This window comes from Calonectris borealis, chromosome 7 (genome assembly GCF_964195595.1).
Source record: "Calonectris borealis chromosome 7, bCalBor7.hap1.2, whole genome shotgun sequence".
Taxonomy (NCBI): Eukaryota; Metazoa; Chordata; class Aves; order Procellariiformes; family Procellariidae; genus Calonectris; species Calonectris borealis.
Window position 1 is genome coordinate 36,578,564 of NC_134318.1, and position 60,948 is coordinate 36,639,511.

The 60,948-nt window shown below is 42.0% G+C and overlaps 1 protein-coding gene across 1 annotated transcript; it reads left to right on the forward strand.

Moving 5' to 3' along the window:
• Nucleotides 1-29,265: 29,265 nt before the first annotated feature.
• On the forward strand, nucleotides 29,266-60,570 carry SLC18A2 (solute carrier family 18 member A2). The gene is made up of 16 exons (XM_075155144.1): nucleotides 29,266-29,341; nucleotides 29,487-29,636; nucleotides 31,330-31,681; nucleotides 39,264-39,322; nucleotides 41,266-41,349; nucleotides 44,168-44,260; nucleotides 44,689-44,778; nucleotides 44,887-44,930; nucleotides 45,006-45,066; nucleotides 50,325-50,420; nucleotides 53,458-53,536; nucleotides 53,783-53,834; nucleotides 54,289-54,352; nucleotides 55,443-55,562; nucleotides 56,143-56,276; nucleotides 58,870-60,570. Exons 2-16 carry the CDS (start codon nucleotides 29,516-29,518, stop codon nucleotides 58,978-58,980), a joined length of 1,560 nt encoding a protein of 519 aa, XP_075011245.1. The 5' UTR covers nucleotides 29,266-29,341; nucleotides 29,487-29,515; the 3' UTR covers nucleotides 58,981-60,570.
• The last annotated feature ends 378 nt before the right edge of the window (nucleotides 60,571-60,948 follow it).

Consider the following 60,948-nt stretch of genomic DNA (forward strand, 5'->3'; position numbering starts at 1 on the left):
GAGGGTTTGTGCAACCAGCCCATGGTTGGAGAACCCTTTGGAGATCAGCACGGTGGTCATGGTTGTTGAGCTCCAGCACAGGTCTCACCATCAGCAGCCACAGGGAGGGCAGAAGATTCTGTGCAAGGAAGCCTCCTGAGAGATAAAACAGTGGCAGAAAGACGATACAGGGACCGGACTGAAAAACCATTAATGAAACCATCAGAAATGTTCCTCTTATTCTCTGCTTTGTCATTTAAAGAACAGCAACCCATTCAGAAGCATCTTTTACATAAGCAATACGTCTGAGGACTCAGGAAATCCTTAATGGGATGTAGGACTTGTCATCTGTGTGCCAGTAGTTCAGATGTAGTCCAGATTTTAGCGGGCTCAACGTTAGTAACATCTGATAGCACTTTGATGGTCTTTATGCTTTTTCAACTCGTTCCAGGTGGAGATGCACCCACATCACAAAAACACTCTCATATAATGAATGCTAATAGCACGCGTGGTGGCAGGCTCAGCAGAGGCAAAGGCTGAGACTCCAGCTGAGAGGAGTCCCTGCAGTCCCCTTTGCTTCCAGGTTCCCAGCATACCTTGTGATCCTAATTTCCAGACCACAGGCTGCATCAAATGTAGCATGTGTAGCTGTTGCATGCAATATGAGTGTTTTGTGAACCCAGAATGATGGGGCTTATTATTTTCCCTGGCTTTCACAAACTGAAGACTTTTATTTTTATTTATTATTCTATTATTATTATTATTATTGTTATTGTATTGTTATTGTTGTTGTTGTTGTTGTTATTATTATTATTATTATTATTATTATTATTATTATTATTATTATTAAGCACCTTCACAGGCTGTACTCAGCTGTTCTACCAGCATATATTATATTCTAAGAGCAACCTGAAGTATTTAGTTAGGCTACCTTTCCTTCTCTTCCTTATCCATGCTCAAAGTATATGGTAGAAAAAATATTTCTCAAGCCATCCAGAACGATATCCTGCATTACACACAAAGCAAGGGAGATCAAGTTGCTCAGGATAAATTTCAATTATCTTTGTTAAAGTACATAGGCACAGATGGTGACAGAAATACAAGGAATTTGCTCCATCACTCATAGCAAGTAATAGCTGCGTGAAGACAACAGATCTCTGATATATGAGGCCAATATTTTTAGGATGGCAGCCCGAGGTCTAAGTGCAAAGCTTCATGGACAATGAAGTCCATGAATGCATTGCTTGTGCGTGCCAAGAGCTGGTTGTCTGCACGTGGTACTCATTAGAGAGTTTTAGGAAGTGCTTGGACAAATGTTAGCTGGTTTGTGTGCTCACGGTTCTGCATGTGATTCTGAGCTTTTTTCTTTTGCTTTGAGTTAAAAATTCAGTCTCTCAGTAGATAAAATCTAGTTCTTTTGAGGTTAGTTCAGATTTTTTCAAGCTGATGAAGCTCTCAGTGTCTGGGCACAACCAGAATCCTCCTGACACTGAACTTGTGCAGAAAACTTTATGTCTGTGCATTTTCAGGATGTACCAAAGTCCGGAGGCAATGGAAGGAAATGGGCAAGAAAGGAAGGGAAAGCAAAGCAAGAAGAAAAGAGTGGAGAGATTTGACTGAGTGAAAAATGAACTGCTGTGTTAAGCATCTACTGATGAGAAATCAGGGCAACGATGTTGTCTAACAACATTGAGTCATTACATTATCTGCTTCCACAAAGTCCTGTGTGAACAGCAAAACTGAGAGAGAAGACACCACAAAATCAGCATATAAAATTGCCAATGTACTTGATGCTCTGCTGGAAAAGGGTTATTTGATCTGCCATGTGATGCAGACTGTCATCATGCTCTCTGATCAGTGCCCTGCAGGGGAAAGCCACCCGTTTGCTGTCTTTTGTCACATGTGACAAAAAGATTTGAGAAACAGTGCAAGAGTTGGAGACTGAGGCTCTGGCTGTGGGTTCTACAGTTTCCTCACGTTACACTTTTCTTGCAGCAAGTAATAGAAGTCGTGCTGCGAAAGGAATTTGGGAGTTTGGGGAATTCAGTGTATGTATGAAGCCCTCTGCCCACCAGCTTGATATTACACTTGGTTTTAGGCTGTTTTTTTATCGCACAATCATGCAAAGTCTCAGGAGAACATTGACAGCCTGGATTTCACTGATGCTTAATGGACAGTTTTCCAAGTACACTTGCCAGCCAAAAGCACAGGGCTGCTGTGTTTCCTGGACGATAGAACTGGCTGATACCTGGATGAAAACTTCTGATGACACTTAAAGGAAGTTTGAAGAAAATAGTTTTGAATTTTTGTTGGGAGAATATCATAGCAGCCTTTTCACAAAATATTTTCAAAGCAAATCTGAATTTGTTGGAGGACTTTTTGTTGAACTGCAAAATGTTGAGAGTCAAAAGAGGACTTTTTAAAAGGTTTTAGCAATTTTATCTTTGATATCTCCCTGAGATGAGCCATTTGTGTAAGAAGAGAACGACCTGAAAGAATAAAGCTCTTTGTGATCACCCCGTGCTGTCACTACAGCTCCAGCTTCTCACACAAAGACCATGGTGACATGTCAGGTCACTCTGCTGATGAAAGAGGACTGGCTTTCTCCAGGGTTGATTCCAAGTTTTTCCATACATCCCAGGAGAAGAGCAAACTCTGGTATGATTTACTTCAGACAAAGCGATACGTGGCATTCTCATTAAAAGATATCTCTCAAACAGTTTAAATAGTCTTATGTTAAGAACAGCTTTGTAGTTACTGGGAATGGAAAAAAGAAGCAAATGAAGGCTCATGAACTTTCCCTGGAGTTGAAGAGCAGGACATGATTTGCTGTACTAAGAAGTTTGATTTACTGTCTGGGTCTGTAAATAAAAAGTGCGTGCTTGGGCTAACATTTGACAGCCAGCAGCACTTCTTGTCTATCGGCTCTGCAAGAAAAGTTACACTGCCAAATGGTTTTTACAGCAATTTGCTGTGCCGATGAAACAAATACATTTTGTGCTCAAAGAGATTAAGGACTGGCATGTATACATGTTTTTACTTTATAGAAAAGCCACTTCTAAATGTTACCTAAGAAGCAAAGGGCTGAATTCTGATCTTGAAATCCATGGCAAAGCTCATAGTGCCTTTAGCGAAATCAGGTTTGGAAACAAATGACAAGTAGAATATGTTTTGCCATTAATCCCTTTGAACCTGATTTTAGAAAAGCCATTTCATGCCTAACTGCCATCTCATGGAAAGGTTTTTTCCTACACAAAACCTGGCTAATTTCCTGATGGTTGTTGCTTGTCTTTTCTTTTTCTCATGAAAGGGCTGGGTATTTTTCTTCGCTATCAGCAGTGACTGCAATCAGGACATGATCGCAGACTCCGGAGTCAGGGAAACTTCTCAATGAAATAAACCCAAGTCCTTCTTGGTCAAAAATAGACAAACATTAAGATGTGTCTTATACCTACATCAAGCACTCTTGTGGTTATTAATTATTTTTCCTGTGGCCATGTTTTGTCATAGGTTTTGGGCAGAGCTCCCCGTCTCTGTTCCCATCAATGGCCCAGCATGCCCTTGGATCCTCAGCCAGAGCCCGAGATGTGTGATGTGCTGCCTGGGTCACCGAGGCTCACCCCGTGATGGGCCAGAGGTTCACTTCTTCCTTGGAGAAGCATGGAGATTCTCTTTGTTGGCCTTGTTTTCCATTAAAAGAGAATAGGGAAACAGAAGCCCATTAACAATGCTATAAACACAGCAACTGAGGAAGTAATTTAACTCAGTCTCCAGGCAATTTAAAAATAGATTTTAGGGATGATGTTCAAATAAACACTTTAACCAACCCTTGAGCTTAATCGAAGCCCAGTGTTTTTAAAATCAGGCATTTTATTTTTTTCATTTATAAGCTTTTACTGATGGGAACAGGAAACCATGTTAGAAACTGTTCTCAGTATTTTTACTGTTTGGAAAATGGTGCAGAAAAAAACATTAGGGAGTCCGTTCCTGTAAAATTCTCCAGCCTACCATGTCAGACAGAAGGATTTGAAGTGATTGACTTTGATAAAAGCTTCTTTGATCTAAAAATCTCACCTGCTTTTTAGTCTGAATAGCGTCACTGAGGAGCTATACAGCCTTTCAGAGTAGCTAAGTTACAAATAATGGGGACAAAAGATTTTGGCCCGATTCTGGTTTAACTTTCAGCAGTTTCAGAGGGAAGCAGCTCTGTCAAAGTCAGCAAAATCATTAAATTATAAACCCAGCATGGGATTAGGGTCAGACTCCTTAAATTCTGGTAATAGTTATTATTGCTGGTATTTATTATTTTTATTATGGCAGTTCCTGGGAGCATCTTAGATAAGGACCTTAAGTAACCATCCTTGATCTAAGAGTTTCTAGCTGCATGCCTGCCACAGCATGCATCTCCCTCTGTAAGTAAAGCAGACCTTATCACTTCCTGCCTGTGCTGGCTAAGCAAGAAAGAAAAAATCTTTATGGCGCGTGTACAAATATGTGTCACCGGGTGATTGAGTAGATCTGTGAAGCAGCTGCGGTGTATTTCAAAACGGAAGAAACCTAGTGAAATAGGAGCCGCGAACGCAGAAGTCTCATGCAACACAATGAAATTTCATGACAAGGAAAGCGTGTGCATTGCCCGCTTGTCCTGTTCCAGCCGTGTCACTTCACCCTACCACCTGTGGTCCAGCTCATGGGCGCTTGACCCAACCAATCAATCAGTCAATGCCTGACCAACGCATTAGTTTTGGGTGTCAGTATTTAAAAATACCTATTGTGGTCTCTGCATAAACCTCTTGGATGATTCCTCTGAATATTGGGAAAAGCATGAGTTTGTCAGTCTTCAAATGTTAATTTAGCATTCAGGAATGATCTGGATAGCTCTCGTTCAAGGTGCTCGCAGCTGCAAGAGTGGGGTAATCAAACAGAGCACAAGTTTGACAAGCATGGAGCAAGTAAAACACTTTTCCCCTCTCCAGAGTGGGAAAAGAGAAATGTGATAAGCGTGCAAAATTGCAAATCATCGAACGCATTTTATGAAATTGGACTGGAAGGCATGTATGTAAGAGAAGTGCTTATATAGAAGTGTTTATGGTCATATTATTACCTTGTCAAGATTATGTGATTTATAGTAAGAGAATCTGTATTCATGAGTCCATGAGCATCACTTGTTCACAGATGAGCATTGCCTTTGAACCAAGCTGGAACAGGTGCAGAAAAGAGATCGGTCAGAAGAGCAACCACACTTGAATGCTTGTTATTTGGTGAGAAGAGACTGAGAGAGACTGATGGATCCTCAGGGGAGAAGATATGTTTCAATTCAGAGCCTGCCTGTCTCGTTTTCTGATACATATGTCAAAATTGGGCAGGAATATGCTAAACTGGGAGAGACCTTCATAGCAAATCTGAGAGCCTTTTAAAACCAAATAGGCTCCTCACTACCTCCTACTTGTGCAAGGTAAAGAGAAGCCAAAATGCCAACAGAAAAGCAAAGCAGAGAAGCTGGTCACAGCCTCCGTTTGGGTCCTGAGAGCACTAACAGGCCATAATGTCCCTTCCCAGCCCCCTCGGGGCTCCCCCCACCTTGCCCAGGACCAGCTCAGGACCATCAGTCCCTGCCCCAGCGATGGCATAGGGTGCTGTTCTCCAGCTCCCCACAGCCCTGCTCTGCCCAGCCATGGACCCGCAGAGCTGGGCTGACCCACAGGCTGATGTCCCAGCCGGGCCTCCAGTGCTCATGATCTCAGCAATTTCTGTGTCTATGTATTAAGCATGAGTTCTACACTCTTGTAGAGTTTTGGTCACTGTAATATCGGGGGTGTCTTCTAATTATCTATCAGCACACTGCCCTTGTGGTTGCAGGAACTCCTGTCTCTGTTCCACAGAGAGGAAACAGAGGAGTGGAGAGATGAAATGATCTTGCTTAGGGTTTGATTCTGAATGTGGTGGGTGTTCGGGTGGGCTTTTTCATCGTGATGTCCTTCTGAGAGGAGGAGCCTACATGTGTAAAAACCTCACATGAGTATCTGCTTCTGGTCTTTGATTACAGGAGGATGCTACCTGCCCTGCAGATGTATTGCTTCCATACTTTGCCACCACAATTATCTTCATGTACTCTGTGACTCCCCCTGCTTCTGGACACGCAGAGTTTAACTGCTCTTCCCATGGCAATAAAAGCTGAGGTGTCATAATGTACTGTTGACGTATCAAAACATTTTAGCAATGTCAGATTCATTATTCTTTCAGCTGAGAGTTCGTTAGCGCGCATACTATCTGTTGCCTCTGCTAGGTGTGGGGCAATCTTCAGAAGGACAGTCAAAACAAATAGGTTATGGCAAGTAGTAAGTGCTTAAATTCCTAGAAAGGCTTTCCAAGTCATTGTGTACTTACGCTCGGACATGACTCAAAGGCTATTCTGAGTGAAGGTTATAATTTACAAAGAATTCAGACCAGGTGGTTTACCAGGTCACGTGCTTAGCCTGTAAAATAAATGGAGTCATAAATATCAATAACCATCCTAAGTCCTTATCTGACAACACTGTGCTAGGAACAATTTTTCTGACTTCAGCTTTTCTTTTTGTTCTGGAGCCAGAGGCCTTTGGTGGAGGCACTCAGCCAGGTAGGGCCGGCAGGCTTTTTGGGGTCCCAGGGACCCCGACACACTGGCAGCATGCTTGTGTTCACTGGCAGCACTTCCAGTTTGATGGCTGGTTCTTTGAAACTCATCTACATGTGGTCACCATCCAGATGCAAATCTCAGCTATTCCATCTGCCCCCCCAAAAAGTTTTACATTTCCAATTGTCCTGAGGGACATACATTGTTTCCTAATGGGTGAAGCTCTACTTTCTATATATATCATACTGTCTTCATGAATGAATCATTTGTATTTCAGGAAGTTTATAGGCATCCATTAAATATAACCTGGAACTTTGCAGCCAAGTGCCTCTCTCAATGTTTCCTGGATGCTTTACAGCCTCTGACATGATTCAGATGGATCTCTGTGGTGAGAGGACAAGGCGCTGCTTGCATAGCTCAGGTAAACTCCCAAACTCGGAGTGAGTGACATCAATTGCAAAACTCTTATTTTCTTCAAAGGAAAAACAAAGACCTTAAATGTGACCCTATCCCTGAATAATGCAGCTCCTGCCATTTTAATTGTACTGCTAAAGTCCTGGGAGATGCCTCTGTGCATTTCAAAGACGATACCCTCATTCAAGCCGAGGGAAGTATTGACTCAGTAAGGCCTGTGGAGTCAAGGCCTTTAATTGCCCTCTTCTCTGTAATTGTGTGTGCAGAAGATTCCTGGTGATTCCCAGCTGTGGGCACTCCCCACATCTGCCTCAATGTCCATTGCAACATTAATATGGAAGGTCATTCACTGGAAAATAATACGCAACAATAATACCCTATATTTCATACAGAGTATAGAAATAAAGCCCTATATTTCATGAGTATATTTCTAAATCTCCCTCAAAGCTAAGCAGTTATAATTATTTTATAAAGTGGGGTGAGGAGGGATGTGGAGGAGTGAAGAGGCATGCCTGAGGTCACCCACTGGCAGGGCTCCCATAAGCTGCCAGCTCCAGGCTCCCAGTCCCTGACCAGAGATACTTCATCTTATGAAATTTATGTTTTAGTCCCGCTTAGTGCTGGACTCAGGGGCTCTTAGTTACCATTTCTGCTCCCTACCCTAGGCAAGGTTGGAGGAAAAAAAGGAGGGGAATGAGAGGTCATCTCTCATTGAGTTGACTCAAAGGGGGTAATCTGGAAACACACAGGGTGCTGTGAATTAGGCTGCTCTCCTGAGACGGGGGCACTGCTCCAAGCCTTCGTCCCTGCCGTCAAAAGAGGGGAACCAAGCACACTCGTGCCTGAGTCTGGGTGTCACAGAGCCACCCACCATGAGCAGAACAGCTCTGCTCCAGTGCAGGCAGCTTGCTCTCTGCCTTGTCTGGGCAACAGATATGAATCCAAGGGAAGATGAGAGGAGAAACAGGGCAGAATTGTCCATACTAAAGTTTGCTTTTGCACTTGGGGTCAGAGACCAAGTTGTCTCCTGCTGCCGAAGACTGATTTTAACATTTTGGCTTTGGCTATCTACACCTCTCAGGGCTTGTGTCCCTATCAAATCTACATGTTCATTGCTTCTCTTTGGTAGCGCTGGCATGAGCAAGGTGTGAAGCAAGCACTGACGTCAGTAAATACAGAAATTTTCACACTGTGACAGCACATTTGGGATGAGCAAATGCCCCAGATTTGTGCTAGGCACTTGTTTTTTATGTGGTGTTACAAGGCAAGTTGCACTGACTTGAAGTAGCAGAGCTGGGAATTTCTAAAATGCCCTGAGGGGTCCATAGGAAAGAGCTTAGCCAGCCAGAACATCTCTCCTAATGGTCAGATTTTCAGACAACTTCATGGTGGGGGTTAAACACCAAAGGGATGCATGGGGTGCTTCTTCCTACCACACAAAAACTCATTTCATTGGCATAGGGCTGTGGTCCTACTGGTGCCAGGACCTGCTGAATATTACTGTATTGCTCTGCTTTGCCACATGCCTCTGCCAGGTCATACTGTCCCTGTCTGAATACAGTTGAATATTTAGACCAGCCTACAAAGCTTGCAGAAATAAGAGTGAAAGGCTCGGAGGTATTTATTTCTGGGAATAATTTTCTGGGGGAAAAAACTAGGTTATTCGACCCCAATACAAACCATCCTGGTTTTGGATTATGTTTTTCAGTATTATGATTGCCACTGAAAAATAGTAGAAATGTATTTATGGAAAATGATCTTTTTTCTTTAACATTTCTTCCTAGAAACATCCCTTTCTTTCCATTCTTCACTCAGCACGAGTGATGGGATACTCTCTCTGTAGCATCCCTTTCGCAGCTCTACTTCTCTCTGGAGGTAAGTAAAGCTGTTCTTAAGCAACTGCAAAATGCGGGATGTGTGATAATGATTACGGTCTGATCTCCATAATCTCGGCCCTCGGAAGTGAGGTTGGACTGAGGCCTTTTTTGGTATTATTGTGGAATAACCTTTCTTCTCATTTTCTTTTTTATGGATTCTGCTTTTTGTGCTTTTAATGATGATAACATGCAATAAAAACTGGGGGGAAAAAAAGAATTTATTATTAAAAAATTCTCATTTTATTAGTATAGGCAAGTTTGCTTGTTGTATTTCCTATGTTCACTTAGAGTTACCTGTAATTGCAAATGCCTTGTCTCTATTTTTATTATTCAGGCTTGTTGGTCGTTTGGGCTGGGAATAGAAGATCCCTTTAGCTCGGGTACCTTAAGCCACTAGATGGTGCCCCTCGACCTCCTTCCTTCGGGAGGCCACCTACCACCAGATGGCACGGCGGAGAGCTCGAGAGCTGCAGCGAGATGGCTTGAGTCAGTCTTTCCATTTCATCTAATCCTGACAGCCATTTGACACTGCCCCGGGAGCCGGTCCTGCACTGCTACTGTTCATCTGCTTCGGTAACCGGAGGATGACTTCGAAAATTTTATGCAATCTTAGGAATAAGTTTCTCTGCATAGGAATAGTGGCATTTGTGAATGGGGACTTCAGAAGGAGAAGCAGATTATTATAAAGTTTAGGAAGGAAAGAATAACAAAATACTTAAACTTTACGTAGAAAAGTCCCTCTGTTATTAGTTTTAAAGCAAGAAGGGACCACAAAGATCATTTAGTGTGATGCCCTACATTTACCTACATAGAGAGAGCATAGATTTTAGGATGTTCCTCAATCAATTCTTATTTTAACCTTTCTTTTAGGAATATATAGGATGTGTTGAAACATCTCAAATTTCTTAAATGTGGCCATATGAATGGGTAAATTGAGGCACAGAAGTCTAAAGCTGTACAGCAGCTCAGGGCCAGAGCCAGCAACAGCAGCTGGGTCTGCAGTGGTGCTGTTCCGCCTGCCCCTCTCCAATTCCTCTTCTATACCTCAAGAGGTGAAAAAGACTTTCCTCCAGCGGAACCTGGAGATTACTGCCCAAAGCAGGGACAGAGGAGGTGACGAAGTGCCAGTTCCTAAGTCAGACCCACCCAAACCCATATGGGAGGCAGCCAATGAAAACTGAGGTCTTTGCAACCCTTGTTCATGTAGGGAAGGGCAAGAGGGGTACGACCACCGCCCACACAGCTGTGCGTGTCGCTAGGGAGAACCACTGGCAAGAGAATATGATCTAGAACGGGGCACTTTCTGATCTGTTTTTTATTTTGCATCACTTTGGCTGAATGACCCAAAGCAAATTACAACCTTCCTTGGCTCCATTCGCCCTCATCCATTGAAGTATGGTAATAAAATCTTTGAGGACTGTGGCAAAGCCTAATATGCTGCTTGTTCAGCATAGGATAAAAGATTTAATTAATACCGGAGGAGGGACTAGATTCTAATTCTTTGTTCTCAGAATTGATCTCTACAGGCCTTTCTAGCACTAGAAAAAGAACACACAAAACATCTCAGACGGAAAGACTTATTTTGAAATGTTTCTGCCTTAAAGTCCCAAAAAATCACTGGACAAAAAAAAAAGGGATATAAGAAAGGCAAAACAAACCACCACCCATTATACTGAAATTATATAATGGTCAAAACAAACCCTTACACAGTCAGAACAACATTGACTTCAGGGTCTGTTGGAAGATAGGGGAGCTCTTGGAAGGCATGTCACCAGGCACACCCTGTGTACAACTGGTGGTGGAAGATGGGTAATCACTTCGGGATTGCAATGGAAAGGTGTTTGTTATAATTTCAGGATTAGGAAAGAGCAAGAAAGAAGAAATAAATCCTTTGGTACTTGGTTTTCTTTAAGCAATATCTTTCTTAAAATAAAGAAGCTGCAGGAGCTCACCCTTTCTGCTTTCTGGAGATAGTTGAGGAACAAGAATAATGTGAGGTGGGTAGGAATATGGTTACTCCAGTTTTGTTTGGACCAGGAGTGCACTTGGAACTGAATCTCTTGCTTGTCCCCACTTGCTGTATTTGGATTTGCATCCCTGAGCGGGCACATGGGCACATGAGGGTGCTCACCAGGAACGTGCCTGAAGGACTTCCATCGCTGATGGCTGCTGGGTCAAGAGGAGCAAACCAGACCTAATCCAAAGTAAAACCCCTGAAACACAGACAGTGTGGACAGGAGTCCCCACTGCCAGCTGTGCCACCCTGCAGGCCTGCTCCTGCTGCGCTGCTTTACTTGCTGACGTAGGCATGCAGTAACTGATGCTGAATCCTGTTGGAGGCAAGGTCCAGGAAACTGTCCTCTGAAGGTGATTGCAAATGGTGATATTCATCCTACCTAACTGGAGTACTGGAGACAGACAGAGGCATGTTGTCTGAGCTGTGTCAAGACCTCCTCTCTGGCCAGAAGGGAGAAACAGGCATTTCCAACCCACCTCTCAGCACTGATGAGTGAGGGAGCCCAGATGTCTTCGTTCTAATGGATGAAACCACATGAGACATTTCTGTGCACACATTCTAGCAACCAGCTATGCAAAGACCATGATTTGATGTTATGAAGTGGTGACCATTGGTACCATGGCACTTAAGGTCTTGCCCCTGCCTTGCCTTTTCCTCCCTTTCCCTTCCATCCCATGGCCCTTCCAGCCCATCCATGCCCAACGCTACCCCACACCACTTGTTGCGGCACTTCTGCTTGTGCGGCCGAGCTGGGACCCAGATTAGGGAGCGGATCCAGTTGAACGATTCCCCGAATGCACAAGTTTTCTTTTCAGGCAGATCAGTTCCCCGACCCGTTTCACACCATGCCCATGAAAGCAGCTGCAGGGAGGATGTTCTTACAACGACCCCTTAAGGTGGTGTCACCACTGGGCACTTCTAAATGTCACATAGCAGCCTGGGGGTGAAATCTATGTCTCCACTCAGATTTCACACTGAAATAGCATCCCTGAGATAGCCCCCTCAATGCACACAATGCCTTTTCTCTGCTTTGGAGTCCTGGCTTTTGTTGGAAGCCTCCAAACATCATTTTTGCTTTATAGGTTATCTCTGAAGCAAACTCAGCCATTTCCATCCCACTGCAAGCAGTGATTTTCCTATTCTGTAGCCGGTCAATATTTGAATTGGCAAGAAGGTGGGTGTTTCAAAGGACAGATAATCTTGTGTTTGTTCTTTTCCAACCTTGTTCATACTCTGCCCAGACTTCTGCTTAAATGTCGCCGGTTTCTCTTATTATTACTATTTTTAGTGGAATTTAAGTTGCAATGGTAGAGGCCATGGGGCCTGAATCATTCCAGCTTATAGTCTTGGTAGCATGGCTGATTATAACTTCATGAGGCAGATCTGATGTAAATACACGAAATGTCAGCTCCTGCACCGCAGCCCCATCCCGGAGTAACACCGACCTTACCACCCCTTTAAATGCTGCTCCGGCCGCTGAACTTTCCCTGCCCTGAATGCAGGAGGAAATATAGTGCACGGGGGAATATAATGGCTGCCAGCCATGGCAATAAATACATTGTGGATGACTCCGTTGAAATCGGGAAGGAAAAGGAGATGTTAACCAGCGGCGACATGTTCCTAAGAGTCATTCCCGGGCCATGGAGTAGAGCTTGCGACCTTGGGTACCTTTCTGCGAGGAGGGGGGGGAAACGGGCGCAGATCCCTGCCGATGGCCCCGTGCTGCACGTTTGCAGGGGTTTCTCTGTATTTGTTTTTGAAGGGGGGGACAGGGCAGGTGCAAACCCAGCGGCCACCATGCCCTCCCCCTGCGCCCGTCCTCCCCGCCTGCCTTCTCCCCTCTCCCCCCCGCCTCCCCCTGAGCAAATCTCACATCGGTTCAGACAGAAATCTGGGCAGAAATTAACGTTGCTTAGAGCAGCGTGAACTTGCCAACGAAGGCTTCAGAGAGAGAAAGAGAGCGATGGAGACCAGGGCAGCGTGCGCGCTGTGCCGACCGGGCTGCCGTGCAGATCCAGGCCTGCACAGGGATGCACGGAAGGGCAAAACCTGAGCCAAATTCACCTCCCCGACACAGATTTATCACTCTGGGCTTTGTCAATGTTCTCATTTACGTTTGCACAAGCTGTATCTGTGACTCCGTGACTTGGAGCTGCAACAGGCCATGTTTTCCCAGGCTGTGGTTATTGTCAGATAAGAGTAAGAGAAAACAGAAGTGCAGTTCGTACACAGAGGGAGATGGTGACTGTACGTGTACAGAAAATAAGTCCAAGTATTAATTTTGCTATCTGCCCAATGAATGTTGCTTCTTTTATTAGAAAGGAATAACTGGAAATCACTAACAAAATGCTCAAGAGTCTGGAGCAAGCAGATTATTTTGGTCAGTATTTGTTAACATTTGTCAATTAATTTGTTTTGTACAAACACAAATTTTAAAAAGAGCAAGATCTGTTCCCTAAAGGTACCATTTGAACAACTATCATCAAAGCATTGTGCTTTAAATAGTATCATATATCCATAGACAATTCCTGGCAAGGCTTATGTGACCCAGAAAGGAAATGTTCAGCATTGAAAAGATGTCTTGGTTTCTGTTTATTGATCTCCTCTAGACCCTCTTCTCTTTCTGGTTCTACAAGTTCTGTTATAGAACTGACAAATAGGAACAGAAGCATGTTCTCTGTGCAATGAAATAGAACCAAATCACATAGAAAAGAGTTCTTAATATTATCAGCCATTTACACTGAATGCCTTGTTGCCTCATAAAGAAATTCAAATTAATTACAATATTTGATAAATACCAAGAAGGTGTGCTCTGCTCGTGCAATAGCCACAAGGAGAAGTTCCAGCTACAGACTATTGCTTCTGCTTTGTAAACATTTTAAATACAACACTGCTAAATGGTTAACAGAAGTGCTGTTTGGACTTAGGTAGTCATGTTCAGACTGCAATGGAACAAACTGCTCAGCTCGGTGCTGTCTAATAGAGGGGTGTTGCTAACAGTAATGATAAATCCCTATTAATGTATTAGTATCTGTATGGAGGTAGCTTGTAGTCCCAGTCCAGGACTAGAAGCCCTTTATGCTATGCACTGCATAACTAAATAATATAAAGGTAATGCCTGCCCCGAGTAGCATATAATCTACATCAAACAGAAGAGAGGCAGGGAGAGCTGCATTAAGGAGCGCAAGGGGAAAAATGGCATCATCTAACCATCAAGCAGGCAGCAATTTCTACGTGCCAGCTGTCCATCTGCTTGCCAAGATTTTTGCACTCATCATGGGCTGAAGGAGGACAACACCGTTTCTTTAATTCTTCTTTGGAGAATGCCTTTGGTGTCAAGAATAACGAGAGAAAGCACAAGCTGTTTCTTAAAAACATAACAAAGTCTGAGCATCAGCAGCAGAGTGGAAGCATCCTGGTAGCGTAGAAGCTCCCAAGGACACACTGTCAGGCAGGCTCCGTGTTTATTTGGAGCAGCGTGGTTTGGTATTCATAGACACAGCCACTGCACTTTCCAGCAAGTGCAGTAAATGCAATTAGTTGCTATGGCTATTGAACCTGCCTTTAGAGTCTAACTTTGAAGTCGTTTTGGGTTATCTGAAAAACAAAGATGTAGCATGATGCTTTGCTTAACTATGATTGCAAATTATTGCTTTTATCCTTGATTTTCCCTTTATTACTTTGCTTTCTCTCTTTTATTTATTCTTGTGAAGAGAGGGTCTATGCAAATATTGTGATTTGAAAATATAGGCGATGGAGGCAGCCTGTTGAAAGCTCCTTTCATGTAGATGCAGGCTCTGGCACAGATAAATTAGAGGTCAGTTTTTGCAAAAAGTGGAAGTTGGAGTACCTGGTTATTTTTGACAAAGAGAAAGCACATGGGAAACAAAACATACAGTTTTTAACGATAGGTGAAATTTAAGAGATGTTCAAGCTACGTTTGGATTCAGAGTGAGACTGGGAACAGTCCAGAATTCAGAAGGCGTCCAGCTCACAACAAAACCAAGGGCTATTTACAAACACCGAGAAGTGAATTTTGAATTTCCAGAACTCCTGAAGTTTACAGGAGCTTGATTCTCAGATCCTTGGCTTGGGTCTCTTCTCTCTGAAAGTACGTGGGATCTGCTACAATATACTTACATGACAATCTAAGAAGGTACAGAAAGAAAATAAAGTTTCTAGAATAACAGAGGTATACTTGTTAGGGTAATGGAAGAAAGATGCAGTGTTCCGTGAGATAATTTTGCATCCGAAAACTGCATTGAACTACCAGGCCTGCATTTGAATGACTGCAATCCAAATAAAATGTTATTTCACTATAGCCGGATGGCTGACAGTGTGTTGTTTAATATTTAGCACAAAATACAGCAGAAGGATGTGAAGGCTCTTGCAGTTACGAAGAGGGAAGGAAATTCCAGTGTTCACTTGATCGCCTGATCTATGGTCCTCTAGAAAAAGAGGAAAGCCTCTTCAGAAAGGATGCTATTTCAGGTTTCGTCTGCTGTAGATCTGTAGTATACGATCAGTGTCCAGTAGGTAGAAAAGTGGATAGGGGAAGTTTGGAGATATAAACAAAGATGTGGGCAAAATGTAAGCTGCATTTTAAGAAATCAATATTTAATTTTGGAAATTTATCTGTTACAGATATACAATGTTGAACAACTATGTTCTGTTAATATTTTGGTTCTTCATATTTTTTATCAGAAGCTTTTTCTTACGGTCATTGTTCACAATGTACTATTTCAAACATCCTTCATTTCCCAAAAAAGGATTTTTAATAAGACTACCAGGAAAAGTTATTGGGAAACACATCATTACACAGAAGCCAATTAGCACCTTCATCAGTTCTTCACCTTCTTTACTGTAGGCGATCTCGATAGTTAATTATAGTTATAATTATAGTTACAGATATAATTTGCAGCTTTCAGTGGGTATATGTAACCTGGATTCCTCATGCAAAAGGCACAGAAAGAGAAGGAAAAAATGAATGAAGATATCTCCTGTTAAAATCCAGAACCGTTTTTCCCCACATCAGGGACTTAAATAACGAACTGGAGCAGACTGGCAGAGAAGATAATCATCTTTAGTACAAGTCAGTGTGCTGCTCTGTCCATTTCCATTTAAATCCAGAGTCTGCCCTCAAAATGGACAAAATGGGATTTATACTTTAAATCTGCATATAATTCTTGTGTGAAGCACCTGCAGTGCCTGGATTTCATCCCACTAACTGTAGTCATTTCTGAAAATGCAAAGCCCGCTGTCTTTACGTAACAATTTCCTTTGATAAAAAACAAACAAATGTAACCTGTAAACCTGCAAGTGCTTATCCATAAAGCTATTTTGTGTATATATATACACACACACACATATATATATGCATATACATATAACTTCACTCATATGATGGGACCCCCTAGAAGCTAAAAATCAAGCCGTGCAAATATTCGCCGGCATAGCACCATAAAGCTCAGTAAAGTACCTGAAAGTTAAAGGGAAGAGGTTGTGAAAATGGCTCTCCCTTAATTGAACTGCATGAAGCAAACAAACCTTTGGAAAATGAAAATGAGGAATCAGATAATGAATAACTATAAAGGCTCATTAGAACTTAGACGTGCTCCCCTCAAATATAATTATGCTTAATATGATTTCATCAAATGTCACTAAAGAGCCGGAAACTCATAATGATGAAACACCTTTCGCTCCTTCTGCCCTTCAGTGAGAAGGTCTCATCAGGCTTTATAAATATTGACAATGACTGACTCTTCCTGCAGGGAAAATCTGGTGACTGGAAAATGTGGATGCTTAATCTAATACACAGCCCGGCCAGCGTCACACACCGGGTGCGAGACCGAGCCTCTTGCCGCGCCGCCCAGCCATGGTGCCTGTGTCCCACACATCTGCGGAAAGCTGCTGCTGCCTGGATCTTGCTCCAGCACCCCCACGTCAGCCATAGGTGGTTTGCAGGTTGACCTGCCGTACCTGGCACATGAGATCCTGGAGCAGATGGACAGCGATGCTGCCCCGTGCCTCTGGTAACGTGCTGCTGGCAGGCACTTGATCAGGTGGGACCTCCGATGATGCTCAGAGGTGGGAAGGTACGTCACCTCCACTCACGTCTCATGTATCAGGATGCTAAACATTTGTCAGATCTGAATAGCTAACTATGGAACTTCCCTCCCCTAAAACTTTTAAACTTTTCAGTGATTAACTAACCTGCATTGGATCAAAACTTCAATTGTGGTGAGCTGCCATGGAAAGCAGAGGAACTAGAGTGATTTATGACGGTGGCAGAGCTGGCCCCAAATATTTCATATGTGATTGGCTTTGTTCACACAGAAAAACTGAAGGGAAAATTATATAAAACTATATAGGTTATATGAAGTTATATAAAGCCAGGATTGTATGACAAAGAAGATATTCCATGTCACAGAATCCTGATTTTACATAACGTTTCTTTCCTTTTCAGAAAGGTAGAAATGCTACATAGTAAAAGTTTAGTACCCTTGATGTCATGCACAGAGGAACCCCTTCACTCCCTTTGTAGAAACACTGTCCTACCCACAGGCTCGTCCCTGGATAAAGATGGATGTACTGCAGGTTTTTAAATGCAGCGTTCAGCAAATCACATTTTCCCATTTCATGGCTTCTGTGGTCTTATCCATCATGTTGCATTCTGCTATATTAAAGAAAAAAATCTCCGGTTGCCAAACTAAGCCTTTTAAAGGCTTTCAGGGAAAGCTCTGGGCTCGGCTTAGTTCATACAGTTCATGGCTTCTCAGTTCAAACAAATGCATCTTTTGACTCAGCAGTAGCTTCCTTATTTATAGTTAACTTTTCAACATAAAAGGGCTGAGTCTCTTCCTTCCTTGACTCTGTGAAGAAGTTTGGTACCACTCATCGGCTCCCAACGACCGAGCAGAGCCTCATCTGAGAGGTGCTGCAAACTCCCTTCTCCGTGAGGGCCCTTGCTCAACTCCTTTCCCACCTGCGTTAAGGCTGATAGCATTTTGCTCGCTGATACCACCTGCTTCACACCTACGCACCCTCCTTTCCTACATGCCAGGCACAACTAGTCGAGATTTCTTGCCATTATATCCGTTAATTACTGGTTTGTTAACCATCTGACACCATGCCAACTTCACTCCTCTGGTACATTAGTATCAATATTTGAATACAATGGCAAAAAGAAAGGCATATAAGAAAGTACAAGTGTAAGAAAGCATTTTATTGAACTTCTTTCCCCTGGAATATCCGTGGAAATCCTCTAGCCCATGTACCATTGAGAGCTCATCTTAGGACTCCTGTGGCCCTGAGAAGCTGTCACTGACAACAGATCTAACACCCTGGGAAAGATTTGATCCTTAAAAGAGGAATCTCACATGAAAATGTGCAGCAAGCTTGCCAACGGCCAGAGCTTTCTTCACTGCTTGGAGCCTTCTGGCTCATATTTGCTTCCTCTTTTATTGAATGCATTTAACATAGCTTCTGCTCAGTCAGAATCGGCGTTCATTAATACTTTTGCTCTTTGTGTCCCCATGGAGAATATCAATAAAGACATCAGGGAAAGCTCAGTCAAATATGCTGCAACATAAATGTGCAGTTGCAATGCATACGTTATATGAGGTTTCACATCTCTTTGTTAAGCAGGGTTGAAAATAAAACTACAGAGCACACTTTAAATATATAATGTACCCACATATTCATATACATCTGTTTACATATATATGTGACATTACATGTCCATGCTCATGGATCCCTGCATGTACTATGCAAAATTTCCTATCACAACGCTTACAAAAGCTCAAAGCACCAACAGAAAATAGGAAGTAGCACAGCCCATTTTGATGGCTTCCAACATGAAATGATAACCTTTGTTTTTCAGTTATGTCAGCACAGGCCAGACATCATGCATACGGGCAAACCCTGCCATAGCTAATGGAAATATATCCATTAGCAGCACCAATTTATTCTCTTTTCATTTTTTGGTTCTATAAAGCAAAATACAAAAAGAAGGAAAGCAGGCTTTATGCTAAGGGAAATGCAATTCTGAATTTGAATGCATGGAATCGGTTTTGGGCACTGATCAGGAAAGAATCATTTGCTCAATGTTTTGGAGGTCATTAGTCTGTAAGATTGCGCAGTGCAATCCCGTACAGTCTAAATTTGCCAGTGATGGTTCTCGTAGAGCGTGGAGCTGATGAGCCCCTCTGATATTCCTGCTCGATCCCTTGTGGATTTCTTTCTGAAAAAACCTCAGAAAGTCAATATAAAAATTCTTCTTAATGCTTTGTGTCTCTAGTTCACTCTTTATTTTTCAGTGTAGGACTGGGAAGAGTATCACAGTCTTGAAGATTTTTCACAGCTCGTTACACTTGTAAACACATACGCTATTCTGATCTTTAGTATTGGTGCCATTAATAAGCAAAAAAGTAAAGGGTTTGTCCTGCTTTGATTTTCTATTGCTGAAGTCAATGCTGAAGAAAAGAGGATGTGTAAGAACCCCAGCATTTGTACCTTCAGGTCCAGGCTGCAAGCACTACCAAGCACATGAACGCCAGCGATGAAAACACCGTGGTTGCAGTGAATCTTTAGGGAAACCAACAGCTCTGCTTACAAAAGAGGCAATGGTTGTACATCAGAGTCCTGTTTTCTGCTGTTTCCTTCACTTATCGCTTCTTCCTTTCCCCCGTTCACCTCCTATCCTGCCCTGCTTGCCATGTCCATTGTTTAATTCTGCTACCTCCAAGGCTTTCTGTGAACAACCATTATGAAGATGCCCTCTGCCAACTGCAGCCCAGACACGCTGCCTCAGGATCAAGTCTTATACCCATGTTATAAACTCAGACTCTCACAGAGATTTTCCTAGCAGACTGACAACATGTTTTCTCTTCGGCTGAGCAGTACCATCAAGCAGCTGCAAAAAATTACAGGCTGTGAAATCTCTCTGTATTGTTCCTTCTGCCAGTGGTAAGGATCTGTTGGAGCTGAGTTCCCTTCCAAATGTGTAAACTGTGCTCCCCAGGAATACTCTAGCTAACTCTGCTCTAACCAGCCACTGTTGGATTATTTCTAGGCATTAAAAAGATTTTCTTCAAACAAACACATTTAGGATTTTCTAATAGCAATTTAAACCTAATCTGAGAATGTCTGGAAGTGGAAAATGACTTTTACATGCTGAGGATAGTGTTCCATTACCAGTAATTTATTGTCTTTAAGAGCATCACTGGAACATTTATTGACACAACAAAACACAGACATTTCTGGTTTATTGTAAAATCTCATTGCGCTCAGCCATTTGTGACTAAGCACAGCAGTGCAATTTATATTCCCAGGCAGGGCTTCCTATTTTTCCAAGTGTGTTTAGACTCATATGATGATTGTATAATCCAAGGGACAAAAGAAATCTCCTGTTGAAAACAAATGCAAAAACACAAGCACTCTTGGTGGAAGAAAATCGAATAAGGTTTTTAAAAAGGAATTTGGCTGAAGAAATTTACTGCAGCATTTCCAGTAGTATATGCAGGTATCTAAGAGATTATGACGGATTTGATGAAGCAAAGGATTTCAGTCATTCTAGATCATAAATCACGTTTCTCTGTGTTAAGAATTATAATTCAACAAGCTCACGTAAGATATAAAGTTAGTTTGTGTCTATTTACTTGACTCTAGAGCAGATATTCCAGAGAAATATAATTTCTATTAAAAGGTTACACAAAAGAGCACTGTTTAGAGAGCAATTTTTTAAAAAAATACTTACATACTTATTATTATTGCTAACACATTGTAGGATCCAGTTCTGCAAAGTCGTATCTTGAAGTCAGGGATTATACGTGTGAGTAGGGCTGTCAAAGTATGAAGTAGAAATCTTCCTTGAATTTCACCCCTCAGAATGGGTGAGGCAATAAGTCCATGGATGGCTTTAAGCTACTTTAGATGCCCTATAACAGCCAAGTTTTTGTTCCAGGTGTTTAAGGAGATCCTGAGTGAGTCATACGTGTAGCTGAGAGGTAGAGCTCATGCACCCCACATCTCACTGGTATTTTAGTGCAATATTCAGAACAAACTCAGAACCAAATTTTGCAAGAATTCAGAGCTGTCCAATGTCAATTTTTAACCTTCAGATCTTTCAGAGACAGTAGTGTGTATTTGTGTTGAGTATATTTATTTCTTGGTACCTTTGACCAATCTATCCTTCAACCTGACCTCTCTCACCTTTCAAAAGGGAAACCCATTGACTTTGTAGGTTTGTCTGGGAGAGCCACATTGCTCCTACTTGCAGAGTCGCACCTCCCTTGTTTTTTTCTGATGTTCATTAGAAATCTTTTGTTGTGTTTGTGGCCAGATAGTTTTAAATAAAAGAAAACAAACTGGTTATTTGATGACATCCTTCATGGAAGACTTTCAAACATAACTTATATACATCAACTAAAAAGGCTGCGTGAGGCTACCGGAGATCAGGTAAAGAGTGTCACACACATTATACTGAGGCAGCAAGTGATTATGTCGTGGTTTTGTGACTTGTCCCCATGTGTTAGTGTAGAAAGAGGCAGCCGCAGAGGGCAGTTCAGACTGCAGCAAGGGCAACTGCCCTCTGAAAGCGCCCGTCGCCCTTCCCTGAGCTCTCAGGGAGCCCAGAAGGGTCAGAAGTAGGAGGCACAAACCTCTCCTGTTCTCCTGCCATCTCACTTTTCCCATATGACCAGGATATCTTATTTAAGGCCTTGTCCTTCTGCAAAACTATAGCGATTCCCTCCAGACCAGGCAGTTAACATTTCTTATTGACTGCATTTATACGTAACATATTACATACAGGTCTGAAGAGATTTTATTTATGCCAGCAATATAAATAAGGCCACACAAAAGCTTTTCACTTCCCATCTAATCTAGTATCTTTGTTCCTGCATTACGGTTGTTTGTTTTCTCGCAAGCTCTGAATGTTTCTTTGTGCTCTTATCCCGTAATTATTTCATTAGGATCCACAAGGCTGTTGCATCAGCAGAGCACAGTCAGCCCAGGTGTTGCTAAAGTTATAATCTATGGGAAGCAATCACAGTATTCAGCAGCCTGCAGGTCACACCTGCTCTGTGTGGTTTTTATTATGAATTTTCCACAGGGTTTAATCCAGGATAATATATTTAGATGTAGGTCTGGCAAGCAATTCAAGGATTTTAGAGTGGATTCACTTCCCACAATGGATGGGATTTGCTCTTAAATGTTAATGAAGTAGGCCAACTTTTTGGAGCTACTTCCACTAATGATGCTTGTGTATTTGGGGAACTCTACAATAATATCATAATTCTTAAACACGGCAAACATGTTTTATTTTATTGACACTCAACTTGTCCTTTAGAAAGCCAAAGTTACAGCTTGGTTTAACCTTTTTACACAAGCAGAAGCCAGCTGCGCTAAAACTGTGTTAAAGAACAAAGAATGACTCCACAAGAAGTCCCAGGCATCCCACCACTCGGTGTGGCAGCCCTGCTGTGCCCTTGTGATGTGGTGTGCCACCAGGTGCCAACAACACCCACCCACCGCATGGGAACTGGAGGTCCCTTTACAACAGTGCACGGGTATGGCTGAGCCAGCCAGCAGGTCCTGAAACAGTTCATCCGGGTCATGCTGGAGGATTTTGCAGTGAACAGTCTGTCAGGGAAAAAGCAAGCATGAAAATCCTGGTCAGCAGAACCCCAACAACCACCTGGCCAACAGTTTTACTAAGCCAGGACCCCTGGTATGGCTTTCATGGTCTTGCAAAGCATTGTGCTTTATCATGACGGCCCAGCAACTGAACTGAAATGCATCCCAGAGGTAGAAGTCTTCTTCCTATGTTTTACCCATCTTCTCTCTTTGTTTGCACACCTTTCTTTGTGCTAAATGAAGGTTTACAGATCTATGGAAGGTATGGAGCCATCTCTTCACTCCTGGCAGTTTCGAAGGTACGCAGAAAGAGGAGAGCCCGCCCTGGCTATCAGCTCTTTCCTCCTGTTGGAGGCAAATATTTCACATAACCGCCTTCACTAACTCTTGAGTTATGTCTAGAATCTAGAGAGATACTTGGGTTGAGTTCAAGCAGGATATTCCCTATAACTGATTCAAGACCTGGCAAAAGTATTTCCCTGCCCAGCAGTCCTGCTTTATATGTTTCCACCTCTGCAGTTCCACTTCGTGAACATTTTTTGGCTTCGTGACTGTCTCTGTCTCTGGGCATTTCTTTTCTTCTACCAACACCACAGCTGATGGCGAATGCATGTCGTACTTCAAACTTGCCTTACCTCACTTTCGGGATCTCTTTTGCTCAGGAGACCCCTGCATTCATGCACTCAGCCTTGGCCAGTTCTGCAAAACTAATCGGTGCTAATGCAGGCAATGTGTTATATGCCAGCAGAAAGAAGAGGTTGAATCCACTTTCTGATGTAGAGCTACGTTGTGGCAAAGCGCTTACGATGTGCGTGAAAGCTGGCTAATCTTTTAACCAGGCGACAAATGATAAAGGTGAACGACCACTTAAACCAAATTGACCTTAGAGCTTCCTGTACACTCCGAGTTACGGCACAGGCTGACGCCTGGGCTAAAGAAGCAGAAAGGTATTTGCCTCTGAAGCCCAGCCACCGAAGGAAAAGCTATTGCTTTCTTTCCCCACAACCTGCTCACCCTCTGCTTTGCCTTCAGACTTCCCAGGGCGTGTGGCTTGTGCATCATTACCTGGGTAACTGATGCACAGTGGCATCTTACAGACACACACATATATAAGCAGGCACCCCCACACGCAACCATTTATGTGCATATGTCTGTATGTGTATAAATATAAACACATACTACATTCGTATTACTAACCATATTTCTTAATATATGGAGTTCACAGTTTCTGCCTGGAGGGGAAGTCTGTTTTCTTGCGAAGCCACCTAAAAGGCAGCAGTTTCAAAAGACATGTAAGCAGTCAATATAAACACAATTTACATGCAATGACTGAATTCCTCTAAGCTCCAGGGATAGGAAAGATTTTTAGTTTCAGACAGATTTCTGAAGAAAATAATTAGGTTTGTAAAACTGAGGCCAGCATGTCTTCCCATTGATCATGGAGCTAACAGTGGGTTGCCCTCAGGGTTGTGTTCACTGCAAACAGAATATCAGCTTGGAAAGAACAGATAAAACAAGGTGTTATTTACCCTAGTTATTTTCCAGCTTTTAATGTGCTTGGCAGACCCTCTTTTCTTGTCAGAGCAATGAAACGTGTCAGAGCTAGACCTCACCATCACTAACCTGTAGTCAGTAATACCAGAGTGGTTAGACAAAGCCTGCCACGGAAAACGCTAAAAATAGCTTCCCTGGCTGTCTTGCAGCATGATGGCTCTCTGGACAGATCCTGAGGAGAGTCACGTTAAATCCAAAGCATCAGGCAGCTCTTGCTGGCATTCTCTCTCAGGAAGGAAAAATATTCTGGGTGCAAAAAAGCCTGCAGAGAAACGATGATGTTCTGGGCTGTGGGACCGAAGGGGACTGCTCTTCCCTCCTCTCGTGTCGCAGACAGGCAATAGTAGCATAGCACTGGAAGACAGGAGGAGAAATCACGGCCAATGCTGATATCTGACCCCTCCTTCATCAGTTTTGGGTTTCTTTAGGTTACATTTTCAAGCAAGTCTAAAAGGCGAGGATATACACCCGCGGCATACTAGGAAACCATTGCACTGATCAAGCATTACTGGCGTTTATTCTGCCGTTACTTTAGCTGCTGTACCTATATGTAGCTAAATATTTTCCCATATATAGCTAAATATTGTTTTCACGCTATAACATGCTAGCTTAAGCAGTACAGGCTATGTGTTTTCTTCAGGGGTTTAGATAGGGAGCAGGGTAAGCGGTGATTTTCTACTCAGCCACTTCCCCAAGTCCAGAATAGCCAAATGGTTTTTCTAATATGTACAGGAAGATAATTTAAAAAGTGAATTTTAGAGGAGGGATGCTGTGCTGCAGAATAAAATTTCCTAGTTCTGAAACACTCTGAAAATTTCAAACCCTCATTGAAACTCCTACAACACTGGTTCTCAACCATACCAGCTTTTGGGTTTGGTTTTTTTCAATGTGAATGGTACAGAGAAAACCTGAAGGGACTGTACCTCAGACTGCTGCTGCTACTTTGGGTCAAGACTATGTATGATCGATATTTTAGAATAAGTGCCCTAACTTGAAAAACTTTACTTTTTAGCAGGTTAAATTATTTACTGCATAGAGATATGCCATTATGTATTGTGGTCCAGGATTTTCTCCATGACACATCTGTATGTCTCCTGACGTCTATCACTTCCCATAAACATTACCTATTTATCTTCATCTCTCCTTCTACTCCTCTTCCACTACAGCCTTCCTACATCTCTAAAAAATGCCTGCACCCCCTGCCACAGTTTCTTGGTGCATGGGGAAATGGTTGCCCTATACTCCTACATTAAAATTAACGTTGTTGTTTCTGTGCAAAGGGAAGCAAGTGATGTTTTACTTATTTTTAGCAGAGATACCTGAGCTGTGTAATACCTCTTCTTCCCCCGCACACCCTCTCTTCACCCTGAGTCTTTCTAGCTTTAAAGATGAACCCCTCATAGTCTCAAACCCGGTTATCACACACACAGTTGTTCAGCTAAAGAAATGTTTAGCATTATAGATTATTTGATAAGTGACCCTCTTAAAAGCAAAATTTTTACTGTTTTTCTCTCTCCTCTGAACATTACCTGCCACAGTGAGCAATCATATATATAAATATACACATTCACACACATACTCACTCTAGGCTATATGGCAGAAGATTAAAATACAATGCATTTCCTCAATGCCTGGAGAAGAGGAGATGAATTATTCAGTGGAACTAACTACCACACAGTCTTACTACAGAGTAATTAGTAGCATGACTGTCAGGCACAAAGAAAAAAAGTCTTGAAAGAGCTACAAAGGTTGAAAAAGCTGACTAAGTATATTACTTGTTATTAGTAAAACATAAGCTGCCAGGTATGTCTTCCAACTTAAATTGTAAGAATTATTTATAGCAGGAATTTTCCCCAATAGCAAGAACTGCAAATGATTAATTCATACAGAAAGCTAAGATAATTATGAATTATTGCATATTCAACTCCAAGCACTAAAAATAAATGTAAATCTTAAAAAGAGACAGCTTTAAAAGGGATTACTTCTCCCACAAAAGCCAGCAAGGTAGCGCATTTTTCAGCCTGGGTGGTGAGAACCAGAAATATTTTTTTCTAAATTTCAGCATTTAAGGAACCTGTAGGCAAACCAGCAAAATGTCACTTCTCTCCAAAGCTTGTAACGACATCGTGCCGCTTCCCACGGCAGCATCCAGGACATCTTGCCACAGAGGAACTTTCAGCTGAGGTCAAAATTTTGACTGCTAATAAGTACTATTCTCCAACATCGTTTCCAGACTGGTGATCATTTGCAGTATCGTTGCCTGCGTGTTTATGGCTATTTTATTTGTCTGCATAGCTCACTTGGCTACGCAGGCTCTATGGCACCGCAGAGGTGATTCAGGAGAGTCTACCATTCAGTCTGCCAAAGCCTGAGAGTCAGATACCACATTAAAACTTTTTTTTTGTCACCAGCTTCATGATGCTCCATGCCTTTAAGCCTATGCCCTAATGGCTTAGGGCTGTTTCACTTATAAATCTGTAAGTCCTCAAAATTTTGATTCCTGAATAAATATATGCTTTTGGAACTCATTTCAGAGTTTATAATTATTTCTTATTAAAAATTAATAAACTGATAATATTATTAAATCTGGGTATAATGAGCATGTGTATACTTTAAAGGATAGCTAAAGCAAATAAAAGGTAGAGACTTAACAAAAGAGGTGGAGCTGACCAGCATTTTTCAAAGCATGCAGTTTTGCTCAACTGTTCTGTTGAAAGCTCAAATAACAACTGGAAAAAATCCCACTGCTTTTCTTCCCTCCTTTTTGACCAATCTTAATTAACAATTATAAAATAGTAAAAAGTTCAATAGGAAAACCAAATCATCAACAGCTTCCCAAAAGTAATTGCTGATTTGGCTGTGGTCCTATTCCTTTTCTGCTTGTTATTCAGTAGACACAAAGATCACTGATTAAAGATAAATAAATATTAGCGAAGGAATCATTATTTGCCTGAATACAGTTTACACCTGCAGAGCAGCAAACCTAGCAGGTTCCTGACCTGCTCACTTCCTAGAGGTAACCACAATTTCATCGGCTAGATTAGTAAAGCAATAGTATCCGTGCACAAGTAGGCATCTTTACATGCAAATAAATGTATTCAGATGCTCTCATGCTCATCCATGCTAATAGTGTAGGCATGGTTTTGCATATGTATTTTAGCATTATTTATCAAACAATCAATTGGCTGAAGGCAAGAGAAACTAGGACAGTAGAAAAGAGGAGTGATGTAAAGTCCAGCAGAGCAAAGTGGCCAGATGCTGTCAGTGTGAGTGTCAGCACCGCAGCGATAGACGGATGGAGAGGAGAAATATTCTAAAAGAAAGGACTGGGAGGGGAGTCAGGGGAAGGGGAGGTTCATCTTGTCACGTAGATGACACTGAGAGAGAAGCAAGTTGCTTCTACAATCATGTCCCTCATCAGAAATGGCTGGGAAAGCATCTTATTTCTCTCCACATCTGCTTTCTGACAGGTGACAAAAACAGTCGCACCGCTGTCAGTTAACTCTCCTGTGAACTGCTGGGAATACAAAATAGCCAAACCCATGTTTTCCTGGTAGAATATTGCTATTGACATTTCTCTGTCACACATCCCATATTAATGCTGCTTCTGCTGCTAACCAGAGCCGGAGTTCCCCTTCTCCTACTGCACTCCACACAAGTTCTCAACTAAACGATGTAATTTGCTGTTTAAATGCCCTCAGGATCTGATACTTGGAAGATGAAACATTTCTCCCCAGTCCAGTCCAGTAGATCATACTTTTCTATTTCCTCTGAGTACAGAAGCAGAAGAAGCTCTGTTTTGGAAATTCAAATTCAAACATGAATGTGCCCAACTCCTGAAGCTGCTGGTTAAAAAAGTTTGGAAAAGACAAACCATTTATAAGCCATCATTCAAGAATCAATAGCTTATTAATAGCCTTGGGTGATATTTGTCATGTACCAGCATAATAGGTTCCATATAAAAACAATACATGGTGGACATGTCAAATAAAATCAAAGCTACCTGCATGCAAACAAAAGAGAGATGTGCTATCAGCATATCCTCTCCCAGTTTTCATTATTTTTAGAAAAATCTGTGTATAGCCAATAACACACAGTACTGAAAATTTACTCCCATTCCCAAGGCCTGTTAAACTTCATCCAGAGATGGATTAGGACCTAAGAGAGCAATTTAGATCATAAACATTTATCTTCTACTGTTACTTACGTTGGCAAAATTCCACAGTGTAAATGGCTTTTGTTATTCCTGGGTGCTTACAGCACAAAATGATTGCTGCCACAGAAGCACCAGCACAAGTTTGAGCACCGCTTCCTAAGAAACCTGCATTAGTAATGAAATCGCATCGCATTGAAAATGGACACCACTAAACTGGTTAGCATACACAGCAGGCAATGTAGTTAAAGAAATAAATGATTTGCATAGTGATGATGTCATCAGCTTCAGTCTGACGTTTGGTTCTGGGACCATTCAACTCATTAAGAGACTTCCCTCACATTCAGTGGCCTTTGCCAAAAGCGAAGCTCAGTGAAGACAGTGAAGCAAAGAACAGTTTGCAAAGTTCAGCATTGGGTGGCTAAAAGAAAGCAGTGTATCATGTGATATGAAAGACAATATTTTAAAAAAAGGCAAATCTTCGTTAAAACATGTTTCTTGATCAGTTCAAAGCAGTTAATCTCTTTTCTAACATAGATCGAGAAGAAATTCATAACGATGACGACCAAATGCCACAGGTTGGGTACAACACTTGGAATTCTGTGCAGAGCAGACAAGAAAAATGAGCAATTTAAATGCCAAATTGTGCAAATTCCTACTTTTAGGAAACGACTCCATCAGCGGCACTATTTCGATTTGGCTCGCCAACGGGCACACTGCTCGCGCGTTTAAGGGTACGAGCGGTGACTTTTTTCCCCTCTGTATCTGTTTCGGCAGATCTCGGTGGGCACACAGAGGTTTTGGGGGTCCCAGAGCTGCAGGCAGGCCGCCCTACCCGCCGCCCGGCACGCCCGCTGCTTGCCCCGGAGCATCATCGCTGCCCGGGGAGGGGAGGGGAGAGAAGGGGAGTCCCCCCCTGCGCCGCTTCCAGCGCTCCTTGGGCTCACACGGGGACCAGAGGTGCCGCCCCCTCCTCCTCCTCTTCCTCCTCCTCCTCCTCCTCCTCCTCCCCGCTCCTGCCCTGCCGGCTGGCAGCGTGCGGCTGGACGGGGACCCGCGCCGGGAGCTGGGAGCCGGGCCGGGCTGTCGGCGGCCGGGTGCGGCGCGGCGGGGGGGGGGGCGCGGAGCCGGGCTGCGGGGCCGCGGGGCTGCGGGGCTCCTGCGCCCGCCGAGCCGCCGGCCCGCCGCGGAGCTGCCGCCCGGGCTCCCCGCCTTGTCCCTCATGGCTTTGTCTCTCTGCAGGCAGAGCCAGCGGCTCAGGGACGGGGACCATGGCTTGGGGCGAGCTCAGCCTCCTCCGCTGGCTCCGGGAGAGCCGGCAGTCCAGGAAACTAATCCTGCTGATTGTGTTCATCGCCTTGCTGCTGGACAACATGCTGCTTACGGTAGTCGGTAGGTGGAATGGGGTTTGGTTGGTTTTTTTTTTTCCCCTCTCGATTTATGCCAGAAATAATCTCCAGTGACAGATGTACTCCCTGAATGCATGATTAATGCTCTCAAACCAAACATTTTCAAGCACTGATTTTTTTTTTTTGAACACGAATGGTATTTTAGGTATTGTAAACACACTGCCATACGCATCAAAGTCTCACTTTATTTCTATGTTAATTGCAGGAGAAGGAATGGTATAAAAAGGTCTTCATAATAGTTTTTTTCTACTGAACACCACTAATACTTCATGGAACGGCAGATAACAGTATTTTTAGCTCATCATCGCTTTTTCTCCTGTGGTCATGCAACTGAAACAACAGGCTAGATAACATTGGAGATGCCTGTTTCCTTGCGATAGTTCCTCTTTGCCCCACATTGGCCTTAAAATGATAGGTTAATAAGAAAACTATCTAACTGGGTTTTAAGAAAAGCACTTCTATGAGTTGGTTTAATAAAATAATCCAAGTTTTGATCAAAGTCGAAGATGCAACTTTTACTGGCTTCAGGGGCATAGTGTCAAGATTTAGGAATCTACTCAAATAAAACTCTTGAACATTTTTCACTGGTAGTTTTAGAAGTCCTCATATTCAAATGTTTATATGAATTTAAAGAAAAGGGTTCAGAGAAACTAGTGGTTCATGGATGCGCACACACACACATGAATGCACATGCTTCTCGGAAGTGAGCCGGCTCTCGGACGATGCTGCAATGTCAGCTTCTGAATCAGACTCCTGAATTTCTTGGGGGACTTCAGCTTAAAAGCTGATGCCACAAGTCGATTTTGGATTTTATTTTACATTAATATACCTTCTTGTAAAGTTATTAACATTTAATTACTTATTCACTAATATGTATGCTAGAAGCCCTGGAAATTATTATAGTTTGCAGACTTATTGAAAGAGTGCGCTTTTTCAGGAAGAGAGGCAAGACAAGGAGGGTGATTCTGTCACTAGTGTTAAATTGAATGAACCTGACATCTGTTTTTACAAATTCTGAAATGCTAATTTCTGAGATACATATTAATGCAATTAAATTGCAGCCAATATCCTACAGCATATAAAGAAGATCCCTTCTGGATGATCTTTTCAATGTAAATTTTTAAAAAATAATGAGATGCAAACATCAACACATTTGTTCCGATTACTTAATATAGGAGTGTTTTTACTTCTATGGCTGTTACTTATCAATATTTTTGTGGTTTATTTTAGAAATGTGTTTTAATACATTTTTTATATTTTGGTTTAATAATGGTTTCAATGCTTTTCTCATCTTCCATGTTTTCACAATCTAATAAATGGATTTATGCAGTCACGTGCAACAGACTCCAGACATGGGTTTTGATACTTCTGATATTTTGCTTTCTGAGTGATGTCTGTATAGAAAATCTTATATTTATGAAAACTGGCAAAAAATAAAGACTAATGTAAAAGAACTTCTTGTTTTAAACTGCACTTCTGAGTTACGGGCGTGTTTTTTCCCATGAGCAAACTTCTATTTCAGTTCTGGGTTTCCGCCGTTCAAAATCCTTACTAATGTGCTCTGTAGGAAAGCCTTGTATTTCCGAATCAATGGCAAAGCAAACAAGAAAATTTCATGATTCCATTTACAAATAACCTGATAGTAAGATGCCAATATATTCTATTTGTTTTTCCAGTGCCAATAATTCCCAGTTACCTTTACAGCATCAAACATGAGAAAAATGCCACAGAAATCCAGACTACTAAGCCTAACGTAGTCTCAACCACGATGGACAATTTTCAGAGCATCTTCTCCTACTACGACAACTCAACAATGGTTACTGGAAACGAATCTGATGAGACACGACCCAGAGAGTTGCATCATACTCAGACAGAACAAATGATAGCAAATGTGACTCCCTCCCCCTCTGACTGCCCTAAGGAAGATAAGGACCTGCTGAATGAGAATGTTCAAGTCGGGCTCTTGTTTGCTTCAAAAGCAACAGTGCAGCTAATCACTAACCCCTTCATAGGGCCGCTGACAAACAGGTATGTTATTTCTGCTACCTTACTCAGTTAGGATTTTATAGTGATGTTTTAGTCTGGACTAGTATTTCAAACAAAGTATTTTTAATTCTATTGTGGCCCTGGCTTACTGGCCTTCTCACCTTATCTGGAGGAATATTTTAGTGAAATACGTTTGGTGAACACTTCTAAACACCTACATCTTTTCCCAAATAAATTGGTAAGCTGCACGTGAGCCATCTGCTACGTTCAGTATCGTACACTTTTCCTCCAGCTCCTGAGACCTCAGGTTTTTATAGAATTTTTTTCTGAAATGGTGTTGAAACGTCTTCAATACAGTTATATGGGGCCAAAAGACACTACAATGTAGTATTTACAAAGCACTGTGAATTGCTGATACATCTGTTACACCTACATTAGGCAAATGTGATACTGAAACTGTGGGCAGGGTTCAGATCCCTCCCTCATAGAGTTGCGCAGCTCTTGATGCGATTTGGTATTCAATGATTCGGAGTCGTCGGAGGTAAGAATCAGTGGGAAATTCATGTGGACTTCAGTGAAAAATGAACAAGTGTCAAACTTTGCTGGTGCCGTGTTCATCACCAAGTTCAGTGGATCACAGATTTCCATCAGTACGCGATCTAGCCCAGCCTTCAAATTGTTCTCTCTAAATTCTTGCATATATATGATGTCTTGAATGAAATACGTTTAAATGGTACTTTATAGAAAATCTATTTGAGCCAGGATCAAGGGTGTAAGCACCGATATCAATGACTTACAACCCTCCCCCCCAAATCTGAGCACTAATGATGTTTACATGGAGATGAAAAAGTATTTATAATATCATTTAAATTTTTGGTGTTAATAATTAATTTGATTTTATTGTCAGCATTTTGTGTAACTGTTCCGCACAGAAGCAGCTGCAGTCCTCCTAAACAGAATATGAGATCAATCTCTGCAGGAAATATAAACCCCAGATTGTATTTAGTCAGGTCACTAATTTTCATATTTCTTATTTAAGCTGTTTTTATAAAGAATTTTTCCTTTCAGAAAATAATATGCGGCAGAAATTTGTCATTGTAAAACACTTTTATTTAAGCAGTCAATGCCTATCATATGTGACAATACCCAAAACAACCAACACACCTTAATGCTAGTTATTTCAGGTTTTGAAGCCAAAACTACCTTTCTTAGGTTTTACAGCTTATATATATATATTGTCTGATTCAATCTCAATTCAATCTTAATTTCAATCTGATAGAAGAGTATCAAACTGAGGGCTAAGCGGCGGTTTGACTCACAGTGTTATAAATTCAAAACCTGTACTCAGTTGTGGAACTGAACTAAACAGAAAAGCTTTAAATGAGATAGACGGTTTTGTTTCTCTCTCATTTCACCTTATCTCCTACTGCACACCACCTACACAGATATACGTACGCCATTGCAAAATTACTTTTCCACAAATATTGCTGCAAGTTGAGGAGGAAGACAGATTTTTGTTACCTGGATTTTATGTATTGTTTTGTGAGGATAAGATAGCTCATCCACAGGCAAAGTAACGTAACGTCAAATAATATTTCCATAATAGTTCTTTAGATATTCTTCTAGATTTTCCTAAACGTCTAAATTATTGTCCTATTGCTATTCACTTTTCCCTGTTAGTATCATCATTTCCACAACCTGCCAAACCAGGAGAAAGGCAATAATACGCTCCACGCTGTCGATGACTTTTTCAATAGCGCAGTTACGTCATACTGTAGATATGATCTCTGCTCTTCCCTTGGCAGACATCTGCCTAAGAGGGCGCTCGTCCCTGCCGATGCGTCCCTCCCGCGCATCTCAGGACCGGAGCCTGGTGCTGCCTGTGCCAAGGCAGGGGGTAACACCTCTGCCCTGGAGCCGGGTGCCGGGATGTGCGTGATACATCCTTAGGTTTGGCGATGGGACAGTAGATGTTCTTGTAGCATCTCCCTTTGCTGCTGTTAGGAGAAGGCTGACAACACACCAGTGTGAACATGCGTGCTGTGAGCTGAGATTTCCTCCTGGAAACATCCTACTGGTTTTTTGCACAGGGTTGGGTGTGTGATTGCAATCACAGGGGCAGGTTTGCAAGCTTAGATGCCCAACAAGTGCGAGAAGAAAAATCAAGGAGCATCATCCCAGTGTCCTGTGTGACAAACTCTTCTCTCATACAGCAGAAATGAGTACCTTAGTGGCAAAGTGGCCCTAAATTAGATTTAAGACTTACTGGTTTTCTTTCATGTGTTATTTGTATCTTGGTACCAGTATCTGCCTTTCTTCTGAGAAATGTTTAGTGGGAAATATCAGTTAACACATTTATCAATTAACTGTAGAAGTCATTGGCAAAAAAAACCCCTAAAGTTGACATTTCCTAATAACAACGTATATAATCAGTTAAAAAGCAGAGTGAAAATTGTGATTATTATAAATGAAACAGAAAATATCTGAGTTATCATTATAAAGACTCTTCCTTACCACTGATAAGCTGTTCAGTGGTAATTGTTATTGCCGTTATTACTTTTGCAAAATTTCAGCAAAATATCACAGCTTAAAGAGAATTGGTTGCTTAGTTCAAGATCAGTGTGCGCAGTTTGCTAAGATGCCCAGTCAGTTTCTTTTTCAAATAGGTAGCACACTGGGTTCATGTCTTTTTATTTTTCAATCAAATATAGTTGTTCAGGAGTGGTTTAGATTTTTAATCGAGTGTGGAGTTACTGGCTTTCGGTATGTACTAGCTTTGAGTGCTTGAGTTTGTACAGGATGCAACAGGATGTTCTATTCGTATGAGTTGGTGCCAATTATTACTTCATTTTAGGTTTTCTGGAAGTCTTGTAAGCTGTTTTTCCCTTTTTTCTATAACTACTGGAGGTGTAGATTTTTAAAAATAAATTTCAAAATTGGTTTCATTCAAGGAGTAAGTTCTGCTAAAAATATTTCTTATTTAAAGCCCAGCTCTTTCTGTGGAGTACCAGACAAAACACACACGGGGCTTAGTGAACTGGTTTGCAGTTCATGAAACCACGCGATTTACCCTTGGTCTAACAAAGTCCTAGCAAAGGAAACGCTAGGTGATGTCAACAACGCACTTCCCACCGTGGCACGGTTGCAGGGCAGAGCTGATAGGATTTTGTGGCTCAGATGCACGTTATTTTTTTCCTTGTAGTGAAATTGGTAAGAAACTGTACAAATAGCACAGCGCTTGCTACAGGGCATTTTGTGAGGAGGATGCGCTGGCAAGGGGAGATTGAAGGCTCTGCCTAAACCTTTCCAGTGAAGAGAGTGGGCAAAAGGCTGCTGTGCCCTCTACAACTAACTGATTTGCTCCGTTATTTTTTTCAAACTCTTACCAAGCTCTGTGAATGAAGCTGTGAGCCCAGCTGTGCTAGCCCCACGATCCACTGGAGCCAATGTCTCCCCTGCCATGTCTCTCTCTCACTTTATTTATCAGTCTGAAAAAATATGTAGTTTTAACCTTGTGCTTATCGATATTGGCCTCAAAAACCATTAAAAAACGAGCAGGTGTTTTCATCATCATTTTTACCCCAGCCTGACTACAGCTTTGAAATTCTTTGCATGAAAGAGAGTGGCTAGGACCTTGGTATGTTCATGACCAAGATACATGCAAAGAATGAGGCAGAGAAATAAATGACCAGTTCTGCAGGTTGGACAAAGCCCCTCTGCCTACCTTGTGCTACAGCATGGAGCACGGAGGTGGAGAGTGCGTGGACCACACTCCCTGTCCCTGCTGACCCTGCACGTCCTTCCTTACCTTCACACACATTCGGCGGTTCATTGGTTCATAACCTCGAGGGAAATATTCTTCTTGCCATACATCCTCCCCAGTCTTCACTGGCAGTGAAGAAGATAGCCAGACTGCCAACCGGGACAGACGTAACAAGGGGTGCTCACAGCGGTACCAGTGTAGCTGTGTAACAACAAAGTTGAAATCAGTGGATTTGCAGCAGCACTGTAATGGATGGATAATTAGGCTCTAATCATCCACAGCTGCTAACCTGGTCAATGTAACCTTTATTTTACTGCTGCACAGGACCCATCACTTGGTTGTCTTACTGTAGGGTAACCTTGTTAATGGGTATAATCCACTTCCAAACAGTCCTGCTATCTGGGGCCAACGTGGGACTGAAACGGAGTAGTTTAGGTGTTCTCCATCTGCGGCAGCCTTTCCTCTCCCTCCTTCAACTAATGACTCTGGCTTTTTCAGATGTCAGAAATACTTGTAGCTGCAGGTAGCCTTGGTGAAACATGCTGGACTCTGCTTCAGATTCTCTTGGAGGGTTTTGAAAGGAGTACCCAAGAAAATTACATGGTTGAGCATGGTAACGAGAAAAACGATGAGAGAAGACAGGCTGTAATATTCTTTTGTGTTGCACACATGCAGAGGAACAAAATGTAGAGATAACGGTGATGGAGTATGCCATGTCATGGCCGAGAAGTAGAAACTGCATATTCACAGGTTTCACATGGCAAGAACATGAATGGCAAGGGTCAGAATCACTGAATAGTTGGGTGTTACAGTAGTGCCTCTCCTTTTTGTGATTATTTATGTTATATAGTGTAACTATTCAGCAAAAACTCCCAGTCTCTGCTCTCTAATATCTGTTGGACAGATCAGGGGATGCAGCTGCCAACTAATTAGTGCTGCTATTTTCAGGAGGAGGCAGAGTTTGCTAAGAGGCAGGGTTTGCTAAGATTATGCAGGAAAGGACAATCTGCATATGTAACTAAGTGTCAGCTGGGTGTGGGTAAGACTGTCCCCTGAGCAAGAGCAACCACGACTTCTAGAGGTTCAGCAGGCCCATGCAGAGACAGCACACCAGAATCGTGCATCTCCAAATTGTGGGTAAAGCTCCAGGCCATTTTTAGTTTTTCAGAGGATTATAATGACCTGTTTAATTCAGCACGAATGCATGTCCTCTGCTGACCTGTATACTTTTGCATCATTTTGTATGATGGATCACTGGCAATGCAGACTTTGGCTGAAATGACTAGCTATGTCCACAGAGTCTAGTTCTGAAATGATTAATTTCTGTGTGGAGGAAAAGGTATGTGTTAGACCTGGGTGTGTGTGATAAAGCATCATGGTCTGCTGGGTAGCAAGAGTAGGACTGAGTTCTGCTCTCATCATCCTCTGCTATGTATCGCTTCACACCTTGCTGTGACCCTTTTGTCCATGATAAAGGAAGAATGATATCTGTGACTGCAAAAATTAAGAACAATGCTTGGACAGTATTTCATTGAGCATTAAAAGTGACTTCCAAAATACTTGTTTTCTTACAGCCTTCAACCACCAGAAACTTTCCAAATGTAGGAAGCCCATTGGAAGAATTGATATCTGCTTTAGCTTGATGGAGTATCATTTAGAACTAGTACGATAGCTCTTCTCTTTGTTTAACTCATTAAGGTTTATGGAAGATCTCACAGCTCATGTCTCTGATCTAGTGATCGAAATGTGAATGTGGAAGCCAATGTGGATGGCATTTGTCTTCATACAAATAACTGAGTTTTAATTCAGTGTACTTGTAGCAGAAGCAAATTGCTGTCTCATGGCCCCTGTGTCAAGTCTAAGAATAGCTCGATTTCTGTACTAAAATCAGACTTCTCCCCCACAGGGTCCATCCTAGATACCTCTGGGATGGCCTTGACAGACACAACCCTACTTTACTTTGCAATGGAAGAAGGCATAAGGACATTCAACTTTTGCTTTCATACGACAAAGAAAGATGATATCGCTCACCAACAGCAGTAGCCATACCTGCAGGGTTTTTTTCTTATCTGTACTTCTATCAGTGCTTTCTTTAATTGAAAAATTCAAAATCAAAGCAATTATGGTCAAACTCTCTGTGGCCTGTTCTACCTGAGCCCACTGGGAAGGGAAGTGCCCACTTCAGCTCTGAGGCAGGCAAGAAGTTGGTAACAGGTAATTTTTTATTTCCTCATGTACATAGAAACATCAGTGGAGATTGGCTTACCATTGTATAATACCGACTACACGCACAGCAAGAGAAGAGACAGGCTTAGAAAAATCATCCACTTTAAATAAAGCAGACAAAAAAAGGTAGTATTGTTCTCTTACAGGCCAGGTATCAAGGTGCTGAGAGATTAAAATGATTATCGTAAGGCCACAGAGGAAGTCTGTGATAGTGCCAGGGATTTAATTTGCTTTGGAGATACCAGTCCGGTTAAGTACCACACGAGTAACTAGTCTCTGCTGGATATTTGTAACACCCACTTACAAATTTCAACTAGAAGAATCTGTGCACTACGTTTTTGTCATATTTTAACATAGTGGTGATATTTAAGGCAAAATTGTTTTTCATTAGAGATTTCTGTGGTGTGGAGAAATGTGCATGCTGGATTTCTTTCATTCACAAAACTCAAACAAATGTTACAATGAGACATATAATGAACATTGAGCCCTGCACTTCAGAGAGTTTTGCATTATCCAAGGTCCTTAATTGTATAAAAATTATATTAGCAAAAAAACAAAGCTCAGAATAATTATTTTGGTTTACCTGTGTTGTGACTGCTAGTATTAAAAATTAAAAGGACCATTCTAGACTCTTCCATTATTTGATTGACCTACTTCAGCCAATACTGCCAATATAAATGCCCAATACTGTCAAATCATTGGAAGTTGAGGTCAATCAGTACTCCTTTGAAAAGCATCATCCATTGTTGAAGAATTTGGCCATTAAATAACGCAAATACATTTGAGATGCACAATCCTACAAAAAAAGAAGCTGTGAATAAAATGCTGAATAGAATATACAGACTGTCTTCAGAGCTACCTGGGTAGTGTTTTTTATTCTAGCATAGATTTTTAATGGTGTGAAAAATAGTATATTGTGAATTTTTTGTTGAAATTTCATTTTTAGCTGCTCAAAAAATGTATTTGCTTTCCAGACAGAAAATTCTTTATTTCCTGGAAACCTGAAAATACTTATACCAACCAGGCATTTCTACAGGCTGTTTAGAGTCCTAATGATGAAGAAAGCTTTGATCAGCTCCTTTTTTACTCCTAAACCCATGGAAAGCAAAAATATTATTCTCAGGCTCTTTGGGACTCTTCCAGTGCTCCTGGCTGAGGCAGAACTCCCAACAAAGCTGATGACAATTTTTTTCAGTAAAAAAGCCATTGGTTTGACCGTATCTCATTATAGTCATTGTCTCATGAGGATGGAAACAGATGAGCATTGAAACGCTACTGGGATATTTTGAAGTTCAGCATGCTCAGACGAATCTTCCCTTCTCATATCCTTGACAACCCCATGGAGACCCAGAGGGGCTTTGTTGGGAACAATTATGGTGGAACGAGAATGGGGCAATCAAATTCTAATGAGAGAAGGATTTCTTCCAGGGATTTCAGATACAAAGTCTGCTGTGCCAGATGAAAAGGCATTTGGAACACGGACAAATTCAATCATGTGGTCCACAATAAATAGTTCAAAGCCTACCAAGGAACTACAGGCTGGGTTTTTGCGGTGTGTGCACTCATGCGAGTAAGTCTAACTCAAAATGTCAGTGAGACAATCCCAGAAATGTGAATGTTCATTTTGTTTTCCAGAATAGGCTACCAGATTCCACTGTTTGCTGGCTTCTGCATCATGTTTGTGTCAACAATCAGTAAGTGTCCACATCTTACTTGGTCTGGCCCAGATGCAACTTTTAAATAAATGATCTATAATAATTATTACTAGGAATTCTTCTTGTTGATATAGAGTGACTGACTTCCAAGGAAAATTTAAGGATGGCTGCTGAATGTGGATGGTGGTGCTGATGAGATTTGACAAGTACGCTCCTATGAACATGTTCTAGGGAATTCACCACCTTCCATCCCACCTCAGCGGGTCTCTTCGTTAGTTGAATCTTTCTCTCAGGTTCTTGCAATCTGAAGCGGTGCTCAGACAGTTTTAAACAGATAGCCATGGGAGGGCTATCGGCCATGAGAGGGCTATCTTGCAGGGTCCTTAACAACTAGCTATTGTAGGGGCTTATCAGAAAGATCGTGAGGCTGCAGTGGCTCATGGGTAGAATATGAGTCAACAGTATCATAACGTTGCTAAACATCACTGTGGGATGTGCAAACAGGAGCATAGCCTGCAAGTCAGCTGAGATAATTTGTCTGCTCTAAATGGCACTGATCAGGCCTCAGCTGGTGTTTTATGTTCGGTTTTCGCATGGCACTTAAAGTTGTGACCTGGATGGAAAGAGTACAGAAGAGAACATCGAGGATCATCAGAAGCCTGTGAGGAACGGTGAAAGAACTGGGTTTGCTTCAGAAGGCAGATGTAAGACGTGTCAGAGTCTATGACAAAAAGGAAGGGAACCAACAGTTTTCCATGTCCACTGTACATAAGAGAAGGAATAATGACCTTAAAACTGTATCATCAAGGGGACTGAAGTGCTAGAGAAGATTACGTGGTCTTAGAGTCTCTGACAACTCTGCATTTTACGAACACGTTAGATAAATTTTGGTTGGGATGGAGGTAAGAGTAGTGAGTCTAATTCATGGCAGAGGGGAGTACTGTTCATCTGCTGACATCTTTCCTTCCTTTATTTTTCTTGATTTTTCTCTGTCCATGTGGGTAGGGATTTTTGTAAGACCTGGTGAAAGGCCTGAGAGGCACAATGCCACAGGGCAGGTGGGAGAAGTGCACGTGGATCTTGGGTTTAGTTGGTGCATAACAGCTTCCCCCAGCTATAACCTGTCTGGCAAAATTCCTTAGGTGGTCAACAGATAGGAGCTGAAAAAAGTTTTTAAAAACTCACTGTAGATTTAATGACACTGACCACGACACAGGCTCCACAAGCAGAGATGTGCTTGGATTTCTGGGACACTCCTACTTTCCAGTGCTGTGGATGGGGAATTTAGTTGGACTGATGAGTGCAGCATCCAGGGAGCTCTGTCCCAGAAGGCAGAGCGGAGCCCGGTGTAAAATCTCTTGGGAAGAGAGAGAGAGAGGCACCTCCACTGGTGCAATTTTTCTGGTGGTCTGCTGTTGGGTGGATCAGGAACTTCCAACAGCCCTTGAATGGGTGGAGCTGGCTTCCCTGCAGCTGTGCTGCCCAGCATCTATTGCAGAGCTGGCAATACCAGGGTAAAACCTCTCTCCACCCATTTGCTTATTGGAGAAAACGTCGGTGCATGCATGCATGTGGGTGCATGTGTGTTAAATCCTGCTTTCCCCGAATGCCTGGAGCTTCAGACTGGGCAGCCTTAAATGAAGCAGCGTGGAGAGGCAAGGCTGCGAAGAACGGTCGTATCACTCCTTCTGTGTGCAGCTGAATCAGAGCAGGATGTAATCAAATCCTAAGTAATTAGTTAAAACTGCTTGTACGCTTGCATTCGGTGTTACCAGGAGGCTTAGACACCTGAGAGCAATTCAACACCGACACATCTAAATACAATAAGGGAAAATAATGCAGTTAGCATTGAAAGTGGCACAAGTCACTGTAAGCGCTTGACTAAATTGCATGAAGTTTTTGTGATCATTTCAAGAAATCTAACTTTTTAACCTAGTTAGAGTTAACCTAATTTTAAAAATTTACCTCTGTTTTTTCTGTAGTGTTTGCCTTCTCAGGAAGCTACACATTACTGTTTATTGCCAGGTCCCTTCAAGGAGTGGGTTCCTCTTGTTCTTCTGTGGCAGGTAAGAGGAGAGATGAGAGAGTAAAATACAGATCACGGATTCTGTCATTTTTAGTAATTTTCTAAATTGTATTTTGTCTGCAGTTTCAATAATTAATACAAAAATATTCAATTAAATCGATTTAACTTTTTTTCTGTCCCTTTCATATAAAGTAGCTCAAAAGCAAATGTCTTTTCAGACTTTCTTGGTATTGGGGTTGCAGTAAGGTAGAGCACTAAATGAACTGCACTCGCCCTGGGATTTCTGCATGTGCGTCTTCAACATTTTAAATTCATTTTTAGCCATTTTAAAGGTCATCAGGAACTTACACTGGTACTTATTGTAGGAGGGATAGCAGCTCTGTCTGTTACTGAAATTTCTGTAATAAAATGTTGTTTTCAAGGACTTACCATGCTGTCTGCCAGTTTGGACTCAGGTTACCCGTACCAGATTTCCAACACAAGGTTATAAGTTTTAAATGAGTAGGTGAAATGGAGTATGGGTTTTCAGCCCAAATTATTCAACCATTTCTGAGACTGAGACTGGAGAAAATATGATTTGTTAATGTTAGAACATTTCACAGTCTTTCCTTTGAAAAATCTCTTGTGATGGCAGCAAGAATATAAATTTGGCTTGTGAGGGGAGGTGAAGAGAGCTTTTTGTCAAGAACGTGTCTTTTGGCTTCCTCAGAAAAATTCCCCCCTTCCAAGATGGACTGGTCTGTAAGCAGGGTTCACATACACTCCATAGAAACTTAACAAGAATTTGGCAGCTGGATTCCTCCTAGGTTCCTTTTGCAGGGATTTTGCCCCAGCCCACATCTGGGCAGCGCTGCTTGGGGCAGCTGGGGAGATGCAACGCCCCAGACTGAGCTTTGGAAGTGGGAGCAAGAAGCACCTTATGGTTAGTATGGGTTTGAAGCTGTGCAACAAGCCCTAGTTAAGTGGAGAGATTTAAGCCTGGATGAGTAGTGGGAAGAGTGGGCATGTGGCTAAGGGAGCAGGCAGGGGCTGGGGTGAGGAGGCGGGGATGGGGAAGGCAAAGACAGACAGGAGGGGTAGCGAGAAGAAAATCCATCTTTTTTCTTTGTACAAGTTAAGGTTACAAGTCAAGTTTCCAAAGAGAAGTCATGCCAGAATCAAAATTGTTGTTCAGCTTTAACTCAGTCCCTGTGCAAATATGTACTTTGAGATACAGCTCTTAGATGAGTACGTGACTTTTTTTTTCACAGACAATCTGCAAAATAGAGCAGAAAAGGCCAAGAAACCATCTAGTCCACCCCTTTCCTGAAGGCAGGATCAGCTTTATCTCTGTCGTTCCTCATGCATACTTGACAGGCATGTTCTCAGAAGCCTCCAGAAATGCCCTCAGCATCTAGCTTTGTGCTTAAATACCTTTACTGTTAGGAAGTTTTTTCTGATGTCTCGTCTAAAGCCTCTTCACTGTCACGTAAACCCATTTCTGCTTCCCATACTTGAGAGAACATGAAGAACAGTTTCTTTTCTTTATCTTTGTGGCTCTTTTTCATATTGCAAGACTATTATCACATCTCACATCGGTTTTCTCCTCTCAGGTTTTAAACTGAAAGTCCTGCAGTTGTCCCTCACAGATATTTTTCTAAGCCTTGCTCATCCTCCTTGCTGTTCTCTGGATAGTCTCCAGTCACCCGCACCTTCCACCTGTGCTGCACCAAAACCAGACCCAGCACTCAGAAGCGGCTCTGACCCCTTACAAGGGCCAACAGCAGTGAGAGTCACTTCATGTATCTCACAGGCAAAGGAAGTTTTCCGTAGTATTGCTGCCAATCAGTCGTTTACCCCCCCTGCATTTGTGCATATAATTATTCCCACCCAAGTATAAAACTTTGTGTTATCTTCTTTGTATCGCCTCCTATTTTTTTCCAGAGGATTTCCCCAAACCTCAAAAATCCGTTGTGAATTCTGATACCATTCTCTAACTTGCTCTTCAACTGTTCATGCAAACAATTTGATGTCACCCCCAATTTTCAATAAGCACGTTAATCCACACAGGACCTCTGCTTTTTTGATGCGCATGATGGATGGTATTCACTTGATGATCAATTGTGCAATATTTTGTTTTCTTTTTCTGTGTAGCTGTGGACCTTATTTACTGAGTCTTGCTTAAACCTTGATTTGAAAACAGAATTTTTAATTTCTATGAGGACTCTTCTGCAGCATTTATATCTTCAGTGTCCAAGTGCTTCACAAAACCACAAATGAATTAGGCTTCATGTTTTGTTTTGTGAAATGAAGGTTCATCATCAAATGCAGAAGTGAGGCACGTGAAGATAAAGGTCAAAAGAATCCTTTAATTTTGGATGGTGAACTTGAAATACTCGTTTTCAAAGTAATCATCTCTGCATAGTACCTCGTGCCCAGAGCACAGCTAGCACTGACCACAGTTATAGCTGTGGGTGGTCACCACAACTTTGTGTCAAGCGCCCGGAGTATAAATAACAGATAGTGAATACTTGTCAAAAGCTTTGTTTCTGCTAGTTGAAAAGCATTATCTAAAAGCTCTGTGACAAAGACAGGGACAAAGAATCTAGCAAATCAGGGCGTCATTAAATTACCTGAGTAATACTGTACAATAGAACATGGTCTTGGAGCCCATTTACATTGCCAAAGCCCCTTTTACTTCAAAGTGAATTATATGGGGAGGGAATATACATATTTATATTTTTATATATGTATATACAGATATCTGCTGTCATGTCTGTATAATGTTTAGTAGGGCTGGCAAATGATGACCATAAACTAGTACACAGATGCCTAATTTTGTGTTGTGCTTTTTTTTTTTCTTTTTTTATGAATTTTAGGGATGGGTATGCTCGCCAGTGTATATACAGATGATGAAGAGAGAGGCAACGCAATGGGAATTGCACTCGGAGGCCTTGCTATGGGAGTATTAGGTCAGTGAGTCGGAGGCTCTGCTGGCAAGAGAAACCACCCCCCAGCCTTCCCAAACCATGTACTTGTGATCTATGAAAGCAGCAGGAGAGTCTCATCGAGTGTAATGTTATCGTGCCGTCTCCAGATTAGATTCATGGTGCATGTTAAGAATGGTTTTTCCCACAGCAGCACATTTCTTGTGCGGATACTTATGTCAGGCAATACTCTCTGAGGCTTTTGGGTTTTGTTTACATGGGAAGAGTATTTTGGGGAGTGAAGAATATGGTTATTGTCATGATCAGTGAGGAACATCAATCTGTGGGGTTTTTTAAATTGAGCTTTTTGGTCACTGAGTGCCAATAGCAGGATGCCCAAATGCTTGCAGAGGATGTTTGGTCAGAGTCAGAGATGTGGCTTCACAACTGTGTCCTTTCTTCCTCCCTGGCAGTGGGCCCACCTTTTGGGAGCGTCATGTATGAGTTTGTGGGGAAGAGTTCTCCTTTCCTGGTGCTGGCAGCACTGGCTCTCTTAGATGGAGGTCAGTAAATACGAAGAGTCAATATCACCATGTAGCACATCCCTTTCATATTACTACCATCTAACCCTCTTCTTGAAGAAATGTTACAGTATTGATTTCTTTTCGCAGCTGTTCAATTATTTGTTCTGCAGCCATCCAGAGCGCAAGCAGAAGTAAGTATTAAGGTAAAACACTCTAGGCAATGGATGACATTTTGCCTTTTCTAATCCCAAGCTTTTGTTTCATAGAGTCAGAAGGGGACACCGTTACTGACTCTTTTGAAGGACCCGTATATCATTATTGCAGCAGGTACCAGATACTTTTTTTTTTTCTTTAAACCAACTGCTGGTGTTGTACCTGGCATCCTGGAATGCCTCAGGCTGAGCCGGTTTAACAATATTGTCATTTGCTGTTTTTATTAACATAAAGCTCAAAGAAAAAAATAATCTGTTGGTAATACAGGATGCGTACACCAGCAGAAATATAACAGGCAGAAAGTTTGAAATGTAGGTGTCTTTCCAGCTGAGAGGACACTAGTGACTTGCGGTTGCTTGCTAGGGCAATGCATTGCTGCACCGCATGGAGATGTGGCCATGAAACTTTCTATGAGGCAAGTGAATAGGGCCAAGGCTTTCGGAGGGGGGGATTGCCAGCACGTCGCAGGCAGGCGTGGGAATAACACTGAACTCTGTTCCGTTTGAAGAGGGAGTGAGTTTGGTCTCTAGAGCGCGGATTATATTTCAGGAAAAGTCTGGGTGGAACGGTGAATGGTATTTGGTATCGTTTGACTCATGAGTCTTTCTGTCTCACGGGAAGTTTGCCTTTTTGCATTGCATTTTGTTGAATGAAGTCTGTAATTAAGCCTGGTCCTTTTTAATGGTCATAAAATATCTGAAGAGAGATCATAATTTTTACAATTTTTTCCTTAATCCTAACCTGCTTGTCCAAGAAAACGATTCTTCCAGGCATTTTTTGGGTTCGCTGTTTCTTGGTGGTCTTAGGGAATGACCATTACCCTAACTCTTTGACTAGACACTCGGTCAAGCTGTGACTGAAGTTATACAAACACTTTTGCTTGAGAAATTCTTGGCGCATTAAAGACCTTTTCATAGAATAAAAGTATTTGAGGGAAAAGAGTAGCAAAGACAGTACCTGTCACAAGAGATCAGATCTATCATTCATCTAATTCAGTACCTTGTCTCTTACAGTGCTTAAAGCAGATGCTGCAAGGTGAGGTTCCTCTAGCATATAAAGTAGATTTCTGGAGAATAATGTAGTCCCTGCCAAGGTCTAATCTGTGACAGAACTTAGTTTAAACACAAAATATGACCAGGGGGACTGATTTCAAGGATACTTTGCTTGACTAAGACTTAGCCGCTCATGCCAAACTAGTCTTAGCCAAGGAAGAGAAAAGGTGCCACAGACCATGGATCCCACTATTTTGACCATGTCCCATGTTTGCTAAGAGCAGGGATGAGCTTTATTCCCATTTTCTAACACATCTCCATGGCATTCAATTTCTGCAGCTATTCTCTTCTCTGAGGCTGTTTCAGCTGATGTTTCGGGGCTCTGTAGAGCAGGGCTGCACAAACAGGCTCAGCGCAGCAAAGTAGTGAAAAGATTCAGGGCTGGGAAGCCTGGAATCAGGACAGTGTGTGTCAGAGAGACCTTACGTTTACTGCCCTGGCTCTTTGTGCCTCTTGCTTCCCTGCACATGCCTGCAGGCACTGCCAGTGCCTCCTGCTTCCCCTTCCCATCTTCGATCCACAGCGGCTGGGCATGACCAGAGGAATTGGAAAGGAAGGATGTACAGAGGGATAGAAATATAAAAACCATCTCAGTTCTGATCCCTCCTGCTCTCGCCAACGGCTCTGGGTGACCTGTCCCCTTCCCACCAGGCATCAGTGCCCAGGATCTGAGAAAGTCCCTGTGGTGGGTTACCAGCGGGGTTAGGTCCAGCACCCAGGGTCTCTGCCTCCTGGGACAGAGACTGCCCCGTGCTTTGACAGTACAGATGATGCTGATGTGCTCTAACCTCAGCCTCTTCTCCCCCTGCTTTATTTCCCTTGCAGACCAAAATTGTTTTTTTCAGAGCTGAATGCCAAATACCATAAATTCATATACTATAAATTCAGCCTTTTATCTGGGCTACCCGTGCACATCAGTCCAAATGCAGATTTCTCGACGCACCAGGAATACACTGTTTAAATGTTAATTGCTTCAGTTTGGAAGTTGTTGCTTTTTACAGTGAAAAGGGTCTGCAAGCTTCATTTGCTCTCCCTTACCCCAAGATGTTCAATGTTTTCCTTGCTCTGTTTTCTAAGATGGGAACTTCTGATCCTGATATTAATGGGGAAGGATGGGTAAGCGGTTGGGACGGCAGAGTTAGCTCTGTGCTCTGACACCTTGAGGCAATCAGTCAAGGCATCATGCCACATTTCTCCATATCTAAGCCAGGATAATATGTCTTCTGCTTCACAAGGATGCTGTGAATGTAAATGTCCCACGCTGTGTACGATGTTCAGATGCAATGATTAGAGAGGAGAAGGTTAAAAGTCCCATTGGGTTTGCACTGCTCAGGGAGATTAAAGGTTTTGAATGGCTTTTAAGCCAGTTAACGACCTCATTAAAAAATTGACTGCATTTCTAGTGGGCTGACTTGTTAACCACAAGTAAAAACCAGCGCCATCTTAGGCACGCTGCAAATGGACTAACAGTGGAAGTGTTTCTTGCACTCTCAATTTAGGTACACTAATTTCATGGTGTAAATTCAGATTCAATCTCCTGAGTGTGCATCATACACTTGAATCATAATTGTTTGTATTGTCAAAGCACAAAGACTTTCTGACCGATTTGGCTTATCTCTAGCACAATATTAGCCTTTAACACAAGGTGTCTTGAACTCAAGCACGGTGTTCCTCTCTCTCTCTGAAGTGTGACTTTTTCCCTTGATAGCCCACGTTGCCTGTGAGTTGTTAACGTTGACTCTCAGAACAGACGGGAGGGCAGTGCTCGCATTTGCTCACTGCATATCGCAGTCCCTACGCGCAGTCGCCTTCGGTGCCAGCAATAGCTATTGCAGGACGCGCTGTGGCCATTCCCGTTGGACATCCACTCACCAGCCCAGGTGGGGAGGTCACAAAGATGTGGGCATCAGAGGGACAGGACCAGATGATATGGCAAGCTCACATGAAAACCTCTGCAGGAGAAAGGAAATGTGAGCAAACACAGACTCTGCCTCCTGTGTGGATTGTGCCAGAGGTGATGCTTCAAAGTCGGTACTCACTGACCCAGGCAAAAGAAATGTTAGTGACACTTTTTGTCACTGCTGGTAGGAGCTCAGTGAATGAAGTCAATGTCACTCTCACAGCCAGACCTCACTGACAGGGATTAAAGAAACGTCAGGTGCTACGGGCTGACAAAGTTGCACTGACAGACAAGGTAGTTTAAGTTATCAGATCCAAAAAACAGAGTTCAGACAGATATCATCATGAGCACACGGGTGCTTGAGAAGGTGTGCAACAGCTTTTCACTGGGTACTTGCTTTTTTACAGAGAAATACCAGTGATGTCTACTGTGCCAAAGGCCAAGTGGGTTCTCAGCTGCGGAGGTGGGATCCAGCTGGAAGGTTGCAATTTCACACCTTCTGGCCAATGCAGGATGTTTAATCCAATTTAAACAAGAAACAATGTAGATTTATGCCCTTGAGACATGTCCCTCTAAAGAGAGGTCAGGTCCATGCAAGACAGAGGAAAAAAAACCTTTATTTTCTTTTGGGGAAGCTTTGCTAAGGTAGCACAGTCTTTAGTGGACTTTGCCCTGAGTTTGCAGAGTACCAGCTCAGGCTCCCACTTTTCTCTTGGGGTACGTCCTAAAGATCTGAATTACCTTTGTCACCATGTACCTGAGTACTTTGGTAAGCTCTGGTGATGCTTCCTGACTTAATGAGAAGTAGATGCCACACACACGTGCACACACACCTGTTTCTCATTTCTTTGTAAAGTTCGTTAAGAATAGAATACGACCTTTGCTATTTAAGCCATCTCTGTTAGAATGGCCCTCCTTCCTCTGGCTGCACTTTGTGTGGCCTGAAAGGTTTTTCCAGCATCAAGGAAGCTGCTTGAGCGTGGCTGATTTTGGCTCGGAAGAGGGCAGCCCCGAGGTGGTCACTGGGGCTCCTTACAGACACTCTGCTGGTGGGAGCTTGCAGCAGAGCGGAAAGGTGAGCTTTAGATCTGATCTTTCGTCTTAGGGTAAAGAGTGCTGAACTGCTGCTCCTTGCCCCGGGAAGGGAGTGAGGCAGCTAGCCTGCAAGTTCATTTTAGGAATCGTTATTACAGTCTAATATATTCTGACAGGTTTGAGCAAAGAATGACATCAGTGCTCATTTTGTTTTGAACTGGATGATGAGGAACTTGTTCCAGGAGAAATAATGTTTCTCTGACCTCAGACAAATTAAGCTGCTTTTTAAAAATGTAAAATTTGGTTGGTAAACGACTGTAAGAGTCTAGAATATTTTTCTAAATTTCAGACGTTACAAATATTAGGAAGAAAAGTGGAAGGATTATAAATATATATATTATAAATATTAGGAAGAAAAAGAAAACAAGTTTGAGGTTGTCACTTCTAGCGGCTTCCAAACTCCCTTGAAAGTCATTTTGTAAGGGATTAGCAGAGGGGATGTGTCCCTTTGCCCTGCATGAGGCTTTGACTGCTTCAGGTTCTTTTGAGTAAGTGGGAAAAGCATCTTGAATCCAAAGAAATACCATGGGGTTTAATAATCCCTGCAGTAAAGCTGAAGTGCACTGCTGAGGATAGACGAGCTTGACCCAAACCCACTGCAGTCTGGATCTGGAGGCGGTGGGGTAGGGCAGAGTTGAGCCGGCGGGCAAGACTGAATCAGCACTTCCACCACTTGTTATCCTTTGCGTCTGGGTGACTAAAGGTCCAGAAATTCAAAAGAGATCTGGAAGCATTTGAAATTCATAGAGCTGGGCAAGCTCAGCCAGACCCATGCTTTGCTGCATGGACTTACTGGCTGCTAGCTATAGGATCTTGACACAAAATTCCCTTCTGCAGGGGATAGACATCTCTGTGCTTGTCTCTTGGTATTTTTAGGATCAAGACCTCCGCATCTCGTCATAGTCATTCTCAGATGGCGGAGGCAGAGGGTCACCGCCTGTGCCTCTTACACAGCAGGGCTCCGTTTTGCCCCAGGAGAATAGATAAAGACCAAAAGATTGTAGTTTTAGCTAATCATTTGTACAACAGTCAGACCTCATGAACTTTCTAAATGTCATCAAGCTCACTGCAAACTCTTACATTATGAAAATAGCTTAACCTTTATTGTAGAATTTCTACGAGAATAGAAATATATAGAAAGATAGTCTTCAGTGATTTTTACATTCTGTTCTATTTAACATTAATCAACATCTGATGCATGACAAATAGGACTGTAAAAAGCGCAATGTTTTATGTAAAAGCATCCATTCTTTGCATGGCTTTTTGTTCATAGTCAAAAGAAATAATTACTACTACTTTTTTTTTCCTCCCCTTCTTTCTCTAAGGATCAATCTGCTTTGCAAATATGGCTATTGCTATGCTTGAACCAGCTTTACCCATCTGGATGATGGAGACCATGTGTTCAAAAAAATGGCAGCTTGGTAAAGTACAGTATATTATTCGCATCTCTATATTTTGTCTAATGACTGTCTCAGTTCTGCTCCTGTTAATGATGGTCTCTTTATTTGCTTCAGGGTAGTAATTTTTTTTTTTTACTATCTTTAAATTGTCAGTGTTACACCTGCACAATTGCAAACATTGGTCTGTAAGAAAAATAGGCAGTGGATTGATGTTATTGCAATAGGCTCCAGTAAGGGGCAACACGGAGAAATAGATGCAGGCAGCCACGGCACTGTGCTTGTCCCGGCTCCTTTGGGAGCCCCAGCAGCACGTCTGGCAGTCAGTGTTAGCTGGGGCAGCTGCAAGAGCCAGCCCAGCGGGGCAACACAATTTTCTGGGGGTTTTTCCCAGTGGGAATCCTTCCTCATTCCCAGTTTTAATTGCCAGGAGCAGGCAGCCACAGAAATCTGCAGCAGGTGCACTACGTTTGGTGCAGAGCATGCCCATGCCAACACATACTCCTTCCAGGGCTGCTCCTGGCCATGTGTGGAAGAGGGATGGACTTTACTTAAAATGTAGCCACCAAGGACGTGAGGAGCATTTTCCCTTGAATCTGACAAGTTTGACACCCTTTCAGTGGTTACTTAGTCATCCCATACAAGAGAAAGCAATGGGAGAGCCCCAACTTGTACCACCTTATAACCTGTAACACAGTCTGGGAAACCAGTGTCCACAGGCAAACCGGGAATTTGTGCCAGGTATCAGATTAGACTAGAGAGTAAAACCGAGGCAGTCACTTTGTCTTTGAGATGAACAAGGGGGAGAAAGCAAAAAGAAAAACGGACTAACTTCCAGTGAGTGTCGAACTGTGTGCGGGAGGTCGATGTGAATCGTCCTGGGTGGGGGGTGCCTGGCCGTCGGGTACCACACCGCAGTGCTGATCCTCTGTACCGATCTGACTGATGTTCACCATTTTAATAGTCTGTAGGAAAGAGTTACCGTTACGAACATAACATATATCTGATAACGTTAACGAGTGTTCTGTCTTGTGTCATTTCATTAGGGTATTTTTTTAGTATCAATATATGGCATTTGAAAGAAAAAGAAAAATTCCTCATGAAAATGATGTTCAGCTAGCATCCGACTAATATCCCTACTCTATCTTAATGTAGGTGTCCCTATGCCATAGGGAAAGCACAAACCTTAGTTCTTAATGCAAACCCAGATCTAGGGTGGCCGTAGCTAGCAGTCCTTAATGTGCTGCTGTACCTTTGAACACGGTAATGACTGCTAGCCTGTAATATAGCAAAATCAATGCACAAACTTAGATATTTTAAACCTCAGGAAGAAAAAGAAAGATTGTTTATCTACCTCCCTCACTAGAGTTTTATATTACTGGTGCAACGGAAATGAGATTTACAGATCCCTTAGTTGAATAGAGGTTCCTAGAAGGAAAATATCCATTTTAAATTAAGACTAATTTTAGCCCTTAATGATATAAGTAATTGACTCCATTACGCTTTGTCTGATTTGACAGCATTAATTTAAGTTTTTAAGCCTCTTAAATTATATCTTGAACTGCAGGGTTTTAAGCAAATGATAATCTTATGCAATTTGGAGATCCAGCTGTTTGAAGCATGATCTGAAGAAGGTATAAAAAAACCTTGATTTGATCAATTAATGTTACTGTGCATAAAGCTTATTTAAAATATTACAGTTCTGCTTCAGTATACCACAGCTTACACACCAACCTGCAAGTCTTAGTTAACAAGCCTTTGCAGTATCTTTTTTTACAGTTGTCAAGCTCTGCTATATGTGACCATTTGGTATAAAAAGGTGGCTCCAAGCAGTACCGAAGTAGCTGCGGTTACACAGGTGAAAATATTTCCCCAGCATCACCATTGCAACCCACAACGATTTTAATCACAGGATATTGCTGGGCTAAAAATTACCTCTCGATTTTTCTTTTTTTTTTTTTTTTTCCCCTCTTATGAATATCAGAGAGATAGGAAGGAAGATGGGTAGGCAGGAAATGAGAAAATCTATGTTGCCTTGGTGAAAGATGAGGAGCATATACACTTAAATGGTTTGATTGTGCACCGTAATGTCACGGCTGCTTTCTAAATCTGAATTACCTGATTTAACAATGACCAAATGGAAGGCTTGTCGTGGCACGTGCTAATTTGTCAGACTTTCCCAGTTCTGTCAGGTTTTCCAGGGTTTTTTTTTCTTAAGAAGATGCAAAATATAACAGGAACAACAGAAAAATACTGTGTCTTATTTCTTCTAAGACCCATTCAACTCCATTCCACAAGGATCTAGCATTAAGCACAGCCACCCTGTTCCTCTGCCTCTTGGATATTTTTCAAGTCATTTGCAAGTCATTACAGATAATTAGGGTTTTTTTTAATTTAAACCAATAACTGATTTTTTTTTTTAATTAACTTTTACCGTAAATATATTGGCTAAATAATTTCAAACCCATTTTAAGGTTTCTTCACCTTTACATTATTGATATATGCTTGGCTTCAGTCACTGCGTGACCAAGGGCCATATCATGGCGTTACAAACTCGCCTGTAACGCGAGGCCTCACGGCATTCACAGGCGTGGGGGGGGACCGTGACGTGCAAAGCCACAGCAGCAATCCTGCTGTCCCCCCCTCCAGGGAGGGATTCACCCACCCCTGACCGTTCTGGGCTTGCTGCATGTGCTGAGCATACGCTCCATAAGCCACGCAACCAAGAAAGAGTTGCTTTCCTTGACCGATCCCAGAGCTTACTGTAGTTAGATTACAAACTTTTTGCTCTTTGTTGTGCCGTCCCCTCTCCCACACCACTTCTTGTAGCCGATGCCGAAAAACTCTCTTCAAAGGCGTCACATCGCTCCTGCATTTCATAGATGATGTCCTTAGATTTCATGAAAAGGCTGCAGCAAACCGGATATTTCATTTTTTGGGCTGTGCACAAAGACTCTATTAGATGCGTTCAAATCAAAATTGCAGTGTCTGGAATTTATTAGTTTCTTCTAACGCTTCACTAAAATCATTGCTGATAAAACATCTCATTCATATTTTCCAGGCGTTGCTTTTCTTCCAGCTAGTATCTCTTATCTCATTGGGACTAATCTTTTTGGGATACTTGCGCACAAAATGGGAAGGTATGCTTAATTTAAAAATACTAATAATCTTCTAAGCTGTCCATGTACCATTTCCAGTGTTTCCCAGGGCAGTTTATTGATGGTGGAAATTATTAAAGTTTGTTCTATAGTAGCAAAATTGCTTTTCTGAACATGTTAGTACTTTGGTTGTGTAACTCGGCACTTCAGACACGACTTTGAAACGTTCAAGATCAGCTCTAACATCTCAGAATCACCGATCTCTGAGTGATGTTTCTTCTTTGATAGGTGGCTTTGTGCTTTACTCGGGATGCTAATCGTGGGAATAAGTATTTTATGCGTAAGTAGAAGATGATGTATCTTTCAGACCATCTAAATGTTCGTGTGTTCATCTTCAAATATGTGCTTTCCCCATGAGATTTTGCTGAAGTTTCTGCTTTATGATATGTTATTAAACAACGTGTAGTTAATAGGTTCCAGATCAGAGTTTTGAGTGCTTTCAAATTTCAATGCTTCAATTATTTTGAAGGAAGACTGGCTCTGAAAGGGGGGAGGATGATCATTTTTTTTGAGCTGTCACTCAACAGTTTATTCTTGCTCGTAACAGTAAGTGTGTCAGTGGTTTAATGGCACAGTTGTCTGAAAGAGTAGCCCAGAACAAGGGTCAAACTCTAACTTGCACATCTGTACCAAGTGTGCCATAACTACTCTGAGAATTTATTTTAGAAAAAGAAAGCTAACCTCATTAGCGTGTGCAGTGTGACTTAATTAACTGCCTGAAATTTCATTTATAGGTACCGTTTGCTAAAAACATTTACGGTCTCATAGCACCAAATTTTGGAGTTGGATTTGCCATTGGTAAGAAAAATTCCAATGACTTCTTGCAGTCTGTTTGTTATGTAAAGATGACTTTATATGAAGTTACATGGAAAATTAGTTTTGTAGCCATTCTGATTCGACGGTAGTGAAGCCTGAGCTGTGGCCCAAACTGGGAGGTAGAGCAAGAAGGATTAAAGGACGGTGCTCAGGCAGTTTAAACCAGGCTGCTGTTAGACAAGCTGGACTCTGAAGTCTGTCCAGAATTGCTCCGTCGTCCTAAACAGATCTTTCAAACTGTCCATGAATTTACACCTTGTTTTCAGGAATGAAACAATGCACTGCCCAAAACCCGGTATTCCCTGTTGTTCGTAGAAAAAAAACCAAAAACCAGGCTTAAATTTTTGTTCATCGATAGGCATGCCCACGCGCGTGTACTCTTTTTCAAGTAACACGTGTGAACTTTGCTTATGCTGGACCACGCAGTCAGGCTGGAGTGGGGGCCGTGGCTTGGATTTTAGCGCTTGGCTGGCCAGCAAATGTTCTGGGGCATCTTCACGCACGAGGGATGTGTAGTTAGGAAAGAAGTTACAGGTGCAACTACAAATCCCCAGTATCTCAGCAATTTTGTCAGCTGTCTTGTGCTATTTCTTGCTAGCAATGAAAGTGCGGCTCGAAAGACCTGTTAAAAGCACCGTAATAATTTTGGTTGACTGGAGGCTAATGAAATCTTTTAGGCCTACAGTCAGCATAAATTCATACAAAACAATTTTCTCCTAAATGAAAGGTACTTGGCTGGAAATGTGAGGTGGGAGCCTTTGCACGGACAGTTACTGGGAAGCGGTTGGTATGCTCTAAGCTCGCATCTCTCTTGTCCTCTGGCAAGTGTCACATGTACACATCTATACATGTCCACATGTGACCTCAGACACAGTACAGACCTTAAAAAGCACAGATAATACAGTCTATTTTAACACAAATGTTTTGCTTATTTAAGAATAAGCATCCTTTTAGTTGCTTTTGCATCCTTTTTTAGCACATAGATGGCCAAGACATTAAAAGGAAAAAAAAAAACAAAAACCCAAAAAAAGGCAGTATTTTCCTGAAATATGTTTCCCTCCCTCACGACCAGGAATGGTGGACTCCTCCATGATGCCAATTATGGGCTACCTCGTAGACCTGCGTCATGTGTCAGTCTATGGCAGCGTGTACGCAATAGCTGACGTTGCTTTTTGCATGGGCTTCGCCATAGGTAAGTCCGGCCTTTTCCTGCCTATAACGCACCTGACAGTTAAGAGAAATATGCTACGATGGTAGGTGTGAATCCCAGGGGCGGGATTTATGAGCTGGGGTGGTTATTTTCTACAAGAAATCAGAAGCAGAGGGAAAGGACGCGGGGAATTGTGTTTGGCATCCGTTCCCCTCTCTGCCGCGATGCCGTGCTCAGCTTCGTTAGCTGTAAGAGGCTTGAAGGCGGCAGGCACTGAACACAAATAGGATATCCCTAGGAAAGAGGTCTTGCAACATTTAGAAGCACAGCTGTGGTGTTAGTTTTAATAGTTTGCGAGGGGAATAACCCTCCACTGAACCCCTGTCTCCAGGAGTGCGTGATACAGACGCCCTGGGAGCCCCTAGGAGCATCTCTAATTTCTTCAGTGGATGTGGATTATGGAGCCAGAAAGGGTTTATGTTATAATTGCAAACATGTCCTGACATTCCTCAAATCAATTTGTAAAGTGGGAGTTTTGTGTATAAAATTACCGTTGTTTCAAGTGACTGCTGCAGATTTTATGTCTGAGCGGTATTCAGAAAAAGGCTTTTATTTATACAAGGTCCCTCTGCTGGTGGTGCCATTGCGAAGGCCATCGGATTTCCATGGCTCATGACAATTATAGGGATTGTGGATATCCTCTTTGCTCCTCTGTGCTTTTTCCTTCGAAGCCCACCTGCCAAAGAGGAGAAAATGGTAAGCATACCATGGTTTCTTTCTTTTGTTTTGGATTTTTTTTTTTTTTTCAGTGAAACAACTGAGAACTTATTTCTGCATCTTTGCCTCTAACTTCCCCAAAATGGGACCAGCACAGTTTATTTCACCCTCATGCATCACTTTTGGAATGAACTCCCCCTTCTTTGTATGTCCAAGATGTATAAATAAAAGCTTTTTATTAATTAAGTGTTACAAAGTCACAAATTTGATTATCACAAAACAGGGTCCAGCAGACATTAATCTGCAACAGCATATGCTGTGCTGGAGTCAGTATAAAAGGCATTTTTGTTTTCCTTTAAGTACCAGAAATTTATTGACCAAGTACTTAACGTGTTTCATTCCTTTGTGTCCCCCAACCCATTTTCTTCATGGTCTTCTACAGTATATCTTGCACCATATCTTCTCCTCTTCCTTGTTCCTCCATACAGATCACCTGCCCTTACAAATTAATGGCTTCTCTTATTCTACCTGTACCACAGGTATTATCCTGGCTCTTTCTTTTTTAATCTAACTTAATTTTCTAGAGCAGTCAGTGCTCCCAGCCACTCTGTGGTGCATAAGAAGAATGGTGCTTGGCCAAATCAGCAATCTTGTCCTGTCCCCTGCGACCCGCAATGGGTATCTAGGGACAAGCCTCAGAGCAGGTGAACGCGTTCTGACACATCCCTAAAATTACGGGCTAAGAGACCCAAGTCAGAAGTGACTGCGATTAACAGTCTTTAACAGACTTTTTTCCCCATTTTTTCCCAATGTTCATGTTTGCTCTCTGAGTCCATGTAAAAGTCTACTTTCCACAAGACCTGGAGTGAGGAGTTCCCCTGCTTATTCCATGAGTTCTGCCCCAGGACACCCATGGATGTGCCTGCAGGAACGTTTCACTCATCCCTCCTATTGCTGTTTGCCTAGCCTGTCACCTCAAAAAAAAAAAAAAAAATCCTGCTTTGCTTTTGGTAGTCCTTTTCCTTCATTTCCCCTCCCACACCGTTCTCCTCTCTCCCTTCCTTTCCCGTTTCTGTACCTCAATTTGCCCTTTCATATATGTCCTTTACCTGCTCCCCTACTCTGCTGTTGCAAGACTTGCTGTTCCTATAGATTTATACTGGATCAGGTTCAAAAGCCCTCTTACTACAGGAGGACACCCATGGCTTTATTCACTAGTTTTCTCTGCTCAGCAAGAAGATGGGAAGCTCCTGAAGGAATGACATGGCAGTGCAATCCCTGTTGTGATCCCAGGGCTGGGAAAGTCCTGGAAAGCAAGTACCAATCTTTGCTGCACCATCTGTCACCATCTGCAGGTCTAGCCCACCCAGCACTTCATCCTTGCTCATACTGAACAAGGTTGACTTGGGCATAAAATGTAGTTGCTAGTTGTTTATTTGGCTGAAAAGAAAATGTAATTTTGGACGGCCATGGTCTTACTATGCAGTTCCACATCTCTGCAAGGTAAGGACAGAACCTGCTGCGTACGCTGGTCACGCTGGCATGAGCAGAACAGAAGGTGGAAAAATGAATCTTGCTGAAATAGTGGCGTATGTGAGGCCAGAGACCTTTCGTTTTCCACATATTTGGACTGCAGAATCCCAGAGATGCCAGTTAATCCCTTCTCATGACCTTTGTAGACTGCACTGATTTATTTTTCTTTTTAAGAGACTGACTAAGGCTGAGGAACAGAAAGGGGAAAAAAGAAAACCAGAGCTGAGTCGTTTGCTAGAGATATGAAGTTTGTCGCGTGCTTTGCTGGTCACTGACAGGGTTTCACGTTAACGTGGTAATCACTGAAGGGACAGGATCTCTCCCCACGGCCTAAACACCTTCTCTGGCCTCACAACTTTAAATGCAAAGTGTCTCCTATTCCCAAAGTGGCTTGTGTCAGCGAACTCATGTGCCATTTATTTTGGGTTTGAAAAGAGTCAAAAGGAGGGGCCCTATTTTGTACTCTTTGCATAATTAATTAAAAAACAAACTTAATCACACTCAACATGAAATAAGTTATACAACTGCTCCGAGTACAGACTCTGATTATCCTAGGAAAAATTCATCCTGAAGGATGTAATATTGTAGCTGGCCCCTAACGATGATAATCACTTTTAGCTTGCCCTGGGTGCAATGTCGCAGTATTTGGACGCCGCTCCCAGCAGAGCCCTGTGATGCTGCTCTGGAGCTCCACGGAAAGGGGTGAGAAAAGAAAAGCTGGTAAGGGAGACTCAGCTTGTGGCAGTAGGACTCCTCTTCCTCATTCATCCAGCTTTTAATAGATAGAGATTAAATATAGGAGAGGTAAGTAACTGGAGAGCAGGTAGATGTATTTCAATTTACTACAGGGGCTGAAATACTGGTTCCACGAAGATACTAGAAATTTGCTGGTGATGTCTTTAGGGCCAAGATCCCACCTCACACAGACCTATGGGCTTGATTTACTGTAAGTGAGAGCGGTTTGGGTTCTGCTTTGGCGGAGGACAGGTGAATCCCTGAATGGTGGCTGCAGCTGGATGGCTGAGTGGTGGAGTCAGCCACAGACCTCAGCTGGATGCTGAGCACAAACGCCAATACTCATGCTCTTGTTTTCTTTCAGGCAATACTCATGGATCACAACTGTCCTGTTAAAACAAAAATGTATACCCAGAACAACATCCAGTCCTACCCAATAGGCGATGAAGAAGAAGAATATGAAAGTGATGAATAACATGAAAAGCCATATAACGTATTTTGGTGTACAAAATGCAGTGTTTCACGTGAAACATCTCATCCAGAAATAGGTTTTAGTTGTACTGTACATTTAATAGTGAAATGGTCAAAAAACCAAAGGTATATTATTCATCACCCATGGTTATAAAGCAGACTGCTAACTGCCTTATAAGGGGGGGGAAGCTTTTACAGAGGATTTGTACAGTGTTAATCTTTATTTTGTGTATTTAATTTTATTGAATATTACACTATATTTTTGATTAAATGTGTAGTATAAATCTGTATAAACGTGAGTTTTAACTACTTGTTTTTTAAAGTCAAACATCAACACACAATATTTCATATTTTGTTTGGAGTCTTAAGTTATGGCAAGAGCTTAGGTCTTTCTTATCTAGTTGGAAGGGGAAAAAAAAAAGCAAAGCTCAAAGAAAGCCCATCCACTTTGCGTCCTATTACCTTGTACCCTTGTAAGTCCCTTGAGAGGAGCTGAAGGCTGGAATTCACACTGTAGACATGGCTATGACTCTTTTTGATCAACTTTAGATGGTACATTAGTAAAATAAAAGGCACAATTTCTTGGCCAATTTCAAAAATGAGCTCTACCTGAACCAGTCATGGAATGTTGGTGAAAACAGTATTTTAAAAGGATGAGTGTGTTGCTATTAGTCAGTAGTATTTAATGAAGTTGTAATTAGCCAACTAGTTGTGCAATATGAAGCCCCCAAACAACCACACAACACCGGGTAAAGAAGTAGGGATGAATGTATGTGCACTGCTCCTTTCCCTTAAAGGGAATAAGAACAGCATGAAGATACTTCTTATATTTCTATCTTTTATTTTTAACACATCTCAACTTTATGTTAGCTGCATCTTAAGTGACTGGTTAAGAAAAGCTGCAGTATCACAGTATTTAGTTTTCACATGTACTGAAAGTAAGCTGATGATAACTTAAGAGGTCAAACAAAAAACCTATTTTACATGCATTTGCGTACACATCTAGAAATTCAATATATATGAAGTTAAAATATCAACTTGGCTAACAATAATGAAAAAAAAAAAAAGACCAGTTTGTTGCCAATATCTCTTAACATTTGGGGGCACAGTCTAATACAGGAAAAGCACTGTATTAGGCAGTCCCTATCCGCACTGAGAAAAATCAGATTTTTAAAGAAAGCATTTTAAAACAATCCCAATGTCCTTATCAACCGTGGTGTATCTTTTCATTTGTAAAATTAAAATCTTTATGTGCCTTCTTTCATGTAATTGCAGATGTTTTATGTACTACAGCATAGAGACTATGTTTACATATAGTTTTGTAAAGTGTATATACTATAGTCAGAAAATATGAAAAATATAGTGGATCAAACTTCAAGTATTGCTTTATCAATAATTATGCATTCAGACCGCATTAAAATGAAGTTATCTAAAAGAAGTTCATGATCTATTGTAATAAGGTAAAAATAATAATAATAAAAAAAGAATCCCCCTCATGATTTGCCTTATGCGTTGTGGTTTATTGTATAGTAGGGGGGAAAAAAAGCCAGTAAATACTTCAGGTCATGGGAAAGCACTCCTCATTTCTAGTCCGTTTGTATTGAGGACAAATATTTTTACTCCAGGTCATAAATACATGCAGCTCATTTAAGTAAGCGCGATGCTTCTAAAACCAGTCTGCTATGTGGCTGCTGGTCTGAGATTTAACTTTTGGGAAACAGAGAAGGCCCAAATGCTGCCACAACAGGGTGTTTAAGTAAGGGTGAAGAGTCTGAGAAAACATCGTAAGAGGCTTGTGAAACACCAAGCAGTATTGTCCTATGGTTGATTTGAAAATCCACTTACAGATTTTATAGTGGTATATTTTCTGTTGCATTCTTTTGAATACGTAACAGATGGAAATCCTTCCTTCAAAGCAGGTGTTTGGAGACAGACATTAATACAGCATAAACCAAGATTCTGCAGTATGTTG

Excerpts from the sequence above, each read along its gene's own strand:
- SLC18A2 (XM_075155144.1), top strand. The coding sequence starts at position 29,516 with ATGGCTTGGGGCGAGCTCAGCCTCCTCCGCTGGCTCCGGGAGAGCCGG. Across the intron at positions 44,261-44,688 it reads CCTTGCTATGGGAGTATTAG|TGGGCCCACCTTTTGGGAGC; the intron begins GTCAGTGAGTCG and ends CCTCCCTGGCAG. Across the intron at positions 44,931-45,005 it reads CATCCAGAGCGCAAGCAGAA|AGTCAGAAGGGGACACCGTT; the intron begins GTAAGTATTAAG and ends TTTGTTTCATAG.